Source organism: Bufo bufo, chromosome 6 (assembly GCF_905171765.1).
Source record: "Bufo bufo chromosome 6, aBufBuf1.1, whole genome shotgun sequence".
Classification (NCBI taxonomy): Eukaryota; Metazoa; Chordata; class Amphibia; order Anura; family Bufonidae; genus Bufo; species Bufo bufo.
This window is the reverse complement of record NC_053394.1, coordinates 396,250-468,338: the sequence shown is the minus strand read 5'-3', so window position 1 is coordinate 468,338 and position 72,089 is coordinate 396,250. Positions and strand designations below refer to the sequence as shown.

General features: G+C 48.3%; 1 protein-coding gene across 1 annotated transcript; it reads left to right on the top strand.

Annotated features, from left to right (window-relative positions):
* The first annotated feature begins 16,932 nt into the window (after positions 1 to 16,932).
* Positions 16,933 to 66,504, top strand: INPP5F (inositol polyphosphate-5-phosphatase F). Its single transcript, XM_040435154.1, has 20 exons — positions 16,933 to 17,169; positions 21,974 to 22,054; positions 30,273 to 30,409; positions 36,652 to 36,780; positions 46,463 to 46,630; positions 46,819 to 46,875; positions 48,850 to 49,048; positions 55,866 to 56,045; positions 58,967 to 59,034; positions 59,135 to 59,259; positions 59,607 to 59,684; positions 59,754 to 59,874; positions 59,983 to 60,111; positions 60,356 to 60,473; positions 62,479 to 62,677; positions 63,019 to 63,090; positions 63,173 to 63,246; positions 63,399 to 63,527; positions 64,767 to 64,854; positions 64,937 to 66,504. The coding sequence occupies exons 1-20, from the start codon at positions 17,073 to 17,075 to the stop codon at positions 65,973 to 65,975; spliced, it is 3,288 nt and encodes a 1,095-aa protein (XP_040291088.1). The 5' UTR covers positions 16,933 to 17,072; the 3' UTR covers positions 65,976 to 66,504.
* The last annotated feature ends 5,585 nt before the right edge of the window (positions 66,505 to 72,089 follow it).

Below are 72,089 nucleotides of genomic sequence, written 5' to 3'. Positions count from 1 at the left end.
GAAGTTCTTGATGATCCTATAAATTGTTGATTGAGGTGCAATCTTAGTAGCCACAATATCCTTGCCTGTGAAGCCATTTTTATGCCACGCAATGATGGCTGCGCGCGTTTCTTTGCAGGTCACCATGGTTAACAATGGAAGAACAATGATTTCAAGCATCACCCTCCTTTTAACATGTCAAGTCTGCCATTTTAACCCAATCAGCCTGACATAATGATCTCCAGCCTTGTGCTCGTCAACATTCTCACCTGAGTTAACAAGACGATTACTGAAATGATCTCAGCAGGTCCTTTAATGACAGCAATGAAATGCAGTGGAAAGGTTTTTTTGGGATTAAGTTAATTTTCATGGCAAAGAAGGACTATGCAATTCATCTGATCACTCTTCATAACATTCTGGAGTAGATGCAAATTGCTATTATAAAAACTTAAGCAGCAACTTTTCCAATATTTATCTAATTCTCAAAACTTTTGGTCACGACTGTACTTTGTGTTGAATTAATCCATGTAGTCTTCTTAGAGAATGATGTGTTTTTGCAGTTAATACAACATTCGCACCTGTGGAACCCACTTCTTTTAAGCCATTTATTGATGGATACGTTATTTTTTGCATAGCGTTTCCTAGAGGGGGCTATTTTCAGGCCTAAGTTAGGAGCCTTGGTGTAGACTATCTCTGGGACTATGGGGACTAATATTAACCAAGACTGCACAGAGTTTTTAGATATACTTATCACCACCCAATCAGATCAATATATATGCGATACTTACCAGAAAACGGTGGCAAGAAATAGCTTCATCCTCTTCTCCAGCTGTCATCTACCCTCCTGGCTGCTGAATATACCTGCAGGGCAGTTCCGCAGAATCAAGAGGAACTGCACCAGTGGAGAAAAGTTTGAAGAGGAAGCTATTAAAATGAAAAAACATTTTCAGTCCAAAAACTATCTGGATACAGTGATTGAAAATGCATTGCAAAAAGTTAGGGAAATGGACAGGAGTCAGTTTTTTACAGCTATTCTGACTGATGATAAGAAGAAACAAGGAGAAGATAGATTTCGCATAATACTGCTGTATAATGCACGATACAAAAAAATCAAGCTAATCATAAAAAAACATTGGCATCTGATTCAGAAGGACAAGACCATAGGTCCTTTAGTCCCTATAGTCCCAGAGATAGAGAGATAACAGCCGGTCAGCCAGACAGACCAAATATAGCCACTGAGGAAGGAGGCAGTATAGCTTCGAAACGCGTCTGGCGTGGAGGATAAGATATTTGTATCTGGCAACAACCGGCAAATGGAAAATTAGCATCGCTCTCCCAGCTGATGTTAAAGAAAGCGCTTTCATCCAAAAGAAGTCCAGATATCACGGCAGCGTCGGGCGTGCTACAGGAAGTCTCATTACCTGCATAGGTACTGCCGGAGACACGAGGGACGCCCGAGACATACAGGGAACCATACCATAAGCTGACTCTGGGACAACTAGAGAAGCCCCTCTGACCTACAGCAGGATCTGCATCAATGAGGTATTACTGAAACCCTCTATCCACAACAGATAAAAGCCAGAGGTAAGCTCACCCCTCACTCACTCCACGTGGGACGCCACGAATTGGATACCATTTCCATATATGTGAGTACTGGACTATCTTCTGACAAACAGCACTGTGTAAGGGCTCTTTCACACCTGCGTTATTGTCTTCTGGCATAGAGTTCCGTCGTCGGGGCTCTATGCCGGAAGAATCCTGATCAGTTTTATCCTAATGCATTCTGAATGGAGTGAAATCCGTTCAGGATGCATCAGGATGTCTTCAGTTCCGGAACGGAACGTTTTTTGGCCGGAGAAAATACCGCAGCATGCTGCGCTTTTTGCTCCGGCCAAAAATCCGGAACACTTGCCGCAAGGCCGGATCCGGAATTAATGCCCATTGAAAGGCATTGATCCGGATCCGGCCTTAAGCTAAACGTCGTTTCGGCGCATTGCCGGAGCCGACATTTAGCTTTTTATGAATGGTTACCATGGCTGCCGGGACGCTAAAGTCCTGTTTGCCATGGTAAAGTGTAGCGGGGAGCGGGGTAGCAGCATACTTACCGTCCGTGCGGCCCCCGGGGCGCTTCAGAGTGACGTCAGGGCGCCCCACGCGCATGGATCACGTGATCGCATGGATGTCATTCTGGAGCGCCCCGGGAGCCGCACGGACTGTAAGTATACCGCTCCCCCGCTCCTACTATGGCAGCCAGGACTTTAATAGCGTCCTGGGTGCCATAGTAACACTGAAAGCATTTGGAAGACGGTTCCGTCTTCAAATGCTTTCAGTACACTTGCGTTTTTCCGGATCCGGCGGGCACCTCCGGCAACGGAAGTGCATGCCGGATCCCAACAACGCAAGTGTGAAAGAGGCCTAATACGGAACCTTTTCTTCTCGATCACATTGTGAATTGAATGTCCCAGACTGCAACATTGTATATGAAGTAACAATAACAAGCTGCATTCCCTGGAGAACTACCAGATATACATCTTAGGGAAGCGATCTGGCTGTTACCATTGCAGAGTTCCCTCCGACTGTGGGCAATATATGATCCATCACTTTGACCAAATATTTCTTCTTTATATATATATATTTTCTCTTTGTGAGCACGTCTGCACTTTAACCACCTCAGCCCCCAGTGCTTAAACACCCTGAAAGACCAGACCACTTTTTACACTTCTGACCTACACTACTTTCACCGTTTATTGCTCGGTCATGCAACTTACCACCCAAATGAATTTTACCTCCTTTTCTTCTCACTAATAGAGCTTTCATTTGGTGGTATTTCATTGCTACTGCCATTTTTACTTTTTTTGTTATTAATCGAAATTTAACGATTTTTTTGCAAAAAAATGACATTTTTCACTTTCAGTTGTAAAATTTTGCAAAAAAAAACGACATCCATATAGAAATTTTGCTCTAAATTTATAGTTCTACATGTCTTTGATAAAAAAAAAATGTTTGGGTAAAAAAAAAATGGTTTGGGTAAAAGTTATAGCGTTTACAAACTATGGTACAAAAATGTGAATTTCCGCTTTTTGAAGCAGCTCTGACTTTCTGAGCACCTGTCATGTTTCCTGAGGTTCTATAATGCCCAGACAGTACAAACACCCCACAAATGACCCCATTTCTGAAAGTACACACCCTAAGGTATTCGCTGATGGGCATAGTGAGTTCATAGAACTTTTTATTTTTTGTCACAAGTTAGCGGAAAAAGATGATTTTATTTTTTATTTTTTTTTTCTTACAAAGTCTCATATTCCACTAACTTGTGACAAAAAATAAAAAGTTCTATGAACTCACTATGCCCATCAGCGAATACCTTGGGGTCTCTTCTTTCCAAAATGGGGTCACTTGTGGGGTAGTTATACTGCCCTGGCATTCTAGGGGCCCAAATGTGTGGTAAGGAGTTTGAAATCAAATTCTGTAAAAAATGACCTGTGAAATCCGAAAGGTGCTCTTTGGAATATGGGCCCCTTTGCCCACCTAGGCTGCAAAAAAGTGTCACACATCTGGTATCTCCGTACTCAGGAGAAGGTGGGGAATGTGTTTTGGGGTGTCATTTTATATATACCCATGCTGGGTGAGAGAAATATCTTGGCAAAAGACAACTTTTCCCATTTTTTTATACAAAGTTGTCATTTGACCAAGATATTTATCTCACCCAGCATGGGTATATGTAAAAAGACACCCCAAAACACATTCCTCAACTTCTCCTGAGTACGGGGATACCAGATGTGTGACACTTTTTTGCAGCCTAGGTGGGCAAAGGGGCCCATATTCCAAAGAGCACCTTTCGGATTTCACTCCTCATTTTTTCCTGAATTTGATTTCAAACTCCTTACCACACATTTGGGCCCCTAGAATGCCAGGGCAGTATAACTACCCCACAAGTGACCCCATTTTGGAAAGAAGACACCCCAAGGTATTCCGTGAGGGGCATGGCGAGTTCCTAGAATTTTTTATTTTTTGTCACAAGTTAGTGGAAAATGATGATTTTTTTTTTTTTTTCATACAAAGTCTCATATTCCACAAACTTGTGACAAAAAATAAAAACTTCCATGAACTCACTATGCCCATCAGCGAATACCTTGGGGTCTCTTCTTTCCAAAATGGGGTCACTTGTGGGGTAGTTATACTGCCCTGGCATTCTAGGGGCCCAAATGTGTGGTAAGTAGGTAAATGACCTGTGAAATCCGAAAGGTGCTCTTTGGAATGTGGGCCCCTTTGCCCACCTAGGCTGCAAAAAAGTGTCACACATGTGGTATCGCCGTATTCAGGAGAAGTTGGGGAATGTGTTTTGGGGTGTCTTTTTACATATACCCATGCTGGGTGAGATAAATATCTTGGTCAAATGCCAACTTTGTATAAAAAAATGGGAAAAGTTGTCTTTTGCCAAGATATTTCTCTCACCCAGCATGGGTATATGTAAAATGACACCCCAAAACACATTCCCCAACTTCTCCCGATTACGGAGATACCAGATGTGTGACACTTTTTTGCAGCCGAGGTGGGCAAAGGGGCCCATATTCAAAAGAGCACCTTTCGGATTTCACAGGTCATTTTTTACAGAATTTGATTTCAAACTCCTTACCACACATTTGGGCCCCTAGAATGCCAGGGCAGTATAACTACCCCACAAGTGACCCCATTTTGGAAAGAAGAGACCCCAAGGTATTCGCTGATGGGCATAGTGAGTTCATGGAAGTTTTTATTTTTTGTCACAAGTTAGTGGAATATGAGACTTTGTATGAAAAAAAAATAATAAAAAAAAATAAGCATTTTCCACTAACTTGTGACAAAAAATAAAAAATTCTAGGAACTCGCCATGCCCCTCACGGAATACCTTGGGGTGTCTTCTTTCCAAAATGGGGTCACTTGTGGGGTAGTTATACTGCCCTGGCATTTTCCAGGGGCCCTAATGTGTGGTAAGTAGGTAAATGACCTGTGAAATCCTAAAGGTGCTCTTTGGAATATGGGCCCCTTTGCCCACCTAGGCTGCAAAAAAGTGTCACACATGTGGTATCGCCGTATTCAGGAGAAGTTGGGGAATGTGTTTTGGGGTGTCATTTTACATATACCCATGCTGGGTGAGAGAAATATCTTGGCAAAAGACAACTTTTCCCATTTTTTTATACAAAGTTGGCATTTGACCAAGATATTTCTCTCACCCAGCATGGGTATATGTAAAATGACACCCCAAAACACATTCCCCAACTTCTCCTGAGTACGGCGATACCAGATGTGTGACACTTTTTTGCAGCCTAGATGCGCAAAGGTGCCCAAATTCCTTTTAGGAGGGCATTTTTAGACATTTGGATACCAGACTTCTTCTCACGCTTTGGGGCCCCTAGAATGCCAGGGCAGTATAAATACCCCACATGTGACCCCATTTTGGAAAGAAGACACCCCAAGGTATTCAATGAGGGGCATGGCGAGTTCATAGAAATTTTTTTTTTTTGGCACAAGTTAGCGGAAATTGATATTTTTAATTTTTTTCTCACAAAGTCTCCCGTTCCGCTAACTTGGGACAAAAATTTCAATCGTTCATGGACTCAATATGCCCCTCACGGAATACCTGGGGGTGTCTTCTTTCCGAAATGGGGTCACATGTGGGGTATTTATACTGCCCTGGCATTCTAGGGGCCCTAAAGCGTGAGAAGAAGTCTGGAATATAAATGTCTAAAAAAATTTTACGCATTTGGATTCCGTGAGGGGTATGGGGAGTTCATGTGAGATTTTATTTTTTGACACAAGTTAGTGGAATATGAGACTTTGTAAGGAAAAAAAAAAAAAAATTCCGCTAACTTGGGCCAAAAAAATATCTGAATGGAGCCTTACAGGGGGGTGATCAATGACAGGGGGGGTGATCAATGACAGGGGGGTGATCAATGACAGGGGTGTGATCAATGACAGGGGTGTGATCAATGACAGAGGGGTGATCAATGACAGGGGGGGTGATCAATGACAGGGGGGTTGATCAATGACAGGGGGGGTGATCAATGACAGGGGGGTGATCAATGACAGGGGGGTGATCAATGACAGGGGGGTGATCAATGACAGGGGGGTGATCAATGACAGGGGGGTTGATCAATGACAGGGGGGTGATCAATGACAGGGGGGTGATCAATGACAGGGGGGTGATCAATGACAGGGGGGTGATCAATGACAGGGGGGTGATCAATGACAGGGGGGTGATCAGGGAGTCTATATGGGGTGATAACCACAGTCATTGATCACGCCCGTGTAAGGCTTCATTCAGACGTCCGGATGCGTTTTGCGGATCCGATCCATCTATCAGTGCATCCGTAAAAATCATGCGGACATCTGAATGGAGCTTTACAGGGGGGTAATCAATGACAGGGGGGTGATCAGGGAGTCTATATGGGGTGATCACCACAGTCATTGATCACGCCCCTGTAAGGCTTCATTCAGACGTCCGGATGCGTTTTGCGGATCCGATCCATCTATCAGTGCATCCGTAAAAATCATGCGGACATCTGAATGGAGCTTTACAGGGGGGTGATCAGGGAGTCTATATGGGGTGATCACCACAGTCATTGATCATGCCCCTGTAAGGCATCATTCAGACGTCCGTGTGCGTTTTGCGGATCCGATCCATCTATCAGTGGATCCGTAAAAATCATGCGGACATCTGAATGGAGCTTTACAGGGGGGTAATCAATGACAGGGGGGTAATCAATGACAGGGGGGTGATCAGGGAGTCTATATGGGGTGATCACCACAGTCATTGATCATGCCCCTGTAAGGCTTCATTCAGACGTCCGGATGCGTTTTGCGGATCCGATCCATCTATCAGTGGATCCGTAAAAATCATGCGGACGTCTGAATGGAGCTTTACAGGGGGTTGATCAATGACAGGGGGGTAATCAATGACAGGGGGGTGATCAGGGAGTCTATATGGGGTGATCAGGGGTGATTAGGGGTGATCAGGGGCTAATAAGGGGTTAATAAGTGACGGGGGGGGGGGTGTAGTGTAGTGTAGTGGTGCTTGGTGCTACTTTACTGAGCTACCTGTGTCCTCTGGTGGTCGATCTAAACAAAGGGGACCACCAGAGGACCAGGTAGCAGGTATATTAGACGCTGTTATCAAAACAGCGTCTAATATACCTGTTAGGGGTTAAAAAAAACACATCTCCAGCCTGCCAGCGAACGATCGCCGCTGGCAGGCTGCAGATCAACTCTCTTACCTTCCGTTCCTGTGAGCGCGCGCGCCTGTGTGCGCGCGTTCACAGGAAGTCTCGCGTCTCGCGAGATGACGCGTATATGCGTGACTGTGCGCAGGGCTGCCACCTCCGGAACGCGATCCTGCGTTAGGCGGTCCGGAGGTGGTTAAAGTTTACAACTTCTTGCACGTCTACCATCTTTTTGCATATTTTTTCACATTATCATATAGACTTCACACAGACTTGGATTTCTTTACCTACAGTTCACAGTTTTGAATTTGTTATTTTTTCAGACACATTTTCAACTCTGTGTATTGCAATATAGGACGATTCATTCACTTGCTTCTGCCTGAGATTGGAATGAATCTACTTGGATTTCAAAACCTGTATTCCAGCAGCTACTTTATACGTTTAAACTGATCTGCATATTTTATTATATTTCTTTTGAATATTCGCAGCACTGCTAATCTTACATATGACGTTTTGTTTTTATTACATTTGAAGATCTCTGTACGGATATCTATTCATCTTGTATATATTATATTTCTATATCTCCAGTTACCTTTGATACATGCATCTACATAATACATTAGTGATGCTATATGGAGTCTATGTGTCCAGATATAAGAGAGCCCTCTCATTTCCTTTTGATTATATTCTTGGTGAACAGAGTGCGACATCAGTTTGGAGCACCTTGCCAATCCCAACCAGAGGGAGAGCCGCCCTATATCTCTCTTTTTCTAAATGTGACAGTCACTTATGCACGTGTAATCCCAGATGTGCAGTATATTAGAGGGTTTTTTCACCCCAGTAACCAAAAAGCAGTATTTCTGGACTTGCAGACATGCAGATAGCCTGTGCTCCTGCACTATCGTTGCATAAAATGGCTGCCGATCATGTATTGATATTGACAAACTGAAGAAAAAATAAGTCCGTTTTCAGCAGTAGTTGCTCAGGGCAGGCTTAAAACAATAGTGCACTGCACCCACAAAGCACATTTGCTGCAGATCGCTGAGTACATAAACCAGTTCTTGATAAGGTTTCTCCCTGATCTCTCCCTCACAGCAGCTGCAGCCTCTCCCTACACTAATCCGAGCAGAGTGACGGGCGGCGCTACGTGACTGCAGCTTATATAGAGGCTGGGTCACATGCTGCTCTGGCCAATCACAGCCATGCCAATAGTAGTCATGGCTGTGATGGCCTCTTGGGGCAAGTAGTATGACGCTTGTTGATTGGCTGCTCTGCATCCTTTCAAAAAGCGACATATAAATCGCCGAACCCCGAACATTTACGTAAATGCTCGGGTTCAGGTGCTGCAAAACCCTAAAATTCGATACGAACCCAAACTTTACAGTTCGGGTTCGCTCAACTCTACTCAAAAGAAATTTCAATCGTGGTTTTGCCGATATTTGGCTCAGTTGACAAAAAAGTTTGTCCACCACTGATCTAGATGAAGGGGAGTTAGTATCCGGATTCCTTCTCTTCTGATGATGGCTCTGGAAAACACGTATTTCTTCCGGAAGAAACAGAAGGGCTTCTAAAAACAATAAGAGCCACCATGAATATTGAAGAAGTCAAAGAAACCCATTCTATCCAGGATCAAATGTTTCAAATATTAGCCTCCTTACTCACATTAACCGCCTCCGGACCGCGGAACGCAGCGACGCGTCCTGGAGGCGGTCGATTCATTCCTCCTGGACGCATATACGCGTCCTCTCGCGAGACGCAAGATTTCCTGTGAACGCGCGCACACAGGATCGGAAGGTAAGCGAGTGGATCTCCAGCCTGCCAGCGGCGATCGTTCGCTGGCAGGCTGGAGATGCGATTTTTTTAACCCCTAACAGGTATATTAGACGCTGTTTTGATAACAGCGTCTAATATACCTGCTACCTGGTCCTCTGGTCCCCTTTGTTTGGATCGACCACCAGAGGACACAGGTAGCTCAGCAATATGTAGCACCACACTACACTACACTACACCCCCCCCTGTCACTTATTAACCCCTGATCACCCCATATAGACTCCCTAATCACCCCCCTGTCATTGATCACCCCCCTGTAAGGCTCCATTCAGACGTCCATATGATTTTTACAGATCCACGGATCGGATCCGCAAAACACATACAGACGTCTGAATGGACCCTTACAGGGGGGTGATCACCCCATATAGACTCCCTGATCACCCCCCCTGTCATTGATCACCCCCCTGTAAGGCTCTATTCAGACGTCCGTATGTTTTTTACGGATCCACGGATCGGATCCGCGAAACACATACGGACATCTGAATGGAGCCTTAAAGGGGGGTGATCAATGACAGGGGGGTGATCACCCCATATAGACTCCCTGATCACCCCCCTGTCATTGATCACCCCCCTGTCATTGATCACCCCCCTGTCATTGATCACCCCCCTGTCATTGATCACCCCCCTGTCATTGATCACCCCCCCTGTCATTGATCACCCCCCCTGTCATTGATCACCCCCCTGTCATTGATCACCCCCCTGTCATTGATCACCCCCCTGTCATTGATCACCCCCCCTGTCATTGATCACCCCCCTGTCATTGATCACCCTCTGTAAGGCTCCATTCAGACATTTTTTTGGCCCAAGTTAGCGGAATTATTTTTTTTTTTTCTTACAAAGTCTCATATTCCACTAACTTGTGTCAAAAAATAAAATCTCACATGAACTCACCAAACCCCTCACGGAATCCAAATGCGTAATTTTTTTTTAGACATTTATATTCCAGACTTCTTCTCACGCTTTAGGGCCCCTAAAATGCCAGGGCAGTATAAATTCCCCACATGTGACCCCATTTCGGAAAGTAGACACCCCAAGGTATTCGCTGAGGGGCATATTGAGTCCATGAAAGATTGAAATTTTTGTCCCAAGTTAGCGGAAAGGGAGACTTTGTGAGAAAAAACAAAAAAAAAATCAATTTCCGCTAACTTGTGGCAAAAAAATAAAAAATTCTATGAACTTGCCATGCCCCTCATTGAATACCTTGGGGTGTCTTCTTTCCAAAATGGGGTCACATGTGGGGTATTTATACTGCCCTGGCATTCTAGGGGTCCTAAAGCGTGAGAAGAAGTCTGGGATCCAAATGTCTAAAAATGCCCTCCTAAAAGGAATATGGGCCCCTTTGCGCATCTAGGCTGCAAAAAAGTGTCACACATGTGGTATTGCCGTACTCAGAAGTTGGGCAATGTGTTTTGGGTTGTCATTTTACATATACCCATGCTGGGTGAGAGAAATATCTTGGTCAAATGCCAACTTTGTATAAAAAAATGGGAAAAGTTGTCTTTTGCCAAGATATTTATCTCACCCAGCATGGGTATATGTAAAATGACACCCCAAAACACATTCCCCAACTTCTCCTGAATACGGCGATACCACATGTGTGACACTTTTTTGCAGCCTAGGTGGGCAAAGGGGCCCATATTCCAAAGAGCACCTTTAGGATTTCACTGGTCATTTACCTACTTACCACACATTAGGGCCCCTGGAAAATGCCAGGGCAGTATAACTACCCCACAAGTGACCCCATTTTGGAAAGAAGACACCCCAAGGTATTTCGTGATGGGCATAGTGAGTTCATGGAAGTTTTTATTTTTTGTCACAAGTTAGTGGAATATGAGACTTTGTAAAAAAAAAAAAAAAAAAATCATTTTCCGCTAACTTGTGACAAAAAAATAAAAAGTTCTATGAACTCACTATGCCCATCAGCGAATACCTTAGGGTGTCTACTTTCCAAAATGGGGTCATTTGTGGGGTGTTTGTACTGTCTGGGCATTGTAGAACCTCAGGAAACATGACAGGTGCTCGGAAAGTCAGAGCTGCTTCAAAAAGCGGAAATTCACATTTTTGTACCATAGTTTGTAAACGCTATAACTTTTACCCAAACCATTTTTTTTTTACCCAAACATTTTTTTTTATCAAAGGCATGTAGAACAATAAATTGAGAAAAATTTATGTATGGATGTCATCATTTTTGCAAAATTTTACAACTGAAAGTGAAACATGTAATTTTTTTGCAAAAAAATCCTAAAATTTCGATTAATAACAAAAAAGGAAAAATGTCAGCAGCAATGAAATACCACCAAATGAAAGCTCTATTAGTGAGAAGAAAAGGAGGTAAAATTCATTTGGGTGGTAAGTTGCATGACCGAGCAATAAACGGTGAAAGTAGTGTAGGGCAGAAGTGTAAAAAGTGGCCTGGTCTTTAAGGGTGTTTAAGCTATAGGGGCTGAAGGGGTTAAAAAAGCATCAAACTTTTTAGCAGAAGCATCGGCAGACTTAGTCAGATTCTCGTCTAGATCTGACGCTCTGTCTAATGCAACCAGAAGAGCTATCTGGCTACGTTCATGGTCTGGGGATGCAAGTTCTAAAAAACTGCCTGTGCTCAATACCATGTGAGGGAGACCGATCATTCGTCTCGACCCTGGATGATATTCTTGACAGAGCCTCGGATAAGAAAAATATTTACAACCGGAAAACCGTTACTTTCATCAGAGACGGTCCTTTCAAAACCAGAAAAGATCTAAGTTGGATCAGAAGAAGAAAGAAGGGTCAAGGAAGTGGCAACCATCCAGGGGCAGAGGAAGGGGATTCATTTTTAACCCTGAGAATTCCTCCAGCTCCAAGCAAGGACGCCATACACCAGGTTGGGGGGGGGGGGGGGGGCAAACTAAAAAGTTTTGCTCCCATCTGGGAAAGTATCAGAGCCTCCTCATGGGTGGTAAATACTCTAAAACAAGGCCTAAGACTAGAGTTTCTATCTCATCCCCCAGACCGATTCTTGGTAAACAAAAAATTGCCTCAGAAGATAAAGCAAGCCTGTCTGGAATCAGAAGAGTTACTATCTGTAACGGTATCAACTGTTGGTGACGTCCCTCTCCCCTGGTCAGGGTGGCGCTGCAGAGCTGCTCCAGAGACTTCCAAGCAGAGTTGCGATTCCCAGTAGCTGTGCAGCTCTTACAGGAGCTAGTAGTGATATAGCTGTTCCCTACAACACGAGACGAGGCCGCGAGTTCAGGGTAAGAAGAACAACATTTATTGGTGCCACCCTTGGCCTTATATACCAGTCTCCATTGAAGGGGCCCTCCCCTGTGGACCTGATTGAGAACTGCGTTACAACCACACAGACCAATGGAAATAATCACACAATCCAGGACAGTCCCACACAATGTCTCCCCTCTGCCTGGGAGATAATCAGGTTAGACACTGTAGTAACCTAATCATCTCCAGAAAGTAAAACCACATTGTGTATAAAGACCCCCATACAGGACGTACAATGTCTCCCCTCTGACTGGGAGATAATCAGGTCAGACACTGTAGGTAACCTAATCATCTCCAGACAGTAAACCACATTGTGTATAAAGACCCCCGTACAGGACGTACAATGTCTCCCCTCTGACTGGGAGATAATCAGGTCAGACACTGTAGGTAACCTAATCATCTCCAGACAGTAAACCACATTGTGTATAAAGACCCCCATACAGGACGTACAATGTCTCCCCCCTGACTGGGAGATAATCAGGTTAGACACTGTAGTAACCTAATCATCTCCAGACAGTAAACCACATTGTGTATAAAGACCCCCATACAGGACGTACAATGTCTCCCCCCGGACTGGGAGATAATCAGGTCAGACACTGTAGGTAACCTAATCATCTCCAGACAGTAAACCACATTGTGTATAAAGACCCCCATACAGGACGTACAATGTCTCCCCTCTGACTGGGAGATAATCAGGTCAGACACTGTAGGTAACCTAATCATCTCCAGACAGTAAACCACATTGTGTATAAAGACCCCCATACAGGACGTACAATGTCTCCCCCCTGACTGGGAGATAATCAGGTTAGACACTGTAGTAACCTAATCATCTCCAGACACTAAAACTACACTGTGAATAAAGACCCCCATACAGGACGTACAATGTCTCCCCTCTGACTGGGAGATAATCAGGTCAGACACTGTAGGTAACCTAATCATCTCCAGACAGTAAACCACATTGTGTATAAAGACCCCCATACAGGACGTACAATGTCTCCCCCCTGACTGGGAGATAATCAGGTTAGACACTGTAGTAACCTAATCATCTCCAGACACTAAAACTACACTGTGAATAAAGACCCCCATACAGGACGTACAATGTCTCCCCTCTGACTGGGAGATAATCAGGTTAGACACTGTAGTAACCTAATCATCTCCAGACACTAAAACCACATTGTGTATAAAGACCCCCATACAGGACGTACAATGTCTCCCCTCTGACTTGGAGATATTCAGGTTAGACACTGTAGGTAACCTAATCATCTCTAGACAGTAAACCACACTGTGTATAAAGACCCCCATACAGGACGTACAATGTCTCCCCCCTGACTGGGAGATAATCGGGTTAGACACTGTAGTAACCTAATCATCTCCAGACAGTAAAACCACATTGTGTATAAAGACCCCCATACAGGACGTACAATGTCTCCCCCCGGACTGGGAGATAATCAGGTCAGACACTGTAGGTAACCTAATCATCTCCAGACAGTAAACCACATTGTGTATAAAGACCCCCATACAGGACGTACAATGTCTCCCCCCGGACTGGGAGATAATCAGGTCAGACACTGTAGGTAACCTAATCATCTCCAGACAGTAAAACCACATTGTGTATAAAGACCCCCATACTGGATGTACAATGTCTCCCCCCCTGACTGGGAGATAATCAGGTTAGACACTGTAGTAACCTAATCATCTCCAGACAGTAAAACCACATTGTGTATAAAGACCCCCGTACAGGACGTACAATGTCTCCCCCCTGACTGGGAGATAATCAGGTTAGACACTGTAGTAACCTAATCATATATTAGAGGGGGGGTGCTGTGCCCGGATATATTAGAGGGGGGGTGCTGTGCCCGGATATATTAGAGGGGGGGGGTGCTGTGCCCGGATATGTTATAGGGGTGCTGTGCCCGGATATATTAGAAGGGGGGTGCTGTGCCCGGATATATTAGGGGGGGGGGGGGGGTGCTGTGCCCGGATATATTAGAGGGGGGGGGGGGGGGTGCTGTGCCCGGATATATTATAGGGGTGCTGTGCCCGGATATATTAGAGGGGGGGTGCTGTGCCCGGATATGTTATAGGGGTGCTGTGCCCGGATATATTAGAGGGGGGGGGGGGGTGCTGTGCCCGGATATATTAGAGGGGGGGGGGGGTGCTGTGCCCGGATATATTAGAGGGGGGGGGGGTGCTGTGCCCGGATATATTAGAGGGGGGGTGCTGTGCCCGGATATATTAGAGGGGGGGTGCTGTGCCCGGATATATTAGGGGGGGGGGGGGTGCTGTGCCCGGATATATTAGAGGGGGGGTGCTGTGCCCGGATATATTAGAGGGGGGGTGCTGTGCCCGGATATATTAGAGGGGGGGTGATGTGCCCGGATATGTTATAGGGGTGCTGTGCCCGGATATATTAGAGGGGGGGTGCTGTGCCCGGATATATTAGAGGGGGGGGGGTGCTGTGCCCGGATATATTAGAGGGGGGGGGGGGGGGTGCTGTGCCCGGATATATTACAGGGGGGGTGCTGTGGCCGGATATATTAGAGGGGGGATGCTGTGGCCGGATATATTACAGGGGGGGTGCTGTGCCCGGATATATTAGAGGGGGGGTGCTGTGCCCGGATATATTAGAGGGGGGGTGCTGTGGCCGGATATATTAGAGGGGGGGTGCTGTGGCCGGATATATTAGAGGGGGGGTGCTGTGGCCGGATATATTAGAGGGGGGGTGCTGTGCCCGGATATATTAGAGGGGGGGTGCTGTGCCCGGATATATAGAGGGGGGTGCTGTGCCCGGATATATTAGAGGGGGGGTGCTGTGCCCGGATATGTTATAGGGGGGGTGCTGTGCCCGGATATGTTATAGGGGGGGGTGCTGTGGCCGGATATATTACAGGGGGGGTGCTGTGCCCGGATATATTAGAGGGGGGGTGCTGTGCCCGGATATATTAGAGGGGGGGGGTGCTGTGCCCGGATATATTACAGGGGGGGTGCTGTGCCCGGCTATATTAGAGGGGGGGTGCTGTGCCCGGATATATTAGAGGGGGGGTGCTGTGCCCGGATATATTAGAGGGGGGGTGCTGTGCCCGGATATATAGAGGGGGGGTGCTGTGCCCGGATATATTACAGGGGGGGGTGCTGTGCCCGGATATATTAGAGGGGGGGTGCTGTGCCCGGATATATTAGAGGGGGGGTGCTGTGCCCGGATATATTACAGGGGGGGTGCTGTGCCCGGCTATATTAGAGGGGGGGTGCTGTGCCCGGATATATTAGAGGGGGGGTGCTGTGCCCGGATATATTAGAGGGGGGGTGCTGTGCCCGGATATATAGAGGGGGGTGCTGTGCCCGGATATATTAGAGGGGGGATGCTGTGCCCGGATATATTACAGGGGGGGTGCTGTGCCCGGATATGTTATAGGGGTGCTGTGCCCGGATATATTAGAGGGGGGGGGGGGGGTGCTGTGCCCGGATATATTAGAGGGGGGGGGGTGCTGTGCCCGGATATATTAGAGGGGGGGGGTGCTGTGCCCGGATATGTTATAGGGGTGCTGTGCCCGGATATATTAGAGGGGGGGGGTGCTGTGCCCGGATATATTAGAGGGGGGGTGCTGTGCCCCCGGATATATTAGAGGGGGGGTGCTGTGCCCGGATATATTAGAGGGGGGGTGCTGTGCCCGGATATATTAGGGGGGGGGGTGCTGTGCCCGGATATATTAGAGGGGGGGTGCTGTGCCCGGATATATTAGAGGGGGGGTGCTGTGCCCGGATATATTATAGGGGTGCTGTGCCCGGATATATTAGAGGGGGGGTGCTGTGCCCGGATATGTTATAGGGGTGCTGTGCCTGGATATATTAGAGGGGGGGTGCTGTGCCCGGATATATTAGGGGGGGGGTGCTGTGCCCGGATATATTAGGGGGGGGGGTGCTGTGCCCGGATATATTAGAGGGGGGGTGCTGTGCCCGGATATATTACAGGGGGGGTGCTGTGCCCGGATATATTACAGGGGGGGGTGCTGTGCCCGGATATATTACAGGGGGGGTGCTGTGCCCGGATATATTAGAGGGGGGGGGGGGGGTGCTGTGCCCGGATATATTAGAGGGGGGGTGCTGTGCCCGGATATATTAGAGGGGGGGTGCTGTGCCCGGATATATTAGAGGGGGGGGGGGGGTGCTGTGCCCGGATATATTAGAGGGGGGGGGGGGGGTGCTGTGCCCGGATATATTACAGGGGGGGGTGCTGTGCCCGGATATATTAGAGGGGGGGTGCTGTGCCCGGATATATTACAGGGGGGGTGCTGTGCCCGGATATATTAGAGGGGGGGGGGGGGGGTGCTGTGCCCGGATATATTAGAGGGGGGGTGCTGTGCCCGGATATATTAGAGGGGGGGGGGGTGCTGTGGCCGGATATATAGAGGGGGGGTGCTGTGCCCGGATATATTAGAGGGGGGGTGCTGTGCCCGGCAGGGGGTTCTGTCAGTGATTCAGGGCACTCCTCGGTACCGTGCACACTGAGGTAACCTGCGGTACCGCCGCCTCCTTCCTCGCGGGCCCGGTTTCCATGGTGATGGTTACTGACGAGTGAATCCGGGAGGGGCGGAGCTGTTATTAACCCTTCTACCTGTCATCATTCACCTTTTTTTTTATGGTGGGCGTGTCCAGTGGGTTCAGTGAAATGTTTCTGAGGGAGAGGTTGGAACAAACCATCTTCGGCGCAGGGGGTGGTTTCGGACTGTACCACCTCTTCCGTGTTATGGATGTGTGAGCGCCGCAGTCGCCGCCTCTCCCGCTGGATTGTGTGCGGCTCCGTTCCCAGTCATGGAGCTTTTCCAAGCCAAGGACCATTATATCCTGCAGAGTGGGGACCGGGCCGTGTGGTGCAGCCGCCAGGACGGGGCCCTCAGCAGCCGCCCAGGTCAGTCACATATGGACAGAAAGGCAGGTAATGATGGACTGCGGGGGCCCCCGAGGTGTCTGACAGGCTGGCTGACAACACCTGGGGGAGCTGGGATTGAGAGCATGGTAGTTGTCACTCAACTTTCCCAAAAGCTGAGGGGCCAGCTGTGTGAGAGAGGGGCCCAGAGGGGTCGGCTGTGTGAGAGAGGGGCCCAGAGGAGCTGACTGTGTGAGAGAGGGGCCCAGAGGGGCTGACTGTGTGAGAGAGGGGCCCAGAGGGGTCGGCTGTGTGAGAGAGGGGCCCAGAGGGGTCGGCTGTGTGAGAGAGGGGCCCAGAGGAGCTGACTGTGTGAGAGAGGGGCCCAGAGGAGCTGACTGTGTGAGAGAGGGGCCCAGAGGGGTCGGCTGTGTGAGAGAGGGGCCCAGAGGAGCTGACTGTGTGAGAGAGGGGCCCAGAGGGGCTGACTGTGTGAGAGTGGGGCCCAGAGGGGCTGACTGTGTGAGAGAGGGGCCCAGAGGGGTCGGCTGTGTGAGAGAGGGGCCCAGAGGAGCTGACTGTGTGAGAGAGGGGCCCAGAGGAGCTGACTGTGTGAGAGAGGGGCCCAGAGGGGTCGGCTGTGTGAGAGAGGGGCCCAGAGGAGCTGACTGTGTGAGAGAGGGGCCCAGAGGGGCTGACTGTGTGAGAGAGGGGCCCAGAGGGGTCGGCTGTGTGAGAGTGGGGCCGACTGTGTGAGAGAGGGGCCCAGAGGAGCCGGCTGTGTGAGAGAGGGGCCCAGAGGGGCCGGCTGTGTGAGAGAGGGGCCCAGAGGGGCCGGCTGTGTGAGAGAGGGGCCCAGAGGGGTCGGCTGTGTGAGAGAGGGGCCGACTGTGTGAGAGAGGGGCCCAGAGGAGCCAGCTGTGTGAGAGAGGGGCCCAGAGGGGCCGGCTGTGTGAGAGAGGGGCCCAGAGGGGTCGGCTGTGTGAGAGAGGGGCCGACTGTGTGAGAGAGGGGCCCAGAGGAGCCAGCTGTGTGAGAGAGGGGCCCAGAGGGGCCGGCTGTGTGAGAGAGTGGCCCAGAGGGGTCGGCTGTGTGAGAGAGGGGCCCAGAGGGGCCGACTGTGTGAGAGAGGGGCCCAGAGGAGCCAGCTTTGTGAGAGTGGGGCCCAGAGGGGCCGGCTGTGTGAGAGAGGGGCCCAGAGGGGCCGGCTGTGTGAGAGAGGGGCCCAGAGGGGCCGGCTGTGTGAGAGAGGGGCCCAGAGGGGCCGGCTGTGTGAGAGAGGGGCCCAGAGGGGCCGACTGTGTGAGAGAGGGGCCCAGAGGGGCCGGCTGTGTGAGAGAGGGGCCCAGAGGGGCCGACTGTGTGAGAGAGGGGCCCAGAGGGGCCGGCTGTGTGAGAGAGGGGCCCAGAGGGGCCGACTGTGTGAGAGAGGGGCCCAGAGGGGCCGGCTGTGTGAGAGAGGGGCCCAGAGGGGCCGGCTGTGTGAGAGAGGGGCCCAGAGGGGCCGGCTGTGTGAAAGAGGGGCCCAGAGGAGCCGGCTGTGTGAGAGTGGGGCCGAGAGGGGCCGACTGTGTGAGAGAGGGGCCGGCTGTGTGAGAGAGGGGCCGGCTGTGTGAGAGAGGGGCCGGCTGTGTGAGAGAGGGGCCGACTGTGTGGGAGTGGGGCCCGGAGGGGCCGACTGTGTGGGAGTGGGGCCCGGAGGGGCCGACTGTGTGGGAGTGGGGCCCGGAGGGGCCGACTGTGTGGGAGTGGGGCCCGGAGGGGCCGACTGTGTGGGAGTGGGGCCCGGAGGGGCCGACTGTGTGGGAGTGGGGCCCGGAGGGGCCGACTGTGTGGGAGTGGGGCCCGGAGGGGCCGACTGTGTGGGAGTGGGGCCCGGAGGGGCCGACTGTGTGGGAGTGGGGCCGGCTGTCACGGCGGGCGTGCACTCAGTCTAACAGATAACGCACCGATCAGGCTCTGGGCGAGAGACAGGGAAGGGTCACCTCCTAGCTAATCCCTGACCTCTTTCCCTGCACTGCTCAGCCCACCTACAGACCTTTAAGGTAGGTATGAGGTGTCCCCGTGCCTGGGCTGACAAAACCCTGAATTCCCTGAGATGGTGAAGTAGGGAAATAGGAGCAGCCTGCTCGCACAGAACCTGGATGGGAGAGATGACACAAAACAACCAAACTTGAAATAACACTTCTCTTCCTGAGCTGGAGCAGACAGCCAACCTTCCAAGACCACAATGATGAGTATAATCTGCCCAGAGCACTGTCTGGTTTACTATTTAAACTAATGACTCCACCCAGTGCACCTGATGAGGGGCGGATCCAGCACGGCTCCAAAACAAACACTAAACTCGTGCTGCTATCCTGGCCGACCTCCGCACATCGTCAGAGTGGGGCATGACACCGGCTGTGTGAGAGAGGGGCCCAGAGGCACCGGCTGTGTGAGAGAGGGGCTGACTGTGTGGGAGTGGGGCCCAGAGGGGCCGGCTGTGTGAGAGAGGGGCCCAGAGGCGCCGACTGTGTGAGAGAGGGGCCGACTGTGTGAGAGAGGGGCCAACTGTGTGGGAGTGGGGCCCAAAGGGGCCAACTGTGTGGGAGTGGGGCCCAAAGGGGCCGGCTGTGTGAGAGAGGGGCCCAGAGGCACCGACTGTGTGGGAGAGGGGCCGACTGTGTGGGAGAGGGGCCGACTGTATGGGAGTGGGGCCCAGAGGGGCTGACTGTATGGGAGAGGGACCGACTGTGTGGGAGTGGGGCCCAGAGGGACCGACTGTGTGGGAGTGGGGCCCAGAGGGGCCGACTGTGTGGGAGTGGGGCCCGGAGGGGCCGACTGTGTGGGAGTGGGGCCCGGAGGGGCCGACTGTGTGGGAGTGGGGCCCGGAGGGGCCGACTGTGTGGGAGTGGGGCCCGGAGGGGCCGACTGTGTGGGAGTGGGGCCCGGAGGGGCCGACTGTGTGGGAGTGGGGCCCGGAGGGGCCGACTGTGTGGGAGTGGGGCCCGGAGGGGCCGACTGTGTGGGAGTGGGGCCCGGAGGGGCCGACTGTGTGGGAGTGGGGCCCGACTGTGTGGGAGTGGGGCCCGACTGTGTGGGAGTGGGGCCCGACTGTGTGGGAGTGGGGCCCGACTGTGTGGGAGTGGGGCCCGACTGTGTGGGAGTGGGGCCCGACTGTGTGGGAGTGGGGCCCGACTGTGTGGGAGTGGGGCCCGGAGGGGCCGACTGTGTGGGAGTGGGGCCCGGAGGGGCCGACTGTGTGGGAGTGGGGCCGACTGTGTGGGAGTGGGGCCGACTGTGTGGGAGTGGGGCCCGGAGGGGCCGACTGTGTGGGAGTGGGGCCCGGAGGGGCCGACTGTGTGGGAGTGGGGCCCGGAGGGGCCGACTGTGTGGGAGTGGGACCGACTGTGTGGGAGTGGGGCCCAGAGGGGCCGACTGTGTGGGAGTGGGACCGACTGTGTGGGAGTGGGGCCCGGAGGGGCCGACTGTGTGGGAGTGGGGCCCGGAGGGGCCGACTGTGTGGGAGTGGGGCCCGGAGGGGCCGACTGTGTGGGAGTGGGGCCCGGAGGGGCCGACTGTGTGGGAGTGGGGCCCGGAGGGGCCGACTGTGTGGGAGTGGGACCGACTGTGTGGGAGTGGGGCCCGGAGGGGCCGACTGTGTGGGAGTGGGACCGACTGTGTGGGAGTGGGGCCCGGAGGGGCCGACTGTGTGGGAGTGGGGCCCGGAGGGGCCGACTGTGTGGGAGTGGGGCCCGGAGGGGCCGACTGTGTGGGAGTGGGGCCCGGAGGGGCCGACTGTGTGGGAGAGGGGCCGATCCAAACCCCACGGTGCAGCACAATGTGCTCGCTGCCACATTCCGTCCTCCTCCACTTGTCTCTAAGGCTACAAATTGCAGATCCGCAAAACATGGATACCGGCCGCGTGCGTTCCACGTATTGCGTAACGCACAGGGACAGCGCTATATAGAAAATGCTCTATATTTGTGTGGGGCCGTGGAATGGAACTACGGATGTGGACAGCACACTGTCTTCTGTCTGCATCGTTTGTGGCCCCGTTGTCTCCGCACCCGTTCATACCGTCTTAAGATGGAGGAGGGGCTGAGGGCGTGAGATGCAGTCGATTCCGCAGCAGCATACTGCCTGGTCCTTCAGTGCTACCAAACATACAGGAGAATCTAGTACTACTTGCCTCTTGCATCCAGTGACGTCTCCTCTGATGTAGACGCTCTCTTCCCTCATCTTCTCCCCTAGGACCAGACCGCCATGACAACTTCTTTCAGCCACACATTGTCACGCAGACATCACCCTGCCCACCTTGGTGCCCCAGCAATGCCCACCTTCTGCCCCCCCAGTATCGTGCCTGCTGTGCTCCCCAATGCACTACTACACTGCAGAGAAAAGTGCCTCCAGTAATAATGCCCCCTTAGCAGTAATATTGTGCCCCAGGGTTAAAACTGCCCTTATAATGCCCCGTATTGTGTCCCCAGTATTAATACTCTCTATACTGCCACCTCTACAGCCCCCTCAGACATAATGCCCCCTATAGTGCCCCCAGTAATGTTTCCTGTGGTCAAGAATACTCGCCCAAGTTCGGCTCCCAGCTGCAGGCCTACATCCTGAGGTGCCCGGGCCAGATGGTGGCGATGACATCATTGCTCCATGAGATCCTATTCGCTGCATGATAGGCCTCAGGCGGGTGAACAACGGGGCAGGGAGCCCTTGGCCGCCGTGCCCATCCAGAGCTCCCTTGTTCACATGTTTGTGGAGACTGCAGAACCTACTGCTGATGGGTGAAGGGGCGTCTGTCCCAGGTCTATGGCCCTCGTCTTGTTCTTCATGGCTGTTCTCTCTCTTCTCTTGGCAGCCACAGACCTGCTTCTGGCCTGGAACCCGATCTGCCTGGGGCTGGTGGAAGGAATCATCGGGAAGGTGCAGCTGCACGCAGGTGAGACGCCACCGGGGCCGCAGCGCGTGCGCAGTCAGCTCTGGGCTGGGCTCCTGTGACTCATGAGGTCATGATGGGTGATTAAACCTCTAGGATTACCAATGGAGGGGAACGTCACTTCAGAAGTATGTGACCCTCTGACCTGCGCCGCTTGTGGTGGCCTTCTGTCTGCAGGAACGCCATCACCCCTCCCCCCCCATAACTGAGGATGAAGATGCTGATCAGTAAATCATCCCCCCCCCCCCCAAAACTGAGGATGAAGACCCTGGTCAGTAAATCATCCCCCCCCCCCATAACTGAGTATGGAGATGCTGATCGGTACCCCCCCCCCCCCCATAACTGAGTATGGAGATGCTGATCGGTACCCCCCCCCCCCCCCCATAACTGAGTATGGAGATGCTGATCGGTACCCCCCCCCCCATAACTGAGTATGGAGATGCTGATCGGTACCCCCCCCCCCCCCCCCATAACTGAGTATGGAGATGCTGATCGGTACCCCCCCATAACTGAGTATGGAGATGCTCGATCAGTACCCCCCCCCCCCCCATAACTGAGTATGGAGTTGCTGATCGGTACACCCCCATAACTGAGTATGGAGATGCTGATCGGTACCCCCCCCCCATAACTGAGTATGGAGATGCTGATCGGTACCCCCCCCCCCCCCCATAACTGAGTATGGAGATGCTGATCGGTACCCCCCCCCCCCCATAACTGAGTATGGAGATGCTGATCCGGTACCCCCCCCCCCCCCATAACTGAGTATGGAGATGCTGATCGGTACCCCCCCCCCATAACTGAGTATGGAGATGCTGATCGGTACCCCCCCATAACTGAGTATGGAGATGCTGATCGGTACCCCCCCATAACTGAGTATGGAGATGCTGATCAGTACCCCCCCCCATAACTGAGTATGGAGCTGCTGATCGGTACACCCCCATAACTGAGTATGGAGATGCTGATCGGTACCCCCCCCCCCATAACTGAGTATGGAGATGCTGATCGGTACCCCCCCCCCCCCCCCCATAACTGAGTATGGAGATGCTGATCGGTACCCCCCCCCCCCCATAACTGAGTATGGAGCTGCTGATCGGTACCCCCCCCATAACTGAGTATGGAGATGCTGATCGGTACCCCCCCCCCCCCCATAACTGAGTATGGAGATGCTGATCGGTACCCCCCCCCATAACTGAGTATGGAGATGCTGATCGGTACCCCCCCCCCATAACTGAGTATGGAGATGCTGATCGGTACCCCCCCCCCCCCATAACTGAGTATGGAGATGCTGATCGGTACCCCCCCCCCCATAACTGAGTATGGAGCTGCTGATCGGTACCCCCCCATAACTGAGTATGGAGATGCTGATCGGTACCCCCCCCATAACTGAGGATAAAGACACTGATCAGTAAACCCCCCCTTCCCCCATAACTGAGGATGGAGACGCTGATCATGAAACCCCCCCCCCCCATAACTGAGGATGGAGACGCTGATCATGAAACCCCCCCCCCCATAACTGAGGATGGAGACGCTGATCGGTAAACCCCCCCCCCCCTCCCCTCTAGAACTGAGGATGAAGATCCCGATCAGTAAGGGTTGGGTTGGGTATGATGCAGTGGTGTAGCTAGGCTTTCTAGCGCCCGAGGCAAGGATCCCCCCCCCCCCCTTGCACTTGTTACTCAAATTTACATAAAGGCGCTGCAGCAAATCTTTTTTACACTAAGCCACTCCTCTAGCTACACCTACAGCAGGGATGGCCGACCTGAGGCTTTCCAGCAAAACTACAACTCCCAGCATGCCCATGCTACAGCTGGGCATGGTGGGAGTTGGAGAGCCGCAGGTTGGCCATCCTTGACCTAGTGTATTATAATCAGCGCCTACACGGCGGTGCCAATACACCTTGCATTAAGAGACAGAACCCCAGGTCCTACCTCATCCAGGGTGTCTCCTATTTCGTTGTGATGTCCTCTGGTTCTGTCTCATCCAGGGTGTCACTGATGTGGGCGTGATGTCCTCTGGTTCTACCTCATCCAGGGTGTCACTGGTGTTGGCGTGATGTCTTCTGGTTCTACCTCATCCAGGGTGTCACTGATGTGGGCATGATGTCCTCTGGTTCTACCTCATCCAGGGTGTCACTGGTGTTGGCATGATGTCCTCTGGTTCTGTCTCATCCAGGGTGTCACTGATGTGGGCGTGATGTCCTCTGGTTCTACCTCATCCAGGGTGTCACTGGTGTTGGCGTGATGTCTTCTGGTTCTACCTCATCCAGGGTGTCACTGATGTGGGCATGATGTCCTCTGGTTCTACCTCATCCAGGGTGTCACTGGTGTTGGCATGATGTCCTCTGGTTCTACCTCATCCAGGATGTCACTGATGTGGGCGTGATGTCTTCTGGTTCTACCTCATCCAGGGTGTCACTGGTGTTGGCATGATGTCCTCTGGTTCTACCTCATCCAGGGTGTCACTGATGTGGGCGTGTTGTCTTCTGGTTCTACCTCATCCAGGGTGTCAGTGGTGTTGCCATGATGTCCTCTGGTTCTACCTCATCCAGGGTGTCAGTGGTGTTGGCATGCTGTCCTCTGGTTCTACCTCATCCAGGGTGTCACTGGTGTTGGCATGATGTCCTCTGGTACTACCTCATCCAGGGTGTCACTGATGTGGGCGTGATGTCTTCTGGTTCTACCTCATCCAGGGTGTTCCTGGCATCGGTGTGATGTCCTCTGGTTCTACCTCATCCAGGGTGTTGCTGGCATCGGTGTGATGTCCGCCTCTTCCAGAGTGTCGTTGGCGTGATGTTAGCAGGTCCTACCTCATCCAGGGTGTCACTGGTGTCGGCATGATGTCCTCTGGTTCTAACTCATCCAGGGTGTCACTGGTGTTGGCATGATGTCCTCTGGTTCTACCTCATCCAGGGTGTCACTGGTGTTGGCATGATGTCCTCTGGTTCTACCTCATCCAGGGTGTCACTGGTGTTGGCGTGATGCCCTCTGGTACTACCTCATCCAGGGTGTCACTGGTGTCGGCATGATGTCCTCTGGTTCTAACTCATCGAAGGTGTCGCTGGTGTCAACGTGATGTCCACTGGTCCTACCTCTTCCAGGGTATCGCTGGCGTCGGCATGATGTCTGCTTATCCAGGGTGCCTTGTGCCCCCTCCTGTCACGGACGTTCCCGCGACAGGTGGCAAGAGATTTTGAGACTGGCAACACGTGGTTTCATCTGACAGGTTTTCCTTGTGGATCAGTAGATGTCTGTGTTGTTTCTAGTAATGGCCGCACCCCTTGCCTCAGGTGTTGCAAATGTGGTCATTTAACCTTCCTTGTTTATGGTTGCTTCTCCCACAATGCTGTGCGGTTTATAGCTTCAGTTTCAGTTGTGGATAGTTGGTGAGTGGATCTCGGCTGAGTTCCTGGTGCTTCCATTGCTCCTTTTGAAGTTAAGTCTTTCCTTCCCCTTTTGTATTTTGTATGGGTTCTGTGTGTTGCATTTCCCTATTGTTTGTATTGGGCCTGAAGTAGACTCCTGTTTCGTCCTTCCTTTTGGAGGAACAGGTAGTGTTGTCCCTGCCCTTAGTACCAGGGTCCCATAGGGCTAGAGACTCCTCAAGGTATTAATGCGTATGAACTCCCCTACCTCCTATTTCGTTGTGATGTCCTCTGGTTCTGTCTCATCCAGGGTGTCACTGATGTGGGCATGATGTCCTCTGGTTCTACCTCATCCAGGGTGTCACTGATGTGGGCGTGATGTCCTCTGGTTCTACCTCATCCAGGGTGTCACTGATGTGGGCGTGATGTCCTCTGGTTCTACCTCATCCAGGGTGTCACTGATGTGGGCGTGATGTCCTCTGGTTCTACCTCATCCAGGGTGTCACTGATGTGGGCGTGATGTCCTCTGGTTCTACCTCATCCAGGGTGTCACTGGTGTTGGCGTGATGTCTTCTGGTTCTACCTCATCCAGGGTGTCACTGATGTGGGCATGATGTCCTCTGGTTCTACCTCATCCAGGGTGTCAGTGGTGTTGGCATGATGTCCTCTGGTTCTACCTCATCCAGGGTGTCACTGGTGTTGGCATGATGTCCTCTGGTTCTACCTCATCCAGGATGTCACTGATGTGGGCGTGATGTCTTCTGGTTCTACCTCATCCAGGGTGTTACTGGTGTTGGCATGATGTCCTCTGGTTCTACCTCATCCAGGATGTCACTGATGTGGGCGTGATGTCTTCTGGTTCTACCTCATCCAGGGTGTCACTGGTGTTGGCATGATGTCCTCTGGTTCTACCTCATCCAGGGTGTCACTGATGTGGGCGTGATGTCTTCTGGTTCTACCTCATCCAGGGTGTCACTGGTGTTGGCATGATGTCCTCTGGTTCTACCTCATCCAGGGTGTCACTGGTGTTGGCGTGATGTCTTCTGGTTCTACCTCATTCAGGGTGTCACTGATGTGGGCGTGATGTCTTCTGGTTCTACCTCATCCAGGGTGTCACTGATGTGGGCGTGATGTCCTCTGGTTCTACCTCATCCAGGGTGTCACTGGTGTTGGCGTGATGCCCTCTGGTACTACCTAATCCAGGATGCCCTCTGGTACTACCTCATCCAGGGTGTCACTGGTGTTGGCATGATGTCCTCTGGTTCTACCTCATCCAGGGTGTCACTGGTATTGGCATGATGTCCTCTGGTTCTACCTCATCCAGGATGTCACTGATGTGGGCGTGATGTCCTCTGGTTCTACCTCATCCAGGATGTCACTGATGTGGGCGTGATGTCTTCTGGTTCTACCTCATCCAGGGTGTCACTGGTGTTGGCATGATGTCCTCTGGTTCTACCTCATCCAGGGTGTCACTGGTGTTGGTGTGATGCCCTCTGGTACTACCTCATCCAGGGTGTCACTGGTGTCGGCATGATGTCCTCTGGTTCTAACTCATCGAAGGTGTCGCTGGTGTCAACGTGATGTCCACTGGTCCTACCTCTTCCAGGGTATCGCTGGCGTCGGCATGATGTCTGCTTATCCAGGGTGCCTTGTGCCCCCTCCTGTCATGGACGTTCCCGCGACAGGTGGCAAGAGATTTTGAGACTGGCAACACGTGGTTTGATCTGACAGGTTTTCCTTGTGGATCAGTAGGTGTCTGTGTTGTTTCTGGTAATGGCCGCACCCCTTGCCTCAGGTGTTGCAAATGTGGTCATTTAACCTTCCTTGTTTATGGTTGCTTCTCCCACAATGCTGTGCGGTTTATAGCTTCAGTTTCAGTTGTGGATATTTGGTGAGTGGATCTCGGCTGAGTTCCTGGTGCTTCCATTGCTCCTTTTGAAGTTAAGTCTTTCCTTCCCCTTTTGTATTTTGTATGGGTTCTGTGTGTTGCATTTCCCTATTGTTTGTATTGGGCCTGAAGTAGACTCCTGTTTCGTCCTTCCTTTTGGAGGAACAGGTAGTGTTGTCCCTGCCCTTAGTACCAGGGTCCCATAGGGCTAGAGACTCCTCAAGGTATTAATGCGTATGAACTCCCCTACCTCTGGGGTCTGTTCATACTGGTAGTCAGTTAGGGTTTTCAGTAGGAGGTGTCCCTTTTCCTTCCCTAGTTCTCAGGCCTGATTTCGCTGTGGTCTTGTCTCCTCCTTGTGCCCCCCTCGCTGTGGTCTTGTCTCCTCCTTGTGCCCCCCTCGCTGTGGTCTTGTCTCCTCCTTGTGCCCCCCTCGCTGTGGTCTTGTCTCCTCCTTGTGCCCCCCTCGCTGTGGTCTTGTCTCCTCCTTGTGCCCCCCTCGCTGTGGTCTTGTCTCCTCCTTGTGCCCCCCTCGCTGTGGTCTTGTCTCCTCCTTGTGCCCCCCTCGCTGTGGTCTTGTCTCCTTCTTGTGCCCCCCTTGCTGTGGTCTTGTCTCCTTCTTGTGCCCCCCTCGCTGTGGTCTTGTCTCCTTCTTGTGCCCCCCTCGCTGTGGTCTTGTGCCCCCCTCGCTGTGGTCTTGTCTCCTCCTTGTGCCCCCCTCGCTGTGGTCTTGTCTCCTTCTTGTGCCCCCCTTGCTGTGGTCTTGTCTCCTTCTTGTGCCCCCCCTCGCTGTGGTCTTGTCTCCTTCTTGTGCCCCCCTCGCTGTGGTCTTGTGCCCCCCTCGCTGTGGTCTTGTCTCCTCCTTGTGCCCCCCTCGCTGTGGTCTTGTCTCCTCCTTGTGCCCCCCTCGCTGTGGTCTTGTCTCCTCCTTGTGCCCCCCTCGCTGTGGTCTTGTCTCCTCCTTGTGCCCCCCTCGCTGTGGTCTTGTCTCCTCCTTGTGCCCCCCTCGCTGTGGTCTTGTCTCCTCCTTGTGCCCCCCTCGCTGTGGTCCCAGCAGCAGCAGATGCGCTGACACCCACACCCGTCGTGCAGGAGGCTGGTTCCCAGACTTTCACCTCCCCTCCCCCACAGCCAGCAGCACGATGTGCGGCCTGCAGGGGAGCGGCGGTGAATCAGGGAGCGGACGCCTCCCTGCTTCACTATGTAAATGAACTGCCCTTCGGTTTGCCCTCTCCCAGACCCTTCCCCTGGGTGGGTGTGAGGTGGATAGGGGGTATGATGTGGATGGGGGGGGGGTGAGATGGGGTGGATAGGGGGTATAAGTTGGGTGTGTGTGAGATGGCTGGGTATGAGGTGGATGGGGGGGGTATGACGTGGATGGGGTGTATTAGTTGGGGGGGGTGTGAGATGGGTAGGTATGAGGTGGATGGGTGGGTATGACATGGGGGGTATGACATAGATGGGGGGTATAAGTTGGGGTTGGTGATATGGCTGGGTATGAGGTAGACTGGTATGAGGTGGGTGGGTGGGTAGGAATGAGGTAGATGAGTATGAGGTGGGTGGGTATGAGGTGGATTGGTGGGTATGACATGGATGGGGGGTATAAGTTGGGGTTGGTGATATGGCTGGGTATGAGGTAGACTGGTATGAGGTGGATGAGTATGAGGTGGGTATGACATGGATGGGGGGTATAAGTTGGGGTTGGTGATATGGCTGGGTATGAGGTAGACTGGTATGAGGTGGATGAGTATGAGGTGGGTATGAAATGGATGGGGGGTATAAGTTGGGGTTGGTGATATGGCTGGGTATGAGGTAGACTGGTATGAGGTGGATGAGTATGAGGTGGGTATGACATGGATGGGGGGTATAAGTTGGGGTTGGTGATATGGCCGGGTATGAGGTAGACTGGTATGAGGTGGATGAGTATGAGGTGGGTGGGTAGGTAGGTATGAGGTAGACGAGTATGAGGTGGGTGGGTATGACATGGATGGGGGGTATAAGTTGGGGTTGGTGATATGGCCGGGTATGAGGTAGACTGGTATGAGGTGGATGAGTATGAGGTAGGTAGGTAGGTATGAGGTGGGTGGGTATGACATGGATGGGGGGTATAAGTTGGGGTTGGTGATATGGCTGGGTATGAGGTGGATGAGTATGAGGTGGGTGAGTATGAGGTGGGTGGGTAGGTATGAGGTAGACTGGTATGAGGTGGGTGGGCAGGCGTGATTGCTGACATTAGTTGGCATTGTATATGGGGCGGACATGAGGATGTTATGTGTAAGGTACAATGGTCCAGGGTTGTCTCTAGCTGTGTGAGCAGGCCTCGGTCCGGGTGCTGAGAGCCCACTCGTGGAGAAGCGTCGTGTCCCCTTCTATCCTTGGATGGGGGCGATCAGTGGGGGTTCCAGCCCTGAACAGATCCTCTGACATTTCTTTCTGGCAAAGGCTTTCTGAAAGAGCCGTTGCTCTATTTCCATAGGACTGGCCCTTAGTTCCACGTGGGGCTGGCACCCGGCAGGCGCAGGACACACTGCTTGCAGTGGAGACGTAGAGAGGACTATGTTGGCTATGACTGTTCTCTGTGCCCTCAGGATGCAGATAACGTGACCTCAGCATTCAGCTTATCATCATGACTTCATGCAGAAGACTAGAGTAGGCGGCTGGTCCTCAGGACAGGCCTCATAGCCGGTTCTGATGGACTCTGCTGGGTTCTACTGGGCTCTGCCAGGTTCTACTGGGCAGCACTGATAGACTTTGCTGGGTTCTGATGGACTCTGCTGGTTTGAACTACCCCTAACCCCAGCCCCTCAGAAGGTTAGTCATTTGCTGAGGATAGAGTAGCCCGAACACAAGTCTTTGGAGGAATCTGGGTCAGGGTGGTGGCCCCTATATCTGGATCTCTCGGGCTGCCGTACATCTGCTGTTCCTGTTGTGTACCACATATTAAAACAGCCCCACGGGCTTCCCTTCCACAGACCTCCCCTGGTGGCTTCTACTTATTCGTCAGAAATCCTTGATTGGAGTCCTTCCAGAAGGCCACGAAATCTACAAAATCAGTAAGATTGCTGTCATCCCATTGTCAGCCGCCGAACCGCAAGACCTTGAGCTCGAGGTAGGTGTGAACTGAGACTGAAACGCGCGGATCTCCCCAGGCGTCTGCGTACATGGCCGTCTATAGTATTACAGTACTGTGTAGTAGTGCTATATACTGTATAATGTAGTCTCTAGTATTACAGTACTGTGTAGTAGTGCTATATATAATGTAGTCTCTAGTATTACAGTACTGTGTAGTAGTGCTATATATAATGTAGTCTCTAGTATTACAGTACTGTGTAGTAGTGCTATATATAATGTAGTCTCTAGTATTACAGTACTGTGTAGTAGTGCTATATATAATGTAGTCTCTAGTATTACAGTACTGTGTAGTAGTGCTATATACTGTATAATGTAGTCTCTAGTATTACAGTACTGTGTAGTAGTGCTATATATAATGTATTCTCTAGTATTACAGTACTGTGTAGTAGTGCTATATATAATGTAGTCTCTAGTATTACAGTACTGTGTAGTAGTGATCTATATAATGTAGTCTCTAGTATTACAGTACTGTGTAGTAGTGATATATATAATGTAGTCTCTAGTATTACAGTACTGTGTAGTAGTGCTATATATAATGTAGTCTCTAGTATTACAGTACTGTGTAGTAGTGCTATATATAATGTAGTCTCTAGTATTACAGTACTGTGTAGTAGTGCTATATATAATGTAGTCTCTAGTATTACAGTACTGTGTAGTAGTGATATATACTGTATAATGTAGTCTCTAGTATTACAGTACTGTGTAGTAGTGCTATATATAATGTATTCTCTAGTATTACAGTACTGTGTAGTAGTGCTATATATAATGTAGTCTCTAGTATTACAGTACTGTGTAGTAGTGATCTATATAATGTAGTCTCTAGTATTACAGTACTGTGTAGTAGTGATATATATAATGTAGTCTCTAGTATTACAGTACTGTGTAGTAGTGCTATATATAATGTAGTCTCTAGTATTACAGTACTGTGTAGTAGTGCTATATATAATGTAGTCTCTAGTATTACAGTACTGTGTGGTAGTGCTATATATAATGTAGTCTAGTATTACAGTACTGTGTAGTGTGATATATATAATGTAGTCTCTAGTATTACAGTACTGTGTAGTAGTGCTATATATAATGCCGTCTCTAGTATTACAGTACTGTGTAGTAGTGCTATATATAATGTAGTCTCTAGTATTACAGTACTGTGTAGTAGTGATCTATATAATGTAGTCTCTAGTATTAAAGTACTGTGTAGTAGTGCTATATATAATGTAGTCTCTAGTATTACAGTACTGTGTAGTAGTGATCTATATAATGTAGTCTCTAGTATTACAGTACTGTGTAGTAGTGATATATATAATGTAGTCTCTAGTATTACAGTACTGTGTAGTAGTGCTATATATAATGTAGTCTCTAGTATTACAGTACTGTGTAGTAGTGCTATATATAATGTAGTCTCTAGTATTACAGTACTGTGTAGTAGTGCTATATATAATGTAGTCTCTAGTATTACAGTACTGTGTAGTAGTGATATATACTGTATAATGTAGTCTCTAGTATTACAGTACTGTGTAGTAGTGCTATATATAATGTATTCTCTAGTATTACAGTACTGTGTAGTAGTGCTATATATAATGTAGTCTCTAGTATTACAGTACTGTGTAGTAGTGATCTATATAATGTAGTCTCTAGTATTACAGTACTGTGTAGTAGTGATATATATAATGTAGTCTCTAGTATTACAGTACTGTGTAGTAGTGCTATATATAATGTAGTCTCTAGTATTACAGTACTGTGTAGTAGTGCTATATATAATGTAGTCTCTAGTATTACAGTACTGTGTGGTAGTGCTATATATAATGTAGTCTAGTATTACAGTACTGTGTAGTGTGATATATATAATGTAGTCTCTAGTATTACAGTACTGTGTAGTAGTGCTATATATAATGCCGTCTCTAGTATTACAGTACTGTGTAGTAGTGCTATATATAATGTAGTCTCTAGTATTACAGTACTGTGTAGTAGTGATCTATATAATGTAGTCTCTAGTATTAAAGTACTGTGTAATAGTGATATATATAATGTAGTCTCTAGTATTACAGTACTGTGTAGTAGTGCTATATACTGTATAATGTAGTCTCTAGTATTACAGTACTGTGTAGTAGTGCTATATACTGTATAATGTAGTCTCTAGTATTACAGTACTGTGTAGTAGTGCTATATATAATGTAGTCTCTAGTATTACAGTACTGTGTAGTAGTGCTATATATAATGTAGTCTCTAGTATTACAGTACTGTGTAGTAGTGCTATATATAATGAAGTCTCTAGTATTACAGTACTGTGTAGTAGTGCTATATATAATGTAGTCTCTAGTATTACAGTACTGTGTAGTAGTGCTATATATAATGTAGTCTCTAGTATTACAGTACTGTGTAGTAGTGCTATATATAATGTAGTCTCTAGTATTACAGTACTGTGTAGTAGTGCTATATATAATGTAGTCTAGTATTACAGTACTGTGTAGTGTGATATATATAATGTAGTCTCTAGTATTACAGTACTGTGTAGTAGTGCTATATATAATGCCGTCTCTAGTATTACAGTACTGTGTAGTAGTGCTATATATAATGTAGTCTCTAGTATTACAGTACTGTGTAGTAGTGCTATATATAATGTAGTCTAGTATTACAGTACTGTGTAGTAGTGCTATATATAATGTAGTCTCTAGTATTACAGTACTGTGTGGTAGTGATATATATAATGTAGTCTCTAGTATTACAGTACTGTGTAGTAGTGCTATATACTGTATAATGTAGTCTCTAGTATTACAGTACTGTGTAGTAGTGATATATATAATGTAGTCTCTAGTATTACAGTACTGTGTAGTAGTGCTATATATAATGTAGTCTCTAGTATTACAGTACTGTGTAGTAGTGCTATATATAATGTAGTCTAGTATTACAGTACTGTGTAGTAGTGCTATATATAATGTAGTCTCTAGTATTACAGTACTGTGTAGTAGTGCTATATATAATGTAGTCTCTAGTATTACAGTACTGTGTAGTAGTGATATATATAATGAAGTCTCTAGTATTACAGTACTGTGTAGTGTGATATATATAATATAGTCTCTAGTATTACAGTACTGTGTAGTAGTGCTATATATAATGTAGTCTCTAGTATTACAGTACTGTGTAGTAGTGCTATATATAATGTAGTCTCTAGTATTACAGTACTGTGTAGTAGTGCTATATATAATGCCGTCTAGTATTACAGTACTGTGTAGTAGTGCTATATATAATGTAGTCTAGTATTACAGTACTGTGTAGTAGTGCTATATATAATGTAGTCTCTAGTATTACAGTACTGTGTAGTAGTGCTATATATAATGTAGTCTCTAGTATTACAGTACTGTGTAGTAGTGCTATATATAATGTAGTCTAGTATTACAGTACTGTGTAGTAGTGCTATATATAATGTAGTCTCTAGTATTACAGTACTGTGTAGTAGTGATATATATAATGTAGTCTCTAGTATTACAGTACTGTGTAGTAGTGCTATATATAATGTAGTCTCTAGTATTACAGTACTGTGTGGTAGTGCTATATATAATGTAGTCTCTAGTATTACAGTACTGTGTGGTAGTGATATATATAATGTAGTCTCTAGTATTACAGTACTGTGTGGTAGTGATATATATAATGTAGTCTCTAGTATTACAGTACTGTGTAGTAGTGCTATATATAATGTAGTCTCTAGTATTACAGTACTGTGTAGTAGTGCTATATATAATGTAGTCTCTAGTATTACAGTACTGTGTAGTAGTGCTATATATAATGTAGTCTCTAGTATTACAGTACTGTGTAGTAGTGCTATATATAATGTAGTCTCTAGTATTACAGTACTGTGTAGTAGTGCTATATATAATGTAGTCTCTAGTATTACAGTACTGTGTAGTAGTGCTATATATAATGTAGTCTCTAGTATTACAGTACTGTGTAGTAGTGCTATATATAATGTAGTCTCTAGTATTACAGTACTGTGTAGTAGTGCTATATATAATGTAGTCTCTAGTATTACAGTACTGTGTAGTAGTGCTATATATAATGTAGTCTCTAGTATTACAGTACTGTGTGGTAGTGCTATATATAATGTAGTCTCTAGTATTACAGTACTGTGTGGTAGTGATATATATAATGTAGTCTCTAGTATTACAGTACTGTGTGGTAGTGCTATATATAATGTAGTCTCTAGTATTACAGTACTGTGTAGTAGTGCTATATATAATGTAGTCTCTAGTATTACAGTACTGTGTAGTAGTGCTATATATAATGTAGTCTCTAGTATTACAGTACTGTGTAGTAGTGCTATATATAATGTAGTCTCTAGTATTACAGTACTGTGTAGTAGTGCTATATATAATGTAGTCTCTAGTATTACAGTACTGTGTAGTAGTGCTATATATAATGTAGTCTCTAGTATTACAGTACTGTGTAGTAGTGCTATATATAATGTAGTCTCTAGTATTACAGTACTGTGTAGTAGTGCTATATATAATGTAGTCTCTAGTATTACAGTACTGTGTAGTAGTGCTATATATAATGTAGTCTCTAGTATTACAGTACTGTGTGGTAGTGATATATATAATGCCGTCTAGTATTACAGTACTGTGTAGTAGTGATCTATATAATGTAGTCTCTAGTATTACAGTACTGTGTAGTAGTGCTATATATAATGTAGTCTCTAGTATTACAGTACTGTGTAGTAGTGATATATATAATGTAGTCTCTAGTATTACAGTACTGTGTAGTAGTGCTATATATAATGTAGTCTCTAGTATTACAGTACTGTGTGGTAGTGCTATATATAATGTAGTCTCTAGTATTACAGTACTGTGTAGTAGTGATATATATAATGTAGTCTCTAGTATTACAGTACTGTGTAGTAGTGCTATATATAATGTAGTCTCTAGTATTACAGTACTGTGTAGTAGTGCTATATATAATGTAGTCTCTAGTATTACAGTACTGTGTAGTAGTGCTATATATAATGTAGTCTCTAGTATTACAGTACTGTGTAGTAGTGCTATATATAATGTAGTCTCTAGTATTACAGTACTGTGTAGTAGTGCTATATATAATGTAGTCTCTAGTATTACAGTACTGTGTAGTAGTGCTATATATAATGTAGTCTCTAGTATTACAGTACTGTGTAGTAGTGCTATATATAATGTAGTCTCTAGTATTACAGTACTGTGTAGTAGTGCTATATATAATGTAGTCTCTAGTATTACAGTACTGTGTAGTAGTGCTATATATAATGTAGTCTCTAGTATTACAGTACTGTGTAGTAGTGCTATATATAATGTAGTCTCTAGTATTACAGTACTGTGTGGTAGTGATATATATAATGCCGTCTAGTATTACAGTACTGTGTGGTAGTGATCTCGTTGGGATCCCTGAGGATGAGCAGAGTTTTGTCAGCGATCCTGCGCGGCGTAGCAGGGAGACGGGGCGGCTGCGCTGAGTAAGCGGAGTGTACAGGATTCCATACATACCTTCATGTAGAAGTATGTGCCCACCTCCTGGAGTAATGGGACGCTGTATAGTCTGTGTATGTAATATGTCGGCCGCCCTCACAGCTGTAATAGCCCCCGGACCCCGCTGTCGCCCGCTTTTTCTGTGGAGCGCTCCGCCTGGTTCCCCTGACCTGAAGAGGTCGCCGCTTATTATACTTCACTACTCCACCCTTCTAGACTCCTAGCATTTCATGGGTGTATCCGTTAAATGGACATCATTATATGGGTGACGGATCCCAGGGCCCCCCTTTAACCTCCCTGTCTGGTGCTTTTCCCAGTGTGTTCTGTAACTGGGTTCTCCAGGCTCCAGATATTGATCACCTGTCCTCTGGATAGGTCATCAGAATCAGATTTTCGGGTCTCGAACCCCACTGATGTGATACTGATGACCTATCCGACGGACAAGTCATCAATATCTGTAGCCCGGAGAACCCCTTTAAATCGGAGCCAGAAATGCTATGCGAACATAGCCTAACACAGCAGGATAACTGGGAAGGCTTGTATGGAGGACATGTGGAGAGGAGCCACTGGCCAAGGCTGCACCACAGCCGAGCCTGCGTGTGTCTGGGGGCTCGGGGGTAGCGAAGGGTTAATCCTTAACCACACAGGGCACGCCTCGCACTGGGGGAGCACTTTCTGGGGTCCTTGCTTCCTCCGGAGTTACTGACAACTGCCTTTTTTTATGTTTTTTTTTTAGTTGTGCAAGAAACACCATTTTGGCATCAACAAACCGGAGAAGATCACGCAGTCCCCCGACGACTCCAAGTTCCTCCTCAAGACCCTGACTCAGATCAAATCCAATGTCTCTGCCCCCAATAAGAAGAAGGTAAGAAGCATGGCTGCAGCTGGAACCATGCCCGAGGCATCCCTGCTGCCTGTGAGTAGGGGTAGACTGTCAGGCCAAAGGGCGTTACCGGGGACGACCTGCAGCCCCCACTATCTGAAGAGCAGCCCCCCAAGATGTATCGACAGCTGCACACGTCTTCATGTCCGGGCTAATACTGTAATTTCCCAAAGCCCTGATTGTAAGCTCCTATGGTCAGGACTCTTACTCCTCCTGCTCTTGGAATATGTCAGTGATGAGAATGTCTGTACAGCGCTGTGGAATATGTCAGTGATATATAAGTGATGAGAATGTCTGTACAGCGCTGTGGAATATGTCAGTGATATATAAGGGATGAGAATGCCTGTACAGCTCTGTGGAATATGTCAGTGATATATAAGGGATGGGAATGTCTGTACAGCGCTGTGGAATATGTCAGTGATATATAAGGGATGAGAATGCCTGTACAGCTCTGTGGAATATGTCAGTGATATATAAGTGATGAGAATGTCTGTACAGCGCTGTGGAATATGTCAGTGATATATAAGTGATGAGAATGTCTGTACAGCGCTGTACAGACATTCTCATCACTTATATATCACTGACATATTACACAGCGCTGTACAGACATTCTCATCCCTTATATATCACTGACATATTCCACAGCGCTGTACAGACATTCTCATCCCTTATATATCACTGACATATTCCACAGCGCTGTACAGACATTCTCATCACTTATATATCACTGACATATTCCACAGCGCTGTACAGACATTCTCATCACTTATATATCACTGACATATTACACAGCGCTGTACAGACATTCTCATCACTTATATATCACTGACATATTCCACAGCGCTGTACAGACATCACTTATATATCACTGACATATTCCACAGCGCTGTACAGACATTCTCATCACTTATATATATCACTGACATATTCCACAGCGCTGTACAGACATTCTCATCCCTTATATATCACTGACATATTCCACAGCGCTGTACAGACATTCTCATCCCTTATATATCACTGATATATTCCACAGCGCTGTACAGACATTCCCATCACTTATATATCACTGACATATTCCACAGCGCTGTACAGACATTCTCATCACTGATATATCACTGACATATTCCACAGCGCTGTACAGACATTCTCATCACTGATATATCACTGACATATTCCACAGCGCTGTACAGACATTCTCATCACTGATATATCACTGACATATTCCACAGCGCTGTACAGACATCACTTATATATCACTGACATATTCCACAGCGCTGTACAGACAATGTCAATGATATATAAGTGATGAGAATGTCTGTACAGCGCTGTGGAATATGTCAGTGATATATAAGTGATGAGAATGTCTGTACAGCGCTGTGGAATATGTCAGTGATATATAAGTGATGAGAATGTCTGTACAGCGCTGTGGAATATGTCAGTGATATATAAGTGATGAGAATGTCTGTACAGCGCTGTGGAATATGTCAGTGATATATAAGGGATGAGAAGTCTGTACAGCGCTGTGGAATATGTCAGCGATATATAAGGGATGAGAATGTCTGTACAGCGCTGTGGAATATGTCAGTGATATATAAGTGATGAGAATGTCTGTACAGCGCTGTGGAATATGTCAGTGATATATAAGTGATGAGAATGTCTGTACAGCGCTGTGGAATATGTCAGTGATATATAAGGGATGAGAATGTCTGTACAGCGCTGTGGAATATGTCAGTGATATATAAGGGATGAGAATGTCTGTACAGCGCTGTGGAATATGTCAGTGATATACACTGCTCAAAAAACTAAAGGGAACACAAAAATACCACATCCTAGATCTGAGTTAATTAAATATTCTTCTGAAATACTTTGTTCTTTACATAGTTGAATGTGTTGACAACAAAATCACACAAAAATAAAAAAATGGAAATCAAATTTTTCAACCCATGGAGGTCTGGATTTGGAGTCACACTCAAAATTAAAGTGGAAAAACACACTACAGGCTGATCCAACTTTGATGTAATGTCCTTAAAACAAGTCAAAATGAGGCTCAGTAGTGTGTGTGGCCTCCACGTGCCTGTATGACCTCCCTACAATGCCTGTGCATGCTCCTGATGAGGTGGCGGACGGTATCCTGAGGGATCTCCTCCCAGACCTGGACTAAAGCATCTGCCAACTCCTGGACAGTCTGTGGTGCAACGTGACATTGGTGGATAGAGCGAGACATAATGTCCCGGATGTGCTCAATTGGATTCAGGTCTGGGGAACGGGCGGGCCAGTCCATAGCATCAATGCCTTCGTCTTGCAGGAACTGCTGACACACTCCAGCCACATGAGGTCTAGCATTGTCTTGCATTAGGAGGAACCCAGGGCCAACCGCACCAGCATATGGTCTCACAAGGGGTCTAAGGATCTCATCTCGGTACCTAATGGCAGTCAGGCTACCTCTGGCGAGCACATGGAGGGCTGTGCGGCCCTCCAAAGAAATGCCACCTCACACCATTACTGACCCAATGCCAAACCGGTCATGCTGGAGGATGTTGCAGGCAGCAGAACGTTCTCCACGGCGTCTCCAGACTCTGTCACGTCTGTCACGTGCTCAGTGTGAACCTGCTTTCATCTGTGAAGAGCACAGGGCGCCAGTGGCGAATTTGCCAATCTTGGTGTTTTCTGGCAAATGCCAAACGTCCTGCACGGTGTTGGGCTGTAAGCACAACCCCCACCTGTGGACGTCGGGCCCTCATATCACCCTCATGGAGTCTGTTTCTGACCGTTTGAGCAGACACATGCACATTTGTGGCCTGCTGGAGGTCATTTTGCAGGTCTCTGGCAGTGCTCCTCCTGTTCCTCCTTGCACAAAGGCGGAGGTAGCGGTCCTGCTGCTGGGTTGTTGCCCTCCTACGGCCTCCTTCACGTCTCCTAATGTACTGGCCTGTCTCCTGGTAGTGCCTCCATGCTCTGGACACTACGCTGACAGACACAGCAAACCTTCTTGCCACAGCTCGCATTGATGTGCCATCCTGGATAAGCTGCACTACCTGAGCCACTTGTGTGGGTTGTAGACTCCGTCTCATGCTACCACTAGAGTGAAAGCACCGCCAGCATTTAAAAGTGACCAAAACATCAGCCAGGAAGCATAGGAACTGAGAAGTGGTCTGTGGTCACCACCTGCAGAACCACTCCTTTATTGGGGGTGTCTTGCTAATTGCCTATAATTTCCACCTGTTGTCTATCCCATTTGCACAACAGCATGTGAAATTGATTGTCACTCAGTGTTGCTTCCTAAGTGGACAGTTTGATTTCACAGAAGTGGGATTGACTTGGAGTTACATTGTGTTGTTTAAGTGTTCCCTTTATTTTTTTGAGCAGTGTATAAGGGATGGGATTGTCTGTACAACGCTGTGGAATATGTCAGTGATATATAAGGGATGAGAATGTCTGTACAGCGCTGTGGAATATGTCAGTGATATATAAGTGATGAGAATGTCTGTACAACGCTGTGGAATATGTCAGTGATATATAAGTGATGAGAATGTCTGTACAGAGCTGTGGAATATGTCAGTGATATATAAGGGATGAGAATGTCTGTACAGCGCTGTGTACTATGTCAGTGATATATAAGTGATGAGAATGTCTGTACAGCGCTGTGGAATATGTCAGTGATATATAAGTGATGAGAATGTCTGTACAGCGCTGTGGAATATGTCAGTGATATATAAGTGATGAGAATGTCTGTACAACGCTGTGGAATATGTCAGTGATATATAAGGGATGAGAATGTCTGTACAGCGCTGTGGAATATGTCAGTGATATATAAGTGATGAGAATGTCTGTACAGCGCTGTGGAATATGTCAGTGATATATAAGTGATGAGAAGGTCTGTACAGCGCTGTGGAATATGTCAGTGATATATAAGTGATGAGAATGTCTGTACAGTCCTGTGGAATATGTCAGTGATATATAAGTGATGAGGATGTCTGTACAGCGCTGTGGAATATGTCAGTGATATATAAGTGATGAGAATGTCTGTACAGCGCTGTGGAATATGTCAGTGATATATAAGTGATGAGAATGTCTGTACAGCGCTGTGGAATATGTCAGTGATATATAAGTGATGAGAATGTCTGTACAGCGCTGTGGAATATGTCAGTGATATATAAGTGATGAGAAGGTCTGTACAGCGCTGTGGAATATGTCAGTGATATATAAGTGATGAGAATGTCTGTACAGTCCTGTGGAATATGTCAGTGATATATAAGTGATGAGGATGTCTGTACAGCGCTGTGGAATATGTCAGTGATATATAAGTGATGAGAATGTCTGTACAACGCTGTGGAATATGTCAGTGATATATAAGGGATGAGAATGTCTGTACAGAGCTGTGGAATATGTCAGTGATATATAAGTGATGAGAATGTCTGTACAGCGCTGTGTACTATGTCAGTGATATATAAGTGATGAGAATGTCTGTACAGTCCTGTGGAATATGTCAGTGATATATAAGTGATGAGGATGTCTGTACAGCGCTGTGGAATATGTCAGTGATATATAAGTGATGAGAATGTCTGTACAGCGCTGTGGAATATGTCAGTGATATATAAGGGATGAGAATGTCTGTACAGCGCTGTGGAATATGTCAGTGATATAGAAGTGATGAGAATGTCTGTACAGCGCTGTGGAATATGTCAGTGATATATAAGGGATGAGAATGTCTGTACAGCGCTGTGGAATATGTCAGTGATATAGAAGTGATGAGAATGTCTGTACAGCGCTGTGGAATATGTCAGCGATATATAAGGGATGAGAATGTCTGTACAGCGCTGTGGAATATGTCAGTGATATATAAGGGATGAGAATGTCTGTACAGCGCTGTGGAATAAGTCAGTGATATATAAGTGATGAGAATGTCTGTACAGCGCTGTGGAATATGTCAGTGATATATAAGGGATGAGAATGTCTGTACAGCGCTGTGGAATATGTCAGTGATATATAAGGGATGAGAATGTCTGTACAGCGCTGTGGAATATGTCAGTGATATATAAGGGATGAGAAGGTCTGTACAGCGCTGTGGAATATGTCAGTGATATATAAGTGATGAGAAGGTCTGTACAGCGCTGTGGAATATGTCAGTGATATATAAGTGATGAGAATGTCTGTACAGCGCTGTGGAATATGTCAGTGATATATAAGGGATGAGAATGTCTGTACAGCGCTGTGGAATATGTCAGTGATATATAAGCGAGTATAATCTAATAAATAAAGCTGAGGGTATGTGTGTATGTCCGCTAAAGGAATCCGCGCCGGCGCATTTACAATCACGGAATTAAGCACACAGGTACATCAGGTGTCCGGGAAGATTTTAGACCAGGTCTCCGCTCTCGACCATGTACCGTTCCTGAGATATTCCAAAAAAATGCATTAGCCAATAGAAGCCTGGTCACATGTCCCTTATCAGCCAGTAGAAGCTCGCAGCCCCTTAGTCTCCACATACACACAGTTTTACACCAGGTTTCCATAACAACCCAGCCATTTTTCTTCACTGCTGTAGGTCAGCTTTAAAGGGTTAAGTTAGCGTAGTGCTCTGCAGATCAGTCACGGGGGCAGGTAGGGTGGCCTGAATGGCAGACTTAAAAAAAAAAACACGCCCCCAGGTCCAGTTTAGTCACGCCCCCGACCTGGTTAAGCCACGCCCTCCCACTCCGCAGCCGACGGGGATTCAAAAAATGAAGGTAAAAATCAACTTCTGTCAGCTGCAGGGGTGGGGGGAGGGTGACTTTCTCCCTGCAGCTCATGCTCAGACTGCCCAGTGCTGCTGTCCAAGAGTGAGCTGTTCAATTGGACATCCCTGTGACATAAGACAGGGAGCCTGAAAGCCGGACTGTCCAGCCTAAAACCGGACCTCCGGCCACCCTAGGGGCAGGCTGCTGTGGAGGTCACAGTTAAGGGAACGGTCCGCTATAGAGGTCAGTTTTAAGGGGCAGATTGCTGGAGAGGCCACTGTTAAGGGGATGGGGTGTTGTGGAAATCACTGTTGGGGCTCATGCACACAACTGTATGCCCTCCAAGACCATACGGTCCGTGAGCAGGCCATATGTTCTGGAGCGACATGCATCGTGCGCACGGGAGCGCACAGCATCATAGGTTACTACGATGCTGTGCGCATCGGCCCACCCGTGGGGCTATTGTCCTGCACTCATAAGATCATATGAGTGCAGGACAATAGTAACCTATGATGCTGTGCGAACGATGCATGCCGCTCCAGGACATCTGGCCCACCTCTGGACCGTATGTCTCGAAGGGCATACAGTCATGTGCATGAGCCCTTCAGGAGATGGGGTACTGTGGAGGTCACTAATAATGGGGTGGCCGCTGTGGAGCTCCCTGTTAAAGGGGCAGGCTGCTGTGTGAAGGTCACTGTTAAGGGGCAGGGAACGGTGGAGGTCACAGTTAAGGGGACGGTCCGCTATGCAGGTCAGTGAAGTGCTATAGAGGTCACTGTTAAGGGGGCGAGGTGTTGTGGAGGTCACATTTTAACCTCTTCCCGATCCATGACTTACTACTATGTCATGGAAACCACTGCGTTCCCGCAAATTGACGTAATAGTATGTCATGGTGATCGGGCGGGCACCGGAGCGGTGCGCACCCGATCACTGCAGGGGCCCGGCAGTCCCTGGTAGCAGGGCCCCTGCTGTATCTGTAAAAGCTGATGCCGGCGGATTAACCCCTTCTATGCTGCGGTCCGTGCTGACCGTAGCATAGAAGTGATTTGCGGCGGGTGAAGGAGCCCATCGAGTCCCCGCGCTGCTGTGGCCCGGCCTCGATGTGTCAGAAAGCAGCCCGATGCCGTGCAGAGGCTGCCCAATGCCTTGCATGGCATCGGGACCTGCCTTCTACGGGTGCCAAGGAGATCCAGCCTCAGGCCCGTCTCCTAGGCAACCTGTTTGTGTACTACTCACTGTACACGAACAGGGAATGCATTACAATACAGATGCATTGTAGAGGGGTTCAGACCCCCAAAAGTGAACATCAGAAATAAAGAAAACGTTTTTAATAAAATGTAATAAAGTAATAAAATTAATAAAGAAAAAAACGCCCTTTTCCACTTATTTTATAATAAATAAACAGAAAAAAAAAAAACACATTGGGTATCGCCGCATCCGTAACAACCAGCTCTATAAAAATATCACTTGACCTAACCCCTTAGGTGAACCCTGTAAAAAAAATAGTCTGGCTCTATAAATATATCACATGATCCACCCTGTTCGATAAACACTAAAACATCATTTTGTTTTGTTTTAAAACTGCTATTATTGTGCTAAAGTGAAATACATAAAAAAATATATATACATATTGGGTATCGCCACGTCCGTAACAACCAGCTCTATAAAAATATCACTTGACCTAACCCCTCAGGTGAACACTGTGTAAAAAAAAACAAAAAACATTTTTGTCACATTACATCACAAAAATTGCAACCGCAAGTGATCAAAAAGGCGTATTCCCCCAAAATAGTACCGATCAAACCGTCACCTCATCCTGCAAAAAATGAGACCCTACCCAAGAGAATCAGTAAAAAAATAAAGCTATGACTCTGACTATAGATGCACTAAAATATCATTATTTCGGTTTCAAAAATGCTATTATTGTGTAAAACTTAAATAAATAAAAAGTCTACATTAGGGTATTGCCAAGTCCGTAATGACCGGCTCTATAAAAATATTACATGACCTAACCCCTCAGGTAAACGCTGTAAAAATAAATAAAAACTGCGCCAAAGCAACAAATTTTTGGGTCACCTTGCCCCATAAAGTGTAATAATAAATGATCAAAAAAAATCATATGTACCCAAAAATTGTACCAATAAAAGCATCAACTCTTAATGCAAAAAACGAGCCTTTGCACAAGACGATCGGCAGAAAAATAAAAATATAAGGCATTCAGAAAATGGAGATACAAAAACCTAATTTTTGTTTTCAAAAATGCTTTGTTATGTAAAGCTGGAAACAAACATCATAGACAGTAGACCTATTTGATCATTGCGTCCGTAACAACCTTCTCTATAAAAATAGCGCATGATCTACCCTGTCACAGGAATGTTGTTAAAAATAAAAACGGTGCCAAAACATCCATTTTTTATTTTTGGTTACCTTGCCTCACAAAAAACGTGATATAGGGCAATTAAAAATCATATGTACCCCAAAATAGTACTAATAAAACTGTCACCTTATCCCGTAGTTTCCAAAATGTGGTCACTTTGAGTTTCTACTCTAGGGGTGCATCAGGGGGGCTTCAAATGGGACAATGTCTGTCTAAAAACCAGTTCAGCTAAATCTGCCTTCCAAAAACCATATGGCGTTCCTTTCCTACTGCGCCCGGCCATGTGCCGTTTACGATCACAGGTGTGGTGTTTCTGTAAACTGCAGAATCGGGGTAATAAATATTGAGTTTTATTTGGCTGTTAACCCTTGCTTTGCTACCGGAAAAAATGGATTAAAATGTAAAATCTGCCAAAAAAAGTGAAATTCAGAAATTTCATCTCCATTTTACATTAATTCTTGTGGAACACCTAAAGGGTTAACAAAGTTTGTAAAATCAGTTTTGTATACTTTGAGGGGTGTAGTTTATAGAATGGGGTCATTTTTGGGTGATTTCTATTATGTACGCCTCACAAAGTGACTTCAGACCTGAACTGGTCCTTTTAAAAAGTGGGTTTTGGAAATTTTCTGAAAAATGTTAAGATTTTCTTCCAAACTTCTAAGTCTTCTAACGTCCCCAAAAAATTAAATGTATTTTATATTTTTCAAAATGATCCAAACATGAAGTAGACATATGGGAAATGTAAAGTAACTATTATGAGTTATCACTATCTATTATAAAAGTAGAGAAATAGAAATTTGAAAATTTTAGGAACTTTTAAAATTTTTGGTAAATTTGCGATTTTTTTTCACAAATAAAGGTCAAATATATTGACTCAAGTTTATGAAGTACAATGTGTCACGAGAAAACAATCTCAGAATGGCCTGGATAAGTAAGTGTTCCAAAGTTATTACCACATAAAGTGACACATGTCGGATTGGCAAAAAATGGCCTGGGCAGGAAGGTGAAAACAGGCCCGGGGTAGAAGGGGTTAAGGGAACGGAGCTCTGTGGAGGTGACTGTTAAGGGGGCGGGTTATTATGGAAATCACTGTTAACGAGACAGGGTACTGTGGAGGTCACTAATAAAGTGGCGTCGGCTGTGGAGGTCACTGTTAAAGGGATGGGCGCTGTGGAGGTCACTGTTAAAAGGATGGGCGCTGTGGAGGTCACTGTTAAAGGGATGGGCGCTGTGGAGGTCACTGTTAAAGGGATGGGCGCTGTGGAGGTCACTGTTAAAAGGATGGGCGCTGTGGAGGTCACTGTTAAAGGGATGGGCGCTGTGGAGGTCACTGTTAAAGGGATGGGCGCTGTGGAGGTCACTGTTATAGAGGATATTGTCGATATCTTTTAACGACACACAAACATTAGATGAAATAGATGAAATATCCCCGTGCGAAGCCGCGTCCTTCGGCTAGTAAATAAATAATACTGTATCTTTTTTTTTTTTCTCTTTTGTGTCTGGATGGGTAGGGCTGTTCACCATGGGATCTGAGGTTTGGGCTTGATTTTCTTGAGTATTTGGTTTTCAGGGTAAGGAAAATAAGGAAAAGGAGAAACTTGAACGGCGATTACTCGAAGAATTATTCAAGATGTTCATGGACTCGGACTCGTTTTACTATAGCAAAACCTATGACTTGACCAACTCTGTGCAGCGTCAGAGCAGATGTGAGACAACGGGGTTTCCGCTGTGGAAGAGGGTAAGTGGAGGGTGGGGACGGGAGAACGCCACGCTGTGTGGAGGGTGGGGACGGGAGAAGCCACGCTGTGTGGAGGGTGGGGACGGGAGAAGCCACGCTGTGTGGAGGGTGGGGACGGGAGAACGCCACGCTGTATTTGGAATTTCTGGATGATTTTGCTCAGTAGTTTTGATGTCTCTTTCTTTCAGGTGGATGAGAGATTCTTCTGGAATAGGCACATGCTGCAGGACCTCATTGAGCTCCAGGTGAGAGATCGAGATTTACATGTGGACTTATTAAAACTCTCGGTGCCAGGAGTTTCTACCACATGGCATGCAAACGTTTGGGCACACCTGGTCATAATTAAAATGATCTCAAAAAGGCATAAAGATGACATATTCCCTTTGTATTTTTTAAGTAAAAACAATATTTTATTTTTATCCTTTACATTTTTTTAATAAAAAAGGAGAGGGGCCCAAAGCAAAACTTTGGGCTCCCTGCATGATTAGTACATAGTAGCACCCCCTTTGGCAAGTATCATCTTGTAATCGCTTTTTATAGCAGCCAAGAGACTTTCAATTCTTGCTTGAGGGATTTTCCTCCATTCTTCCTTGCAGATGTCTTCAAGTTCTGTGAGATTCCTGGGTCGTCTTGCATACACTGTTCTTTTGAGCTCTATCCACAGATTTTCAATGATGTTCAGATCAGGGGACTGTGAGGGACATGGTAAAACCTTCAGCAGATCAGGAGACTGTGAGGGCCATGGTAAAATCTTCAGCAGATCAGGGGACTGTGAGGACTATGGTAAAATCTTCAGCAGATCAGGGGACTGTGAGGACTATGGTAAAACCTTCAGCAGATCAGGGGACTGTGTGGGCCATGGTAAAACCTTCAGCAGATCAGGGGACTGTGAGGGCCATGGTAAAACCTTCAGCAGATCAGGGGACTGTGAGGGCCATGGTAAAACCTTCAGCAGATCAGGGGACTGTGAGGGACATGGTGAAACCTTCAGCAGATCAGGGGACTGTGAGGGCCATGGTAAAACCTTCAGCAGATCAGGGGACTGTGAGGGCCATGGTAAAACCTTCAGCAGATCAGGGGACTGTGAGGGCCATGGTAAAACCTTCAGCAGATCAGGGGACTGTGAGGGCCATGGTAAAACCTTCAGCAGATCAGGAGACTGTGAGGGCCATGGTAAAACCTTCAGCAGATCAGGGGACTGTGAGGGCCATGGTAAAACCTTCCTCAGATCAGGGGACTGTGAGGGACATGGTAAAACCTTCAGCGGATCAGGGGACTGTGAGGGACATGGTAAAACCTTCAGCAGATCAGGGGACTGAGGGACATGGTAAAACCTTCAGCAGATCAGGGGACTGTGAGGGACATGGTAAAACCTTCAGCAGATCAGGGCACTGTGAGGGACATGGTAAAACCTTCAGCAGATCAGGGGACTGTGAGGGACATGGTAAAACCTTCAGCGGATCAGGGGACTGAGGGACATGGTAAAATGATTTGGAGCACTGTATCATAATGGGCATTAAACTCACAACGGGGAGGAGACGCAGTCTTCTGCTGTGGGCGTCTCCTTCTCCCAGGCTGTGATCGGTCAGCTCTGATTGGATCGCGCTCACAGCCAGGGAGAAGGAGACGCCCACAGCAGAAGACTGCGTCTCCTCCCCGTTGCGAGTTTAATGATTATTATGATACATCGCTCCAAATCATCAGGGGAAGGGGGGGGGGGGGGTTGGGGTTTGAAAAAATAAAATAAAATCCACCCATGGCATCAGTGGGGGCCGCCCTACAAGGTAATACCATAATAAGCCTATGTCAAAAATGAATGTCAAGTCTGAGACCTCGGTCAGTCACCTGAGCACTCGGATCTCTGTGGGTTCACATTCTTTTCCAAGGAAGTCCTTTCTTTCACTCAAAGTGTACAAAACCCTAATAATCCACTGATATCGCTTCAGATGTTAAAGTGTGTTTCATCTTTAACTTTGTGCCTTTTAGAGATCATTTCAACTTGCTTAATTGTTCACAGTAGCAGGCATTTGACCCGGGGCGCCCAGAGTTTTGCATCTTTGTATATGTGCGACATCCTGTTAACATCCAGATGTATACATGGACTCCTTCTGGTGACTCTGGTGGCGCAGGGGCTCGTCCAGAAAGAATTAGTGACTGAGGAACAGCTGCTGATGTATGTACCAGGCGGCAGTATTCCTTGCATCTTGATTGTTCTGCAGGATGAACATGGAGGCTTCTGGATCCTGCCCATTATTCAGGGCTTTGTACAGATTGAGGAACTTGTTGTGAACTATACCGAGTCTTCAGATGATGAGAAGAGCAGCCCTGAGACTCCCCCACAAGAGGCAGCCTGTGTAGATGATGTGCACCCCCGATTCCTGGTGGCTCTTATTTCCCGCAGGAGCCGACACCGAGCAGGTGAGTCCATACAGCACTCTGGTGAGGGGGTGCAGAGCGCTGGCAGTTGGGGCACTGTGCAGAGTCCCAGCTTCATGTCCCGTATTTAGACTGTTACTTTCCAAATATTAATATGTCTGCCCTGTGTGACAATGAACTGAGTCCTCTCACAGTACATAGGGAATGATATGTATACATCGGGACAGGCGGCTGTATATATAGTGTATACATCGGGACAGGCGGCTGTATATATAGTGTATACATCGGGACAGGCGGCTGTATATATAGTGTATACATCGGGACAGGCGGCTGTATATATAGTGTATACATCGGGACAGGCGGCTGTATATATAGTGTATACATCGGGACAGGCGGCTGTATATATAGTGTATACATCGGGACAGGCGGCTGTATATATAGTGTATACATCGGGACAGGCGGCTGTATATATAGTGTATACATCGGGACAGGCGGCTGTATATATAGTGTATACATCGGGACAGGCGGCTGTATATATAGTGTATACATCGGGACAGGCGGCTGTATATATAGTGTATACATCGGGACAGGCGGCTGTATATATAGTGTATACATCGGGACAGGCGGCTGTATATATAGTGTATACATCGGGACAGGCGGCTGTATATATAGTGTATACATCGGGACAGGCGGCTGTATATATAGTGTATACATCGGGACAGGCGGCTGTATATATAGTGTATACATCGGGACAGGCGGCTGTATATATAGTGTATACATCGGGACAGGCGGCTGTATATATAGTGTATACATCGGGACAGGCGGCTGTATATATAGTGTATACATCGGGACAGGCGGCTGTATATATAGGGGGGAATTTATCATTAGGAGAATATTTGAAGTCTGTCTTGGCGTCCGTCTTGGCGTCCGTCTTGGCGTCCGTCTTGGCGTCCGTCTTGGAGTCCGTCTTGGAGTCCGTCTTGGAGTCCGTCTTGGAGTCCGTCTTGGAGTCCGTCTTGGAGTCCGTCTTGGAGTCCGTCTTGGAGTCCGTCTTGGAGTCCGTCTTGGAGTCCGTCTTGGAGTCCGTCTTGGAGTCCGTCTTGGAGTCCGTCTTGGAGTCCGTCTTGGCGTCCGTCTTGGCGTCCGTCTTGGCGTCTGTCTTGGAGTCCTTTGTGCCCCATTTATCACAGGTCACATGTTTGATAGATTTGGCTGCTCCTTAACCCTAACACTTCTGTCTAGAGAAGCTGCCCCACTGTTCCTACTCCACCCTCCTCCTGGAGTGAGATTGCGACTTTTAAAAAAAGTTATGAAGAGTGAGACTCATTAACATATCTAGCCACACCCACTTTCCCACCCATATTACAAAACTTGAGTGAGTGGTGTAGAAAAGTCACAAAATTTTGCGCAAGTGAGTGTAAAAAGTCGCAAATTTTTGTGCAATCGCATAAATTATGCGCAAGCGAGTGCAAGATAGTTGCAAAAGTCCTATTTTGAGACTTTTTGATGCCAGAATTCTGGAGTGCAGGTATGATAAATCATGGGCATAGTGTATACATTGGGACAGGCGGCTGTAAAGAAGAATACAGTATAGTCTTCCCTATATAAGATACGTGGACATGGACGTCCCTTATATGTGAGATAGAAATGATCACGTCTACCCTTAGAGGGGACGGATAGTCTTCCCTATATAATACTAGCAGAAGGACGCGGCTTCGCACGGGTATATTTCATCTATTTCATTTCCGTGTGTGGTAAAAAGAAACAGTTTTCCCCATAACAGTGACCTCTACAGCACCCCGCCCCTTTAACAGTGACCTGAAGAGTGGCCGCCCCTTCAACAGTGAACTCTACAGCGGCCGTCCGTTTAATAGTGGCCCCTTTCCCCATCCCCCATGCATGTAGCAGTGTAGTTGTGCCGTCATACGTCATATGACTGAATATTTTAAGGACCTGTGAACTGCTAAAACCTGTGATCAGTTGTTATGGCAACCTGGAGTAGGACCTGCGAGCTTCTATTGGCTAATAAGGGACATGTGACCGTGTAAATGGCAGTTCGGATTTAAGTGAAAGGCTTGCTGGCTTCTATTGGCTAATGCAGGTCATATTTTGGAAATATCTCAGGAACAGTACATCCTAGAGAGCTGAGACCGTCCAGGACACCTGATGTACCTGTGTGCCAAATTTGGTGAAGATCGGTCCAGTCGTTTGGTTGCGCATAAAGAACAGACAGATAGACGTCTAGACAGACAATTCAAGAGACTAGCAGAAGGACCCAGCTTCGCACGGGTATATTTAATCGATTGTGCCCACCCCTTTAACAGTGACCTCCACAGTGCCGCCTCTTTAACAATGACTTTCACAGGGCCCGCCACTTTAACAGTGCCAGCCCCTTTGACAGTGACCTCCGCAGTGCCAGCCCCTTTGACAGTGACCTCCGCAGTGCCTGCTCCTTTGACAGTGACCTCCGCAGTGCCTGCTCCTTTGACAGTGACCTCCGCAGTGCCTGCTCCTTTGACAGTGACCTCCGCAGTGCCTGCTCCTTTGACAGTGACCTCCGCAGTGCCTGCTCCTTTGACAGTGACCTCCGCAGTGCCTGCTCCTTTGACAGTGACCTCCGCAGTGCCTGCTCCTTTGACAGTGACCTCCGCAGTGCCTGCTCCTTTGACAGTGACCTCCGCAGTGCCTGCTCCTTTGACAGTGACCTCCGCAGTGCCTGCTCCTTTGACAGTGACCTCCGCAGTGCCTGCTCCTTTGACAGTGACCTCCGCAGTGCCTGCTCCTTTGACAGTGACCTCCGCAGTGCCTGCTCCTTTGACAGTGACCTCCGCAGTGCCTGCTCCTTTGACAGTGACCTCCGCAGTGCCTGCTCCTTTGACAGTGACCTCCGCAGTGCCTGCTCCTTTGACAGTGACCTCCGCAGTGCCTGCTCCTTTGACAGTGACCTCCGCAGTGCCTGCTCCTTTGACAGTGACCTCCGCAGTGCCTGCTCCTTTGACAGTGACCTCCGCAGTGCCTGCTCCTTTGACAGTGACCTCCGCAGTGCCTGCTCCTTTGACAGTGACCTCCGCAGTGCCTGCTCCTTTGACAGTGACCTCCGCAGTGCCTGCTCCTTTGACAGTGACCTCCGCAGTGCCTGCTCCTTTGACAGTGACCTCCGCAGTGCCTGCTCCTTTGACAGTGACCTCCGCAGTGCCTGCTCCTTTGACAGTGACCTCCGCAGTGCCTGCTCCTTTGACAGTGACCTCCGCAGTGCCTGCTCCTTTGACAGTGACCTCCGCAGTGCCTGCTCCTTTGACAGTGACCTCCGCAGTGCCTGCTCCTTTGACAGTGACCTCCGCAGTGCCTGCTCCTTTGACAGTGACCTCCGCAGTGCCTGCTCCTTTGACAGTGACCTCCGCAGTGCCTGCTCCTTTGACAGTGACCTCCGCAGTGCCTGCTCCTTTGACAGTGACCTCCGCAGTGCCTGCTCCTTTGACAGTGACCTCCGCAGTGCCTGCTCCTTTGACAGTGACCTCCGCAGTGCCTGCTCCTTTGACAGTGACCTCCGCAGTGCCTGCTCCTTTGACAGTGACCTCCGCAGTGCCTGCTCCTTTGACAGTGACCTCTGCAGTGCCTGCTCCTTTAACAGTGACCTCTGCAGTGCCTGCTCCTTTAACAGTGACCTCTGCAGTGCCTGCTCCTTTAACAGTGACCTCTGCAGTGCCTGCTCCTTTAACAGTGACCTCTGCAGTGCCTGCTCCTTTAACAGTGACCTCTGCAGTGCCTGCTCCTTTAACAGTGACCTCTGCAGTGCCTGCTCCTTTAACAGTGACCTCTGCAGTGCCTGCTCCTTTAACAGTGACCTCCGCAGTGCCTGCTCCTTTAACAGTGACCTCCGCAGTGCCTGATATATATATATATATATATATATATATATATATATATATATATTTTTTTTTTGTTACGGAACGCCTAGCACCCCGACCGGGTACCTCCGTCGATAGTTGCTCCTAGTGCTTCCAGAGGACTCCAAGCACTCCATATATATAGTGGGCTCAGCATGCATGTTGGTACTTGCATCCCTGGATCCGATGAAAGCTGTAATGGCACCGGATGGGGTTAAAAGCAGAGTGTGCTTGGCGTGCATGCTAGCCTGCATTCCCTGGACTTTGTGTGGCTGTCATGGCCCATAAACAGGTAGGAACTAGTGTTAGGGACCACTCAAATGAGACGACCTTGACGTGGTGAGTGGCTTATTACGCTTTGGCCAAAATGTACACCAATGCCTCATCCAGCATAGAGGCAGGGCAGAATGCTGGATGCAGAGTGCGATCACATTTGTATTTTGCGTTTGTATAAGAAGCATTGTTAGCCATTGTGAGGAGCAGGAAACCTTTACGAAATGACCACGAAGTCCAGACAGAGAAGTTACTGAAGGAACAGAGTACCACAGGGAGAGAGAACCCAAAAAATCCTGCATACCCTCCATAGTTAAATCCCCCCCGTGGATTAATAAAATCGGACAGTGATTACTAAAGACTGGAGCATTGTGTGCAGGTCTTATCCACTGCTCGAGGAGATCTGGAGGAAGACATTAGAGATGAGATCAGCAGACAGTGGGAGCGGTGAATAGAAGTGACGCGTTCTCTCCACCCCCTGACTGCTGTGATAAGGGTACACGTTTCTGTCACCCACGCACAGGCCACGGATTACCAATACCAGGATTCTACACATGTTACAGCAAATTTGTCCTTTAGATTCTTCAATGTCCGTGCGGTTTGCTGTATGTCCGGGAAACGTCCACACGCGTGAAGGACGGGTCCGCCATCAGGAAAGGCAGTTTACAACATAAACAAACGGCGGGGAGGTGACAGATGGACAGACTATTGGATCATCGGACCCTGGGACCAATGGGCCCGAACCCTAATTAGCCCGATAATGTTTCTAATATATTGTTCTCCCAACAGAGAAGGTGAAGCAATCTGATCTTTACATGACGGGATGCGATTCCTCTTCATTTTGCACTCTCTCTTCTTACCCGACAATGTGCTTTAAATGCACTTTACACTGGGGTATTAATGTGTGGCGAGTGCCGGGCCGCCTTCCCTAGGACATGGGCACCACAGCGCCATAACTGGACATTGCAGCCGCCTCTCCGAAAGGTCGCTAAATAGTTTCTGTAGGGTGAGCAGGGGGGCCACAGATTTGGCGGTTTCGGGACGCCCTCTAATCCGTCCTGTTTTCGATGTCCTCATGCTGCTCATGGGAAGCTAGTTGTGTAGCTGCAGCTTCTACTCTGGTAGTCACAACTTCTTGGCCCATTATTGCCACATCCACAGTATTGCATAAGGTGGCAACTTGAGTCTGGAGTGAGCTTAAAGGGGTTACCCAATCCTTATAATGGGCCCCTACCTGCTAGAAAGGCTGGTCACCGCCGCAGCCTGCTATTGGCTGCACCCCCTGTCGCCGGATGTTTTGATCCGTGCGTCGAGGAGATGTAGCAGCAACCGCGCAGGGATCCAGATTAATGTGGGTGCCGGGGAGCAGGTAAGTATCCTCCTAGAAGAGGGGCTCGGGCATTGTGGCCCGGTGTTTCAGGGATGTTTCCCTTCTCTTCCCCACCATTTGAGCTGGTAGAAACCTGCAGGTGGAAGCCTCGTGGCAGGAGCTCAGGCCTTCATTGCCCCCAGGAAACCCTTCCTTAATCAAGATGCAGACTGGTGCATGGTGGGAGCATTGAAGAACGAGAACCGGGTCCGTTAGAGGGTTATTATCCTAAGGTTTCATGTGTCGTGGAAGGTATAATGGGTAACATGTCCTCTCCAGGTGTCCTACATGACCAGTGTAAGAGCACAGACCGGATTCATCTCTGCCCACCACCACGCTCCCCCTAATAGGTTTGCTGACTGTACGTTATTGATGGGGCAATGATTTACCTCCATGATTTAAAGGCTGCTCGGACTCTCCTTTAGGGAAACAGAATGCAGGACAATAGAAACGTCCTTCTGCTTCACTTCAGGAGGCTTTTCCTCCAGTTATATGGGTTTATTGAATGCAAGTGACATTGCAGCCCCGCACGCTTACTTCTCGTCACATCGAGGAGCACTTTAAGTACCATAAGGGCATTAAAAAAGATTTTCTCATGAATTGTCATGAACAATGGAGAGAGAGAATATGGTAGGACAGTGCTGGAACACGTTACCCCGGCTAAACCATACTGTAGTAGGGAAAAGCAATAGACAAAGCCAAAAACCAAGCCATTCATCAATGCAGGGAAGCCTCAGCGCCCTTATCAGGTAGACGTACAGTCATGCCAATCTTTGGCTCATGCCGCTCCTTCTCCAGTCGAGTTGCTGAGGCTTTGGATGGAGAAACTCCTTCCTTTCACATTCGGTTTGGACAGCAGGGCTTTGCCGAGAATGTCCACCTCTGATGGACTCTCCGTGGTACAGAATAGAATGATGCAATGGGTGGCGCACACTCGAGTTCGCTTGTAATTGACACATGATATGTTGGGTTGGCATGCTGAGGGTATAAGCACACGTGTGTAACCCCCCATCAAGCCTTAAGTAAGGGCCATGGGCCGGACGCTGCGTCTGAGTTTTTCCTTGCATAATCTACCTTTTAAATAAAGCAGCCATGAAGATTTGGGTGAGTGCCATGGATGGTCTTCCTCTTGGATTTTGGTCGGACAGTCTGCCATACACTAAGCAGCACTGACAGTACGGAGCGGTGCCGACCACTGATAGGAGGCTGCAGCCATCTCTCTGGCGCTGCTTATCATTAGTCAGGTCGAGCTCACGTTGTTGGCAGGGTATGTGGTAATAAGTGATCAGGACTGTGGCCGCCATGTAATGCACATTGTATCTCTCCTCAGGAATGAGATATAAACGTCGAGGGGTTGATAAAAATGGAAACGTTGCAAACTACGTGGAAACAGAGCAGTTCATCCACGTTCACAACCACACATTGTCCTTTGTCCAAACCCGGGGCTCGGTGCCAGTGTTCTGGAGCCAGGTGGGATATCGGTACAATCCCCGGCCTCGCCTCGACAAAGGTAAGGGCGTGTAACGCTCCCTGGTGTCATGTGACCATCGTGCAGGCCACACCCATATTGTGAATCGGCAGACCACTTTACCCTGCCACATATAACTACACATGTTACATGTAACCTCTCCGCCACATACAACCACACATGATACCTACAGCCATTCAACATGTGATACATGTACACCTATTGTAACCTGTGCATCATCTACAGCCACACATGATACACGTAACACCCATCGTAACGTGTGCATCATCTACAACCACACATGATACACGTAACACCCATCGTAACCTGTGCATCATCTACAACCACACACGATACACGTAACACCCATCGTGACCTCTACAGCCACACAACCACACATAATACATGTACACCCATCGTAACCTGTGCATCATCTACAACCACACATAATACATGTACACCCATCCTAACCTGTGCATCATCTACAGCCACACATGATACACGTAACACCCATCGTAACCTGTGCATCATCTACAACCACACACGTAACACCCATCATAACCTCTGTATCGTCTATAGCCACACACAACCACACATGATACCTACAGCCATTCAACATGTGATACACGTAACACCCATCGTAACCTGTGCATCATCTACAGCCACACATGATACACGTAACACCCATCGTGACCTCTACAGCCACACAACCACACATGATACATGTACACCCATCGTAACCTGTGCATCATCTACAGCCACACATGATACACGTAACACCCATCGTGACCTCTACAGCCACACAACCACACATGATACATGTACACCCATCGTAACCTGTGCATCATCTACAGCCACACATGATACACGTAACACCCATCGTAACCTGTGCATCATCTACAACCACACACGTAACACCCATCATAACCTCTGTATCGTCTATAGCCACACACAACCACACATGATACCTACAGCCATTCAACATGTGATACACGTAACACCCATCGTAACCTGTGCATCATCTACAGCCACACATGATACATGTAACACCCATCGTGACCTCTACAGCCACACAACCACACATAATACATGTACACCCATCGTAACCTGTGCATCATCTACAACCACACATAATACATGTACACCCATCCTAACCTGTGCATCATCTACAGCCACACATGATACACGTAACACCCATCGTAACCTGTGCATCATCTACAACCACACACGTAACACCCATCATAACCTCTGTATCGTCTATAGCCACACACAACCACACATGATACCTACAGCCATTCAACATGTGATACACGTAACACCCATCGTAACCTGTGCATCATCTACAGCCACACATGATACACGTAACACCCATCGTGACCTCTACAGCCACACAACCACACATGATACATGTACACCCATCGTAACCTGTGCATCATCTACAGCCACACATGATACACGTAACACCCATCGTGACCTCTACAGCCACACAACCACACATGATACATGTACACCCATCGTAACCTGTGCATCATCTACAGCCACACATGATACACGTAACACCCATCGTGACCTCTACAGCCACACAACCACACATGATACATGTACACCCATCGTAACCTGTGCATCATCTACAACCACTCTATTTTCATATAGTACAAAACTACTGGTTGCCTACTCTTGACATGTGTATACTGAGCAATGACATTAAAATATAGCTTTTATTACTCACTTATTAAAATTTAAATGTACTATCTAACCTACTATTAAAACTATCTAATAGAACCTCTGATGTGCTGTGTTACTTACTAGCTGTGCTATTATAATAGTGGCCTGGTAGCGGCGCGCTTGCTCCAGTCACTACTTAGTTATTTAGAGCGGAGTCTACATTTGTAACAGGCAGAGGTCTATACAGTCTAAAACCTCATACACTGCCCCCCGACATGTTTCGCCATGTACATGGCGTCTTCAGGGGCACGGGCAGTCTTCCCTGCTCTAAATAACTAAGTAGTGACTGGAGCAAGCGCGCCGCTACCAGGCCACTATTATAATAGCACAGCTAGTAAGTAACACAGCACATCAGAGGTTCTATTAGGTAGTTTTAATAGTAGGTTAGATAGTACATTTAAATTTTAATAAGTGAGTAATAAAAGCTATATTTTAATGTCATTGCTCAGTATACACATGTCAAGAGTAGGCAACCAGTAGTTTTGTACTATATGAAAATAGAGTTAAAAGTGCCTCTACATGTGTAGGGTATACTTTTGGAACAAGTGTTCATCTACAACCACACATGATACATGTACACCCATCGTAACCTGTGCATCATCTACAACCACACATGATACACGTAACACCCATCGTGACCTGTGCATCATCTACAGCCACACATGATACACGTAACACCCATCGTCACCTCTGTATCATCTACAACCACACATGATACACGTAACTCCCATCGTAACCTGTGCATCATCTACAACCACACATGATACACGTAACTCCCATCGTAACCTGTGCATCATCTACAGCCACACATGATACACGTAACACCCATCGTCACCTCTGTATCATCTACAACCACACATGATACATGTACACCCATCGTAACCTGTGCATCATCTACAACCACACATGATACACGTAACACCCATCGTGACCTCTACATCCACACATGATACACGTAACACCCATCGTAACCTGTGCATCATCTACAACCACACATGATACACGTAACACCCATCGTAACCTCTACATCCACACGTGAGGCAGTGAACCTCAGTGTCCTCTGCAGCCACACCTGTAACTTCTGTGTCACCTGCAGCCACAACCACACATCACACATCATTTGTAGTTGACCTGGTGGCTGCTCTTCTGCTGCTCTTCTCGGGGCTGTCTTGCTGCTGGGGTTTGGGGTGACTTTAGGTTGCAGGGTTTCTCCGTGACTCCTGATCTTTCTGTTGCAGGGGAGGTTGAGACCAATCTGTACTTCTGCTTACACTTCAACATGGAGCTGGAGGTCTACAAGAAGCAGGTGGTTGTTGGGGTGATAGCCGGGTGGTTCTCGGGGTGACCGCCTGCTGTTTGCTCTGTTTCGTTTTCCATATGACCATGTCTCTTATGTAACACTGCAGGTCCTCATTAACTTAGTGGACCAGACTGGCCGTGAGAAAATTATTGGGGATGCCTACATGAAGCAAGTCCTGATGTTTAACTCTCCCAACCTCACCTATGTGACCTTTGACTTTCACGAGCACTGGTAAAGTATCTGATGGGCCTCCTGCTTCTGGCCAAACCCTTTATAAATGGCCCACATTCCCTGGAAATAGCTGTGCATAGAGCCCCGTCCAGGCAGGAAGATGTGCCCCTGGTCTTGTGTAGTCCTCGCTCACCCCACACTGAGCGGCCCCCTCCCCCGCTTAGCACAACATGTATTCCTAGCGCTGTGACGTCCTTCGGTATAATGATTGAGGCTTCCGTGTTTGAACCCTGCTTATAATTTCCGGGCTTGTGTTCTGCTAAGCCTGAGGTTCTGAAGACAAGAAGTTGCACATCTTTTTGCCTTTTTTTTTCCTCCATATTGTGCTTCACCTTCCATTGGGGCAGTCGGGGGATGAAGTTCGAGAATGTGCAAACTCTGACGGATGCCATCAGTGACCTCATTATGGACATGAAATGGTGCTGGTAAGTAGTGGCCATGATGCCAGGGAGGGGGTGAGGGGACTGCCTGTTTACAGCCTTTTATCTTGGAAGGGTGGATCAGGCCGGCGTCATCTGTAAGCAGGACGGGATCTTCAGAGTGAACTGCATGGACTGTCTGGACAGGACCAATGTGGTGCAGGCTGCCATTGCCCGAGTGGTCATGGAGCAGCAGGTATGTCTTCTGACCCCACCAGTGAGGGCTTTCTTCTCAGGCCCTTCCACTTGTGATGGATGCAATGAAAGGGTGATGATTCTGCCCATTTTTATTTATTTTCTTTAGCTTAAAAAACTTGGCGTGATGCCACCGGAACAGCCACTGCCAATGAAATGCTATAGAGTGTACCAGTTGATGTGGGCAAACAACGGTGATGCCATCAGTAGGCAGTATGCAGGGACAGCAGCGTTAAAGGTACGGTGCTGCCATGTTGTAGACATGTAAGGTCTTCTCATCTAGTGTCTGATGGTGATGATGTCCACTCTGTAGACCGGGCATATACCGATAGGTATGAGTTACCTCCTGGCTACAACACATAACTCATATTACATAGGGAGCCCCTTGGTATGACCGCCTTAACCCTTCTTGTTATCCTGCCCAGTTTCAGTGGGCCCTATTCAATCATCTCCTTGTTTCTTCCCTTTTTATCACTACATAGGGAGACTTCACACGAACTGGTGAAAGAAAACTGGCCGGGGTGATGAAAGATGGCGTAAACTCTGCAAATCGCTACTACATTAACCGTTTCAGAGATGCCTACCGACAGGCGGTGATTGGTGAGGGGATTTGAGTCATGTGCCAGTTGAGAATTTCATTGCATGGCTTCCAAGTATGAAAGTGTGACTTCACTTTGAGAGCTGGAACTTATGGAGCCTGATCATATAAGGACCCTTGTGGGAGGGTTGTCTCATTGAAGTGGCCCATCATGGGAGGGTTGTCTCATTGAAGTGGCCCATCATGGGAGGGTTGTCTCATTGAAGTGGCCCATCATGGGAGGGTTGTCTCATTGAAGTGGCCCATCATGGGAGGGTTGTCTCATTGAAGTGGCCCATCATGGGAGGGTTGTCTCATTGAAGTGGCCCATCATGGGAGGGTTGTCTCATTAAAGTGGCCCATCATGGGAGGGTTGAATCATTGAAGTGGCCCTTCATGTGGGAGGGTTGTCTCATTGAAGTGGCCCATCAGGGGAGGGTTGTCTCATTGAAGTGGCCCTTCATGTGGGAGGGTTGTCTCATTGAAGGGGCCCTTCATGTGGGAGGGTTGTCTCATTGAAGTGGCCCATCATGGAAGGGTTGAGTCATTGAAGGGGCCCTTCATGTGGGAGGGTTGTCTCATTAAAGTGGCCCATCATGGGAGGGTTGAGTCATTGAAGGGGCCCTTCATGGGAGGGTTGTCTCATTAAAGTGGCCCATTATAGAAGGGTTGAGTCATTGAAGGGGCCCTTCATGGGAGGGTTGTGTTTAGGGCTGTGGCGTCTCTAAGCCAAACTTCCAACGAGTCGGTTTTTGCGCACTCCGACACCAGCTCCAACCTCAATGGCTCATGCATAACCATTAGCAATAGCATATTTACTGGAGTAAAATCTGTGTTTTCATCACTATCATTGTATTAGTTGGTTAGAGTCGGTGCTCTTCTACTGATCCTGTCTCTACATTCACTGTTTTGTAATTGAGCAGTGATCTCCTGTGTCGATGAGTGTCTGCCCCCTTCCCGGAGGAGGTTTGTGAATGGCGACCGCCTGTTGGAGAGTAGTGTCATTGCCTGGCGACCGTCTGTTGGAGAGTAGTGTCATTGCCTGGCGGCCCCTGGTGGGAGGGTAGTGTCATTGCCTGGCGACCGTCTGTTGGAGAGTAGTGTCATTGCCTGGCGGCCCCTGGTGGGAGGGTAGTGTCATTGCCTGGCGACCGTCTGTTGGAGAGTAGTGTCATTGCCTGGCGGCCCCTGGTGGGAGGGTAGTGTCATTGCCTGGCGGCCACTGTCGGGAGAGTAGTGTCATTGCCTGGTGGCCCCTGGTGGGAGGGTAGTGTCATTGCCTGGTGGCCCCTGGTGGAAGGGTAGTGTCATTGAGTGGGGGGCCACTTGTGGAAGGGTAGTGTCATTGCCTGGCGAGCCCCTGGTGGGAGGGTAGTGTCATTGCCTGGCGGCCCCTGGTGGGAGGGTAGTGTCATTGCCTGGCGGCCCCTGGTGGGAGGGTAGTGTCATTGCCTGGCGACCGTCTGTTGGAGAGTAGTGTCATTGCCTGGCGGCCACTGTCGGGAGAGTAGTGTCATTGCCTGGCGGCCCCTGGTGGGAGGGTAGTGTCATTGCCTGGCGACCGTCTGTTGGAGAGTAGTGTCATTGCCTGGCGGCCCCTGGTGGGAGGGTAGTGTCATTGCCTGGCGGCCACTGTCGGGAGAGTAGTGTCATTGCCTGGTGGCCCCTGGTGGGAGGGTAGTGTCATTGCCTGGTGGCCCCTGGTGGAAGGGTAGTGTCATTGAGTGGGGGGCCACTTGTGGAAGGGTAGTGTCATTGCCTGGCGAGCCCCTGGTGGGAGGGTAGTGTCATTGCCTGGCGGCCCCTGGTGGGAGGGTATTGTCATTGCCTGGCGGCCCCTGGTGGGAGAGTAGTGTCATTGCCTGGCGGCCACTGTCGGGAGAGTAGTGTCATTGCCTGGTGGCCCCTGGTGGGAGGGTGGTGTCATTGCCTGGCGGCCCCTGGTGGGAGGGTGGTGTCATTGCCTGGCGGCCCCTGGTGGGCGGGTCGTGACCGGAGCTAATGTCCCTGTTGCCTCTCCTCTTGCAGACATAATGCAGGGTGTCCCGGTGACTGAAGATCTTTATTCCATTTTCACAAAAGAGAAGGAGCACGAAGCTTTACACCAGCAGCGGCAGAGGGACCACCAGGAGCTGGTCAGCCAGCTGCTCCAGAACTACATGCAGATGCTGCTGCCGGACGACGAGAAGTTTCATGGAGGATGGGCTCTCGTAGATTGTGACCCCAGGTCTGAGCAAGGTCATGCGATCCACGGGGGGGAGGGAATTATCTGTGCCGTGACCCCACCCCCCAGTATATCCTCTGCTGTAGTCCTGGGTGGGGATCTGTTTGGCGGGGGATTTTTGAGGGGGCTTGTGTGGCGCATTGGCCCTGATTTATCAGGCCTTTCCTCCAGAATTATGGATTTAAAAGTTTGCATAATAAGGCTTTTTCGACTTTTTGCATCTTTACACCACTCGCTCCAGTTTTGTAATGTGGGCGGGGAAGTGGGCGTGGTTAGCTATGTAAATGAGTTGAAGGACAACATGTGCCGTTGCTGAATTCCCTGTGCGTCTCGCTCTCTCGCAGTCTTATTGATGCCACTCACAGAGATGTCGACGTCCTGCTGCTGCTCTCCAACTGCGCCTATTATGTGGCCTAGTAAGTGCCCCCGATGGTGTCCTGTCTCGTAGACCCTCGGGCGGTCCCACTCGGGGCTGACATTGTGTGACTTCTCTTCCAGCTATGACGATGAGGTCGATAAAGTGAACCAGTACCAGCGCCTGAGTCTGGAAGATCTGGACAAGATTGAGATAGGCGAGTTGTGTGCGGGGACTTCATATTGGGGGGGGGGGGGGGGGGGTTTCATCTGATTAGAGGCTAGTGAGCGGTGCACATGGAGTCTGGGACCCTGAAAGCTCCCGCTGTGACCCTCATCTGCATTGTTCTAACCACTTCTCGTCACTCAGGTCCTGAACCCACATTTTTTGGAAAACCCAAGTTCTCTTGTATGCGTCTGCATTACAAGTACAAGGGCAATGGCGGTTACTTCCACACACTGCGTGCGGTGACTCGAAGCCCCGACGAGGATGGGAAAGGTAAGATGGAAATGGTGGAACTTCTTGATAGTCTCGACATGCGGTTAGGGTTAGCTGCCGTCAGCTCCCTTTCTCCAGCCTGCCCCTGGTAGAAGGCCTGGCCCCCTAGAGCGGGGTTAGGGTTAGGGGATACCAGTGAAACCTTCCGTGGTGTGAGGACACGATTTGTCTGCAGATGATTGCTATATACTTATCCCTCCGTCCCTGTCTGCAGATGATTGCTATATACTTATCCCTCCGTCCCTGTCTGCAGATGATTGCTATATACTTATCCCTCCGTCCCTGTCTGCAGATGATTGCTATATACTTATCCCTCCGTCCCTGTCTGCAGATGATTGCTATATACTTATCCCTCCGTCCCTGTCTGCTACCAGTAGACACTAGAATTAACCTGGGGAGGATCATGTTGTGGGATAAGACGCCATAAGAGAAGAGCGGCGGCCGCGCGTTTTATTGCCCATCTTAAGCTAAAGAAGCAAAAATACATTTAAACTAAAACACAAGGTTTACTCTTCAAATGTGTTCTTCCAAAAAAGGGTTAATAGAGCAGACTATGGGCCGTGCAGCCACAGTCAGCCGGCCCTGAGCTCCAGGACTGACTTAAAGGGGTCCTCTCGCTAGCAAATAGCATTTATTATGTAGAGGAAGTTAATACCAGGCACTTACTAATGTATTGGGATTCTCCATGTCGCTTCCTTTGCCGGCTGGATTCATTTTTCCATCACATTATACGCTGCTCGTTTCCATGGTTACGACCACCCAGCAATCCCAGCAGTGGTGGTCGTGCTTGCACACTGTAGGGAAAAGCACTGGCCTATGTGCGCTATCACAGTCCCGGCCTCCAGAGAGGTGTGCAAGCACGACCACGGTTGATGGATTGCAGGGTGGTCGTAACCATGGAAATGAACAGTGTATAATGTGATCCAGCCAGCAACGGAAGCAATATGGAGAATCACAATACATTAGGAAATGGCTCGTATTAACTTTCTCTACATGACGAAGGCAACTAGCTGAAGTGAGAGGACCCCTTTAACAGTGAAGTACAGATGTAGCAGGGTTAATACACAAACTCTTAACTCATCGCGTTATCTTGAAACTAAAGCCATTGAAAAGCAATTGAAGGTGTTTTCTTAACGCATTTAGTTTAGATAACAGGTCTCCTAATCCATGTGTGTTAGCTCTACTACATCTGTATGATGCCCATAATAGGCAGTTCATACCCTCTTGTCGGACTTGCAGATACCCTCTTGTGTATAGCAGAGATGATGCGGATTACAAAACAAGCCCTTTGGTCAGACGTCCCCGTCCTCGAGAAGAAGCTGGAGAGGTGAGCAGATGGTGCAATGGGATTTCTGCTTCAGCTTTCATGGAGAATGAAAATGAAATCTGTTTTGTTTGAAATTTTTCAGAAAAAACAGCAAACCTCATGAGGAAATAATGGGCATACGTTCTAGAGGACCTCGGCTGGGCATCAACGGGGCGGGCCTCGCTCAGAGCAAGAACTTCCTGATGAGTAAATTCTCCTCTCTCAACCAGAAGGTCAAACAAACCAATATTGGAAGTTTACGCAAGTTAGGAACCTTCAACAAGGCAGAAGTCAAAGGTTTCCTGCAGCCCAATCTGCAGGTCAGTCTGTGGAAGTCGGATAGCAGCCTGGAAAATCCCACCAGTGATGTCAAAGGTCACATGGAATCCGATTTGGACCTTTCTTCAGACAGTGATTCCTACCATTCCGACGATTACATTCCCAAGTCTGATGATTACGGGCAAGGTACAGGCTCTCTGGAGACCATTGGTCAAGTGGACTATGTCCTCCCCAGTTGTGGGATCATTGCCTCTGTCCCTCTCCTGAGGAGCCGCTCCCAGTCCGTCAGCAGTGCTGAGATCAATCTTCACATTCCTACTGAAATCCAGGTCACCCAATGTGAGGCCACCCCAAAAGAGAAGGTCCTCATAGATTTTGGTACCCCCATTGAGGCTTACTGCCACCAATTTGTTCAAGATGCACAGACCAAAGCCTGCCTTCAAAAGAGTGATGAGAGCAAGGAGAAGGTGGACCATTTCATGCTGAGCAATAATTCTGGGTGTCTCTCGCCCACCGTGAAGGAACCTGATCTGCGGCCTTCTCCGCTCAATGTGTCCGTCAGCGACCCTGTCCCTCACATGTTATCTGTAGACCCCGCTCCTGCGTCTCTGTCTGGCCGATCAAGTCCCGGCTCTGCAGCCTCTCCAGCCGACGGCAGCAGTAGTCGAGCAGTGTCTCCGTTCGCCAAGATCCGTAGTTCAGTCGTCCAGGTGGCAAATATAACTCACGCAGGACTGGCTCAAGGAATTAACTTTGCTGTGGCAAAAGTACAAAAGTCTCCAGATCCCGAGGCCGTTGTCTCCCAGAAAAATGATTTTAAAGAAATGTTCACCCAGTGTCAAACGCGCATTATCCAGATCTGAGTGAGCAGCAGGTCCGCATCTGGGCGAGTGTCCTCCCTCCCGTGCATTGTGCAGGAATGTTTACAGGTTTTAATGTTGTTGTGGTTTTTGGTTTTTTTAAGATCTCTATTTTTCCAGGCAGAGTTTGGGGTGTTTGTCAGTGGAGTCCTCTTACTTGACATGGACATTGTTTTCAGGTCTTTTAGTTATTTATTTATCTCTTACGTATGGACACATTTTAATTTGCACAGTCTTCCCTTCTTTTTGCCTTAAGTATTATAGTCCTATAAGAAAACCCTTCCGCGTGGATCCCTGGTACTCGGAGGGAGACTTTACACTGGAACGACCCCTGCAATACAATGGCGACTCCTGTTAGCCCCCCGTGTATAGACGTGCGTACTTTGTGATGTGCTCTGTGCCTCCGTCATGTATTTATTCCCCCTCCAGGACCTCGTCTCTTCTCTGTTTGTAGTGTTTTAAAAGGAAAATATTAAGGAAAGGGACTTATTTTAATAAATAAAAAAGTAAAAAGACTCCAGTCTGTGTGTGCCCCGCGATGTGTACAGTTCTGGCATCTGCTCATGGTGCCGGCGGAGCGCTTCTTCCTGCTTAGGGCACTTTCACACTTGCGGCAGAGGATTTCGTCAGGCAGTTCCGTCATGCTAACGGATGCAGATCCGTCTGACAAATGCGTTGCAATACCGGATCCGTCTTTCTGGTTGTCATCCCGAAAAACGGATCCGGTATTTATCTTTTTCACATTTTTAAAGGTCTACGCATGCGCAGACAGCAAAACCGGATCCGTTTTTCCAGAACACTTGGGGCCGGATCCAGTAAGTGGGCCGGCAAGTGTTCAGTATTTTTGGCCGCATGCTGCGGTATTTTCTCTGGCCAAAAAAACGTAAGAGGGACTGAACTGATGCATCCTGAACAGATTGCTCTCCATTCAGAATGCATTAGGATTCCGGTATTGAGCCCCTGTGACCGAACTCAATACCGGAAAACAAAACCGCTGGTGTGAAAGTAGCCTTAGGATATCCTACACGTAGGGCTAGAAAAAAACATGGCTGCTTTCTTTCAGGAAGGCACCAACCCTGTCCATAGGTTGTCTACTCAATGTACGCGAATGGGTCTGAGCCGTGAGACCTCGTGCTACCCAGGGTCAGGTGGTTGGTTCAGGAGACATGGGTGGCCGGGCTCCAAGATGACAACCAGCTACAGTCGGGGCTCGATTAAAGCCACGTGCGCCTCCGTCTAAAGTGTTCATGTCTAACGTTAATCTGTTTTCCCTTAGTCCTAACAGCAGCACAGTAATGGGGGTATTTCTGCCCCTGTGTAATAGTAGGACAGATAGACCCTCTAATTATTAGAGCCCCCGGAGCCGATATAAGGGTACTGAGCCCCTCCTATGTGTCTATTATAAAGAAGTATCCTACTTAGCGAGGGAAGCACAGATTAAAGGTAGAAATCAATGCTTCCCTTACGTCCTAACCAGCAGCACAGTGATTACACACCAATGAAAGCTTCTTCCTATAGTGTGGAAGCACAGTCACCTCTGCTGGATTACAGGGTGGTCGTAACCGTGGAAACGAGCCTGGTATAAAGCGATGAAAAAATGAATCAAGTAAGCAAAGAAGACAATATGGAGTATCACAATACATTAGTAAGGGCCTGGTATTAACTGCATCTAAAGGATGCATGCTATTTACTAAAGTGAGAGGACCCCTTTAAATCTTTTAGGACTAAGGCCAAGTTCTAATTACTACAAAAAATGCACCAAAATTATACGCAACTGACAATACATGCACCGTGCATGAGGGGCTCCGATATGTTCCTGACTGGAAGATATCGGCAAAGTTCTCAGCTCTCACACCGGCCTGAGGAATTAGCTAGTACTGTCAGTTACGTATCATTTTGGTGCATTTTTTGCAGTGATTTTTGTATGTATATTTTTTCATCTGCACAATGTATCATTTTGTGTAAGATGTCCTTGTGGTGCATGCGGTCCGCCCCGGCATCCTCCATTGTACGCATTACCGTTATCGGACCGCATGCGGAGGAATTGCTCCCCCGGTTATAGACGCGCCACAGTCTCTGGGTTTGGACCATTTCCACCCGTTTAGGACACTTTTCTCAGTGAGTTGTTTTGTCTCTAATTAGACACAAGTCTCATATAGAAGCCCACATTTTGACAGACCTTTCAGTAACCTCTTCACCAAGATCTACCTGAAGGACAGAAGAGAGGTTCTGCTTCAGCTCAAAATCACCGGTGGAGACAGTCTTAATGGAGGAATTTCTTCTTATTTAATGGAAACAACGCGTTTCGGGGATTAAAACTTCCCCTTCATCAGGTTTCATAATATCACCTATTACCTATTATTAAGGTAATATGATGAAACCTGATGAAGGGGAAGTTTTAATCCCCAAAACGTGTTGTTTCCATTAAATAAGAAGAAATTCCTCCATTAAGTCTCCACCGGTGATTTCGCGCCAAAGCAGAACCTCTCTTCTTTTACTGCAACTTTCCTTTTGGGGGACTGGACATCCCATCCAAGAGAACACACCGGCTGCAGTCCCGGTATAAAGGTCTTATTGATGCAAGTTCTCAATAGGGTTGTGCCTGTACTAGCACAACCCCAAAAGGTGAGCCTCCATAATCCTCACTACATACTACCCTATTGTGCGCCCCTTTCTCTAACTATTGGAGGGGAATTTAGATTTGTCCATTATCTAAAGACTACCTGAAGGACAGACATGGCCAAAATTTAGACTTTTTAAGGATGATATATTCAGGACTTTCCCAAATCCTTCCTGCAGAAAGTATAAGAGGTTGATGATCCATCATTTGGAACTATCCACTCCTTGAGTAGAAAAGCAGCTTGAAGAGACTCGCTCGGTTTTGTGTAAGCCTTTTTGGTGAATTGAGACCCAGTTTTGACCAGGTCCTTATATGTCAGAGAGGTCCCTAGGTTGACAGGCTGTCCAGTCGAATCTCCTCAGGTCTTGGCTAAGTTAGTCACTCCTGGCTCATCTAGATGAGCTGAGAAATGATCACCTTCTGGAGGATGGAGACCCAGAGAGTGACAAGGTCTTCATGACTGCATCATGGACGTCTCTAGATAGTAATCCTCAAACTTCAGGCTGTCAGACTGAACCTTTACAAGTCTTGGCAGCATTCAGTGCCCTAGACACATGGGATCTGCACTGGGGGAAGTCTCGGTAACACACTCGACTCATCTGTAGGAGTTGGGGAACCATGATCTCTTTGGCCAGAACGGTATGATGATTGTCACCGTGGCCTGGTATTGCCCGATTTTCATCAATAACCTATGGATGCAGCAGAGTTAACACAACTAGTGACTGCCAGCCTGAGCCTCCAAGGAATGGACAGGGTATCCACTGCCAAGAGATTGTTCTCCCCATTAAGGGAAAGGCATGGTTCCATTTTGGCCATTTTCAGAGCTCCTTTGGAAAATGAAAGGTGGACCCTGGTTGGTTGCTATGGGCATCTAACCAGTTGTACTTTACACCGCCCCAAGGTCTTACAACAGTTACAGACACTTCTCCAGCGCTCTCAAGGCCTTTTTGGCATGTCTATACTCCTCCACCCATCTCTGTGAGTCTGGTGCATGGAGTTACACTGGGCTGGGCTTGACTTACATAGGAGAGTTTCTCTGTGACCTGTGCAGAGGTCATTGTACAGGGAGGGGGAGTAGATAAGCTTTGACTATCGGCTATTGTGGATTCTGTCATTCTAATCCTGCCTGCAATTATATCACCTAGTGTATAGATAAGCAGGTAACTGCAGTAAAGTGATCTGTACACACCAAGAAGCGGTGGTGCCAATTATTGGGCTTAATGGCCAGTGTGAAAACTGCAGGTTTTATAAATAGATATTGACATGGAAAACTAAAAATTACACCACCAAAAATTCCTTTAAAAAGAAGTTATAACAATGTGATTTAAACAATAGGGCAGTTTCTGAAGACACGTTCCATCCACAGCAGCTGTGCAGAGAGGACTTCCTCCCCCGGGACAGTGTCCGCTCTCTTGTGCATGCACATCACTGGGTGTGTCATATGAATCAATGGCGTGCTCAGCCAACAAATGGTGCCTTCACCTTATGGAGGTTAGGCAATACCCCGTCAGTGCAGGTCTCACCGCTGTCTGTGAAGCCGCATTCACCCAGCAAATAGCGCCCTCTGCCTACCCTGGCAGTCCTGGTCAGTGCACTCTTCAGAACTATGGGGTACATTTATCATCTCACTTGTGCCTGAAAACTGGCATGTGCGTATTTCAAAAAAAAAAAGATTGATTCCTGTAAGTGGCCGGCCCGACAAATTTATCTTCATTTACGCCTTTCTTCTGGTGCAAATGAAGCTAGAAGATGTACCAGGTCATACATTAGGCGTATACCTCCGGCAGTGCACGGGATATCAGGACCGCTGCAGAAAGCCTCATGTTTTCTGCTACTGTGCCACCTGGTGTTTGTGACCGTTATATGGCCTCCAGTTCAGTATGATGCTGCACACACCTGGCACACTGCCCTCTACTTACCTGGGTAAGTCATCTAAAAAAGAGACAGGAGGCCGCGCCGTGTGTGTTGCTGTATCACAAGAATTACGCAATGTAAAATCAGTTGCACTTACCGTTTAGTGTTGTGATGAGCCACTGCCGTTCGCCTTGCTGATATGCCTATACGGCTGCCAAGGTTCCTGCCCGGGTCACAGGCGCGGTTATCAGGGTAAGAAGATGGTTGGAACCTTTGTATCGGCACTGTAGGCAGGAAACCTTGTACCAGCTGAATATTGGTAAAAAGCAGTCGTTTTTATTCTTTTGTCGACGCGTTTCAAGGGTGTACAGCCCTCTTCATCGGGACGATAATACAATACAATAGAGTGCTTACAAATGCGGTCATTTAAACAGGTAATTGCAGGCGGGGTAATGTGTGAGTGACCGTGACGGTACCGCTAGGATACCCGCCCCCTGTATGTGAATGACTGGAGTAAGAACGAAGAGATGCTGTAGGACTGCCCACCTGTCATGGGGGATGACTGCTTGGTAATAAATGCTGCTTCGATCCAGTACCCCCCCCCTTCCCTCCGTCATGCAGTGGTAGCGAAGGTGGGGATGGCAAAAGGGTAAGGAGCGCTGGTCCGGCCCCCCTCCCCGGTACGGAGTAGCGGGGATAGCAGCAGGGTAAGGAGCGCTGGTCCGGCCCCCTCCCCCAGTACGGAGTAGCGGGGATAGCAGCAGGGTGAGGAGCGCTATTGCAGTGTGGCCACCGGTCACCGAGTGGGAGCCGGGCTGCCGGCCAGGTGAGACGTACTGCGTAGTTGGATCCCCTCTGTCCTAGGTCAACCAGAGGGGGACATGTACTAGTGAGGGACATCCATGAGGTTCCCTCATAGAAATCACATAGGGATATAAATGAAGCAGTCGGGGTTTTACAAACTGGTAGATTGGATAGTTGGCAGAACAGTTTTCCATAGGCAATAAAAAAATATATACAAATATGTGATAAATACATAAAAGCAAAAATGTAACCGTAATAGAAGGAAATAAAAAGTGATGAATAAATAGTCATTTTGATTACAATTTGCATATATATATATTTCTGTAGATAGTTCACTAGGTCATGAAACCCGTGTCTAGTTTATTTGGGTTTGGGGGCAAGACGGACCATCTTAGAGTAGAGGTTCACTAATCTCATGGAGCCCGTGCGGTGTCCCGTATACCGCTCTCTTCTGCAGGCGGCTAAATCTGTTGGGTTTTCTGGTAGAAAGTCCATTGGGGTTATTGGGATGGATGTTTTTCCTTCTTAGTTGTGGATGCACAGTGTTTATATGGCATCCATGTTGGTTCCCAGTGCAGAGCCCGGGTCGTGTGACCAACATATTGGCGGCCACACGTGCACCCAATGAGGTCTATGACCTAGCAGGCTTGTCATGTGATACTGCATTCCAAAAGTGGACCCATTTTTCTTTGACGTGAAGTGTGTGCGGTTATGCGTGATGATGACGACTAACAGAACACACAACGTTTGGTTCCACGTTTTAGGCTACTTTCACACTGGCGTTTCTGGGTCCGCCTGTGGGATCCGTTTCAGGGCTCATCAGTTCCGCCCCAATGCAT

Bases quoted from the DNA above. Each gene is read 5' to 3' on its own strand.
- INPP5F (XM_040435154.1), top strand. From the start codon at position 17,073: ATGGAGCTTTTCCAAGCCAAGGACCATTATATCCTGCAGAGTGGGGAC. The intron at 59,035-59,134 runs GTGGTTGTTGGG...GTAACACTGCAG, and splicing joins TGGAGGTCTACAAGAAGCAG to GTCCTCATTAACTTAGTGGA. The intron at 60,112-60,355 runs GTACGGTGCTGC...ATCACTACATAG, and splicing joins CAGGGACAGCAGCGTTAAAG to GGAGACTTCACACGAACTGG.